The sequence below is a fragment of the Tursiops truncatus genome, chromosome 14, assembly GCF_011762595.2.
Source record: "Tursiops truncatus isolate mTurTru1 chromosome 14, mTurTru1.mat.Y, whole genome shotgun sequence".
Taxonomy (NCBI): Eukaryota; Metazoa; Chordata; class Mammalia; order Artiodactyla; family Delphinidae; genus Tursiops; species Tursiops truncatus.
The window spans coordinates 87,341,303-87,402,250 of NC_047047.1; the positions used below are offsets into that span (position 1 = coordinate 87,341,303).

The 60,948-nt window shown below is 46.9% G+C and overlaps 1 long non-coding RNA gene across 1 annotated transcript; it reads left to right on the plus strand.

Annotated features, from left to right (window-relative positions):
* Positions 1-19,200: 19,200 nt before the first annotated feature.
* Positions 19,201-60,045, plus strand: LOC141276419 (uncharacterized). The gene is made up of 3 exons (XR_012325920.1): positions 19,201-19,226; positions 24,057-24,198; positions 59,911-60,045. It is a non-coding gene; the product is annotated as an uncharacterized lncRNA (long non-coding RNA).
* Positions 60,046-60,948: the final 903 nt, after the last annotated feature.

The following is a 60,948-nucleotide window of genomic DNA, read 5'->3' on the forward strand; positions in this document are numbered from 1 at the left end:
CAGCTCTAATGATGCAGAAATCCGTCGTACCTCCCCTGACAGCCCTTCTACAGCTCACTGTCGCTCGTCCCATCAGTCAGCCCACTTCTAATCAGACCCCCTCCTAGTGCAGATTGGACACAGGTGGCAGTGCCGCCACCCGACTGCGTCTACTTCCTCCCCATCCGGTACCCAGGATGCTCTCAGATCAGGTGCCAGTTGAATAGGTTGGGCTGACTGCTCCCCAGTGACACCCAGGACACAGCCCGCTGTGAGTTTAGTGTCCTGAACACAGAGCTGTAAATCACGTGACTGAGTGTTTTTTAAAATAGAATTCTTCGCTGTGAATTTGTTTTTCTTGGTTTTATCTGGTGAACTTGCTCAAGAGGACAAAATCTTATATGACGTTCAACCACTTTCCCATTGGCTCCTGGACTGATTTTCTGGTGCACTTTTTCCTGCCTTCTAGAGAAATTGGTCGTTCATCACTTTACCTTGGTGGGTGGGGTGTCCCTGCTGATACAAGCAAGGCTTCTCCACAAAGGGCCTTTTCCCCTCTGGGCTTCCCCTCTCATGCTGCACACGGCTCAGCTCTACCACTGCAATAAGTAACGTTTACTTACAGCTCACCACGTGCCAGCCATTCTGCTGGGTGCATCTAAGTTCATTATTTCCTGTTTACTCTTCATAACTGTCCTGAAAGTTGGATACGTATACCTGCATGTAGAAATGAGATTGTCTGAGATTCCATCAGAAGGCTCAGAGAGGTCCACCACGTTGACCATGACCACAAAGCTGGCACGTGGCCAAGGACAGGTCATGGGGGCAGGGCAGACCTGCTCTTCATACTGCTGTGGTTTCCACATTAACAGGCTCTCACAAGGAGCCCCTGACCCCAGAGGCCTGGTGACCACAGCTCGGGTGGAGCTCCGGGATGGGCAGTGCTGTGGGCACTGCTCCAGAAGGTGCCTGGGTGTCTGTCAAGAACAACCTTTGCTCCTCCAGCGTCTGGACTGGGTTAGAAGGTAGATTATTCTTTTGCCAATTATTTTCTTTCACAATTACATCTCTGTATCCATTGTCTGCTGCCGTGTAACAAATCACAACAATATTTAGTGATTTCAGGGACCTGCCCCTTGATGGTCTCAGTGTCTGCGGGTTGAGGACACAGCTGAGCTGGACCCTGTTTCAGGGTCTCTCACAGGCAGTGGGCAAGGTGTCGGTTGGGACTGCAGGTACCTCAAGGCTCACCTGGGGCAGGACCCACACCCCAGCTCCCTCGGGAGGTGCTGGTGAGGGTCAGTCCCTGGCGGGCTAGACTGAGGCCTCAGCTCCATGCTGTGGTTTGCTAAATGCAGCCCTCTGTTCCCAGCCACGTGGTCCCATCAGAGCTCACAGATGACAAGAGTTGAAGAACAGCAGCAGGTGAGACGCTGGTGCCCTGTGGCCTAGCCTGGGAGGGACATCCCATATCCTCTCTTGCTGTGTTCTGCTCTGATAAGCAAGCCCTCTGGGCCCATCACACCAAGAGAAGGGCATCTGTCTCCATGGGAGCACCTGGGATGGAGGGTCACGGCAGGACGAGAACCACCTTTTTCGAGGGCAGGAGTTAGGTCTTCTGTCTCCCTCCGACACAGTGCCCAGCAGAGTGCATGTAGGTGGTCATCACGTCGGCTTCTTTGCTGATCTACACACATCCTCCCTGACACACACGCTCTTGCTTCCCGGGCACCAAGGTTGGGTTTCCCTTTTCTGATCAATCCTGTTCTCCTGGAAAGTGTCCAGGTCCCTTTCCTCCTCCTTGGGGCTGAACTCTGCAACAGTTCAGGATTCTAGATCTCTGGGTAGGTGGCTGACAGCTGCTGGGAATGGGCAGAATGATACCCAGTTTGATGTTAATTCAGCCACTTCAGGCAGCGTCGCTGACGAGGCTCTCTGCCTGGGCTGCCTGTGTCTGTCCCTCCTGGAGAGCGGGGACGCCAGAGGTGTCAGCTCACTGCCTATCCCGCAGCCCACGCCCCCCACACAGGGCATCCTGCAGCCAATCAGACCGCGGGTCAGGAGTCTAACCAGTGGGCAGTGCCCATCAATTAACCGGCTGCTGCCCAGGCAGAGCTGGGAGAGCCCGGCACCCGGGAGCATCATAGCCTTACGGCAGCAGGTGGGGACGGCAGGCACCCGGGAGCATCATAGCCTTACGGCAGCAGGTGGGGACGGCGGGTATTTCTGCAAAGCTGCAGCCCGACTGGCTTAGAGGGTGTTGTGTGAAAACTCAAGGAGATACCGTCCACACTGTCTCTGCAGTGATGATGGGGGCTTCCCAGGGGGGAGGCTCACAGTGCCTGAGCCACCAAGGCCACTGGATTCTCCTAAGGGCTCACTTTCAGGGGCCAGTGTCCCGCAGGCAGCTCAGGGTCAGACCGCCGAGACGTCCTTATGGGAGGGGTGGCAGGGGAGGCTCTCAAGGCGCCAGCAACCACTTCCTCCCGATGCCCCTTTGCCACAGGCTGGGCTGGGGGTCTTGCGCGAGGACAAACCTGCTCAGGGGGCAGAGCTCTGGAGCTTGTGCTGTTCAACACGTCTGGGAGCCACTGGCTTTACTGCCAATCATGAAATGACCCTCCTTTTCTACGGGAAACTCCTGGAGATGCCGCCTGGTTTTCTGAATGGTTGTAAGACCATCTGACCCCAGCGTGAACTTGGGCTGCGTGAATGGCATTTTGATAAAATCACGGAGCATTGTTTCTGGAACTCTGTCCCCTCACAAGCGTGACTGTTGGTTGTTAAGTTCCAATAAAGCGTTTCCATGTGATCCTTTTATGATCATTGAATGTTAGAATGTTACACACCACATTGGAGGGGGGAAGTTGTTCTTTTGCTGTGATTAATTCTAAAATAATTTCTGAGCTATTTCTAAAAAGAAACATTCTCGACTAATGGCAGAATTTCTGCCCCAGTCAGAGTTTCTGATGTGTGGTCTTGCGTTCACAAGAGATGCTGACGACTGACATAGTTACCTGCAGAATCGTTTGCTGAAGTAAAACTTGAAGAAAATGAGTGAATGTACAAAAAAACAACCAGCAGGAAGCGATGGAACCATATATGTTAACTTTATTCAAAATGCATAAGAGCCTCCTCCGCTGGCTGGACCCCCAAGCTGGGGAGCCTGACGTGGGGCTCAGCGCTTTCACTCCTGTGGGAGAACTTCTGTGGTATAATTGTTTGTGGGTCACCCACCCGGTGGGTATGGGAATTGATTTTATCGCGATTGCGGCCCTCCTACCATCTTGTTGTGGCTTCCTTGTCTTTGGATGTAGGGTATCTTTTTTGGTAGGTTCCAGTATTTTTTTGTCAATCGTTGTTCAGTAGTTAGTTGTGATTTTGGTGTTCTCTTAAGAAGGGGTGAGCTCACGTCCTTCTACTCCACCATCTTGTTTGGGACGGACATGCACATACTGCTATATTTAAAATCGGTAACCAACAAAGACCTACTGTACAGCACAGGGAACTCTACTCAACACTCTGTAATAACCTAAATGGGAAAATAGTTTGAAAAAGAATAGATACATGTATATATATATAACTGAATCACTTTGCTGTACACCTGAAACTAGCACAACATTGTTAATCAACTAGACTCCGACATAAAATAAAAACTGTTTAAAAAAATGACATTAACAAAAAAACACACACATAAGAGCCACTCAGCCCAAAGGTTGAGTCCCATGTTGAGTCCATTGATGGTGACAGCAATGCCACCGAGGTGGCACATTCAGGCCACCTGGGATCAGGCCCAGATTTTTTTGAGGGACAGCTGGCACAGTAGGAGTGGAAGTCAGGACCACTGCCTAATCGGGGAGCGTTTTCATGGCCATCGATGAAGTTTAGAAACGAAAATCGAAAATGCCACTGACTGGAGAAAGAGCCCCCTTTATCCCTGCTCTCTCCACAGTGGAAACCCATATTTTTTATGCCTTTATTGAGAATTATTCCACATGTTATAAAATGCACCCATTAAAAGTATATAACTCAGCGATTTTTAGTATGCCCACAGAGCTGTGCAGCTCTCACAGTAACACTCCAAAGAGAAGCCGCTTACTCTTAGCCCCACTCCCTTCCCCCCCCCAGCCCTCAGTAACCACTAATGGACTTTCTGTTTCTACAGATTTGCCTCTTTTGGACATTTCGCATAAATGGAATCAAAGAATACGAGGGTTTTTTGTGACTTACTTTTTTCATTCAGCATCGTTTCCAAGGTTCATCCCTGGTCTAACATGTATCAGAACTTCTTTCCTTTTTATGAGTGAGTAGTATTCCATCGGCTGCATATATCACGATTCATGTATGCCATCACTAGTTGAGGAAAATTGGAATTTCCCACACATTTTGGCTATTACAAATGCTTTTTCAATGAACATATATGTACAGGTTTTTGTGGGGGTGTGTTTTCATTTCTCTTGGATAGAAGTGACATTGCTGTCAGATGTTAATTCTACGTTTAGCATTTTTAGAAACTGTCAAGGTTCTGACGAGAGTAGCTACAGTATTGTACATTCTCACCCCCAGTGTATGAGGTTTCCAATTGCTTCACACCCTTGCCACGATTTGTTCAGTTCCTTTTTTTTTCCTTTAAAAAAAAAATATATATATAGTAGCCATCCTAATGGGTGTGCAGTATTATCTCACATGGATCTGATTTGCATTTTCTCTCTGATGACAAATTTTGTACAGCATCTCTTTGTGTGATTATCAGCCGTGTTTCTATCTTCTTCAGAGGAATGTCAATTCAAAGTCTTTGCTCATTTTCAAAATGGCTGTCTTTTTATTTTTGCATAAAAGGATTATTTTATACTCTGGATGCAAGTCCCTTGTCTGAAGGATGATTTGCAAATACTTCTTCCTCTCTTTGTCTTGTTTTTTCACTTCCTTGACGGTGTCCTTTGTCACACAAAGGTGTTTAATTTGGATGTAGTTCAACTTACATTTTTGTTTTGCTTGTGCTTTTGACGTAGTGTTTAAAATACCATTGCCTAACCCAAGGTCATAAAGATTTACTTATAAGTTTTCTCCGAGGAGGTTTAAAGTTTTCACTGTTGCATTTAGACCTGTGACCCATTTTGAGTTCATTTTTACCTATGGTGTGATGTTAGCATCCAACTTTATTCTTTTGTGTGTAGATGTCCAATTGTTCCAGCACCATTCATTGAAAAGGCTGTTCTTCCCCATTAAATAGTTTGGGCACCTTTGTCAAAAATAAGTTGACATTTGGGACTTCCCTGGTGATCCAGTGGGTAAGACTCCGTGCTCTCAATGAAGGGGGTCTGGGTTCGATCCCTGGTCTGGGAACTAGATCCCGCATGCATGCTGCAACTAAGAGTCTGCGTGCCGCAACTAAAAGATCCCACGTGCTGCAATGAAAATCCCGTGTGCCTCAACTAAGACCCGGTGCAGCCTAAATAAATAATTTTTTTTAATAAATAAATAAATTGACCATAAATGTTATGGTTTACTTCTAGCTTCTCAATTCTCTTCCACTGATCTACAGGTCTATCCTTAAACCAGCATCACACTGTCTCAGTTACTTCGTTAGTGTTTTTGGTAGCAGTTTTTGAAGTTAAGGAATTTGATTCCTCCAACTCTGTTCTTCCTTTTCAAGACTGATTTGTTTATTCTGGATCCTTGCATTTCCATATGAATTTTAGGATCAACTTAATAATTTCATTAAAAAAAAAAAACAGCTGGGCTTTTGATAGAGTCTACACGGAATCTGTAGATCAATTTTGGGAGTATTGTGCTCTTCATAATGTTATATCTTCTGATCCATGAACATGGGATGGCTTTCCATTTACTCAGATCTTTAATTTCTTGAAACAGTATTTTGTAGTTTTTAGTGTATATATCTTGCCCTCTTTTGTTAAATTCTGAACATTTTGTATACCCTGCATTGTGTGGCCACTGGATTCTCTGCTATCTTTTTTTTATTACGTTCTTGGAATTTTTTATTTATTTCTTTACTCCTATGTTTATTTTTATGCCTGAATTCCTAGGTGTCAAGCCCGGTCGGTATAAATTACTGGTCAGGCCAAGATTTTCCTAAATGCATGGTGTGGCTATCTTTTGACCTCTGCCGAGGACTCCATGTGAGGAGGCTGCCAGCGACCTCCAGGCCTTTGACTCTGCGGGCAGGGGGAAATTCCACCCTCTAGCCCTCCTGAGTTCTTGTGGCTGGACTCACAAAATTTACACGGGGCAGATTAACAGGAGAAAAAGAAATTCGTGTACAAGGAGGTCTCATAGAAATTGGGACCTGAGAAGTGGCCAAAGCAAACAGCGTTAATACTTCTTATACAAGAAACAATACACTTATGAGGAATTGACAGGACAGAAAGTTACGTTTGGGTGCTAGTTAGGGAAGAATCTAAACGAGTTTGGGCTTCGGGGAGGTAAATTAAAGAGGTGACGAAGTTTGTTTTATACAAGCTTCTGGGCTGAATTCCCCTTCTCTGGTGGTAAGGGTTCCTTCTACCTTCAGATGCACAGGGGAGATTTAGTTCCTGCTGCAGGGAGACAGACAAGAGGGTCAGAGTGTCCCTCTTGTGTTGGCCATTAGGTAAGTTTAATTCAAAATAACCACTATACCCTGTTGGCATTCTTGGTGGGGGGCGGGGCGCGGCCAGCCCTTGGCCTCCTCAGTTCTTGCCCCTGCTGTGTGAAGCCTCAGGGCCACCCAGAGACCAGCGGGTGATGTCTTTCCTTTGTCTAGTCTTTCCCAGATGCGCAGGCAGCATTTTAGGCCCCAGGGCTTTTCCAAAGTTTCCCTGTTACTAACCAGTTCTCGAGGGTTTCTCTCAAATGGCCTTTTTTTTGTTAATTAAATTTTTTTTTTATTGAAGTATAGTTGATTTACAATATTGTGTTAATTACTGCTGTACAGCAAAGTGGTTCAGCGATACATGCATACACTTTCTTTTCTTACATATATCCTTTTCCATTACGGTTTACCAGACGGCCTTTTAAACTCCAAGCCGGGTTTCTCTTTTCCGGTCTGGATCACAGCCTCGGGCAGCTGAGCTCTTCCCAGCATTTGCCATTGTTTTGGTGACACCCTGAAGGAAGGCCTTCCCCACTACTGCCAGGTAGGAATAGAGCTTCCTCAGGGAAGAGCAAGTCCAGACAAAATACTGACTGTGCCCTGAGGGGGTGCTTTTCAACGACCCCCAAACCAATCAACTCTCTATCTTCATTCTTGCCTGCATTTGGCTACTGTGCCAATGAGCTGGGAGGAGGGGTGGGAACAGACCCGGGTTAAAATGTCACTGACTTTCACGATCTTACCAAAATTCAGTGGTTTCTCTTGGTTGGACAATCTTCGGTTTATTCCATGGCTTTGGTTAATTACCCCAGTTCTGAATGATCGATTTTATTTTCTTGCCAACCCATAGGTTTTTAATTCTCCAGGTTTTCGTGATTTTCATCAGTGTAATTTGTCATATAGTTCTAGCTGCCATTTGAATCATATGTGATTAAATAATACAACAGAGGTCCCGAGCAAAGCTTTGCTTCTTCTGCCATGGATCTTACAGTTTGAATCTCAGGACTCCGTACCTGAGGATACCTTGGCCTTGTCTTTCTCTCCCATTGTGATAGGCTTCAGTCTTTCCTACCAGATGGAACGTTCCTCAAGAACTGGTTCCCATATTACACTTTCCTCCCACTTCTACAGCTTTGGCTGGAGATTCTTAACCTGAGAGAAGAGTGGCCCCCAGGTGACTGTGACTTTACTGGAACCAGCGGCAAACACTGAGTGTCTGGCATGTGGATACTATATTCCCACCATCAAGAAACACTAGAGTTTCATCAAAGTCAGAAGGATGACTGACCCCCAAAAAGCTTAAAATCCTCCAATAGAACTTCTGCATTAGAAACATATTTTTCCTTTCCTTGTATTTCTGATTCACCAGAGTGGCCAATAACTTTTTCATCTTAAAGACAGTACTCCCTCCCCTGGTACCTACTTCCTCTGTTCCTTCCATTCCCTCCTGCACAGTAATACATGTTTCTACCATAAAACACACCTGTGCAGGACAGGGGTTATGCACGTGGCCTCCAGGGCCCAACTGTCCAGGTTTGAAACCAAGCTCCGCCACTTACAGCCCATGTGGTCCTGGACATGTTTCTTAACCTCACAGTGCTTTCATTTATTCATCTGTAAGTTTGGGAGACCTCAATGGCACTGTTGTAAAGATTAAATGAGATCGTGCCTGTCACAAAACGGACTCTCAGTAAACGTTATCTCTGATTGTTATGCCACTTTGCAGTTCAGGTTTCCAAATGCCCCTCACGGCCTCCTGCACAAGATGGAAATTAATCAGGCTGATTCCTGATTTCTTCATTAACTGAATGTGGCTCTTCCATCTGAACAACTTTTTCTAGTATTTTTATGGGCTCCAGTTCAGCTGTTTCATCTCGTGGTCTTTTAGGCTCACATCCGTCTCTGTCCCTTTTTTGTTTGTTGTTTTTGTTGTTTTATTCTTTTTAAAAAATTTTTATTGGCGTGTGGTCGATTTACAATGTTGTGTTAGTCTCTGCTGTACAGCAAACTGAATCAGTTATACATATACATATGGCCACTCTTTTTTAGATTCCTTTCCCATATAGCCCATTACAGAGTATTGAGCAGAGTTCCTTGTGCTATACAGCTGGTCCTTATTAGTTACCTATTTTATATATAGTAGTGTGTATATGTCAATCCCAATCTCCCAATGTATCCCTAACCTCTCTTACCCCCTTGTAATCATAATTTCTATATCTGTGACTCTCTATCTTTGTTTAACATATTCCTTTTAACTGGATTGAGAGAAAATTTCTCTTTTACTTCTAACCATATTCCAACTAACCTATGGGTTTCTCCAAGCCTTAACTGAAATCTTCATTTGCGGGTTGATATCTCTTTCTCTGGATTTATCTATAACACAGACTTTACCATTCATTTTGTAAAGCAATTATTTAATGAAGATGTGAGCACATCCCATGTATGTTGCAATAAACTCAAACTCACAGCGGCCGTGACATTTAGGGCAGCTAATAGGAGACTTTAGTGAGTATTTATCATTTCTATTGACCGAGACTGAATAGGCCAATTCAAAGAAAAGAATATAACTTTTGTGTGCAGCAAAAAATAAAATAGTTGGCATGTTTTTTAAATAAATGGAGTAAGAGCAAGGATTGTTAACTGGCCCAGGGGATAGAAGTAGGAGAGATTCCTGTCATGGTTCACAGAAGTTTTCCAATCACCCACAAGATAAGTGAAATCATTTTAAAATTGGCTTATTCTACTTCTATTTCTATTGCCCTTCAGCTTTGCAAACAGAGTATAATTTAATCCACATTCACTGAGTGATTTCTTTTCATTAAGCCTGTGCCTTGCTTGGAGCATGTGAAGCTACCATATAGTCAGGACCTTAAGACCCCTGTGGGTGAGACAAGTAATTTCAGTGGAAGTTGTGCAGATGGTAAATCACGAGGACAGAGCTGCAGGAGAGCAGAAAGCAGCCCTGCCCCCAGCCCCCGAGGAACAGGGAGAGCATGAAGGAAGGCTGTCCTGGAAATGGAGGTGACACCTCAGCTACACCCTGGAGGATGAGTCAGGGTGAAAGAAGGGACATTCCAGCAGAAGAAAAACGTAAGCTTGGCAAAGATGCTTAACCACACAGCGTGTGCGGGCGAGAGTCACTGAGACGTGCTGTCCAGAGCAGAGGGGACTGGAGGGCAAGGCTGAGAAGGGGCTTCTGGTCCTGTATGGAGAGGCCGGGCAGTGAGCCAAGGAGCGTGGACTGATTGATTTCTATAAACCCACTGAGGGAGTTTAAAAGAGGACAAAGCCGATAGTAACTGTGGTGCTCTGTGGAGGAGAGCATTGAGAAGGGGGACACACAAGGTAGGTGAGCAGTGCAGTGGCCTTTGCTCCTCTAGTTGAGAGAAAGTGAGGCCCTGGACTCAGGCAGGAGTAATGGGACCAGAGAAGATGGGCTGGTTGGAGAACATCAATTAGACCAAGAGTGTGAAGGAGAAGAAAGATCCGTCATGTCTCAGGTTGGTGGGGAGGTTGGTCCTTTGCAGAACTGACGGCAGGAAGAGGACCCTCCGTGGGGAGGGTGGTAGGGTCGTGATTAGCTCAGCTTGGAACATGGTGGACCTGAGGACCCTGGGAAACATCCAGGTAGGTCATTTCAGATATTTGGATCCAGAAATATGAAATTCACTGAAGTGTTCAGGACACACTTGAGAATTATCAGTGCTTAGTTGGCAGCAAAACTCTGAGAGGTGATGCCAATGCCAAGGGAAGATGAGAAGAGTTGACCGAAGCAACAGACCTGGGGGAACAATGCTTCCAAGGGGCCGTGGAGGACGTAGAGGGGGATCACCAAGGGGAGATGAGAAGAGTTGACCAAGGCAACAGACCTGGGAGAACAATGCTTCCAAGGGGCCGTGGAGGACATGGAAGGGGGCTGGCCAAAGGCTACCACGGGAGCCAGCATAGGGCGGATTTCACAGAATGTGTCCTTTGGGTAATTGTGCAAACCTTCCAAGGGAAGCTTGACACAAACTCTTTTTAAGGCGTGTAGTAACCGACGATGTGACAGGGAACCAGCTTGTTAAAACCTGTGTTTTCAACTCTGTACATCCATCTTCTGACTGCACGTCTCCATCTGGAAGTCCCAGATTTACGTCAAAACCAAACAAAACTGAACTCATCTTCCTCTCCTAACCTGCGGCTCTCCAGTGCTTCTGGCCCCTGTGAATCTCCATCCTCACTGCCCGTGCGCAGTGCCCTCGAGGCCCTGGGCCTGGACCCCATGCCTGGGTTGTTGCCATGGCCTCTGAACGAGTCTGCCTTCTTCCAGACCCACCTCCCAATCAATTCTTCACATGTCAGCCAAAGGGAACTTCAGACAATGCGAAGTCTATGATCTACATACTTGAAAATCTTTCACGGTCAGTCTGCTTTGCATTAGGACAAAGACCCAGCACCTTCCCCACCCTCTTTTTCAGCTTATTCCAACTTACCCCATAGGTCTCAATATGGGAAGCCTTCTCTCCCCTCCAAAACTGAGAAGTCTGTCTTTCCAGGTTGAGCCCATAGCAGCCTGTGGTCCCAATACTGCAGCAGTATTTGTGATATTGTGTGCTAACGACACTTTTGTTTGTCAGCGTCACCCAGTAGACAGTGAACTCATTGAGGACAGGGTCAGTCCTTTGCTTCTGTGTTTTTCCCCAGGGCCTGGCTTGTAATACAGCACATGAGCATTGGGTGAATACTGGATTGAAGTCATGAATCAATGATGATTAAACATTATCCTAATCTAATTATGAGTGGAGCTCTCACAGTGGTTTTATTAACCATTGGCTCCTATGACTCTATGCATTTTAAAGTAGTAGGACGACATTTCTTTTAAAACCTTTCAGAAATTCAGATTGGCTTTCCCCCAATTAGCCAGGATTTGTGAGGTTTTACTAAATATTAACATTTTTATTTCCATGGCATAAATCAGAAAGCCACCAGAGGATCGGGATTTATCTGTGTGTTTCATTCTAAAGTACCACTTTTTTATTTTTTCAAACTTTAGCCCGTATCTTCTTTTTGCACTGGTATTATTATTAACACCACTACTAGTATTAATCCTTCCTACGTTGTATTAGTATCATTTCATACTTTCTGGAGTGTTTTGATAATTTTTGTCTCATTTTGATCTTCCAAATAATTCATTAGGACTGCAGATAAAGTATAATTATAGACATTACCACACACAGATATCCAAATAGGTGTTAAATGACTTTTCCAAGGACACCCAAATAAATAATCGTGTAGATGAAACCAATATATCTAGTGCTCATTCCATTCGTGTGGCTTCTAAGTCACTGTGCTCCCCTCAGGAATGTCTGTACTTTATAAATAACTTGTCACACATGGAAATAATCTTGTCTGCTCTGACTCATTGTTTTGTCAAGTACTTTATTAGGTGGCATTCCTGTTTTATCCAAACACCTGGGTTCCTTTTAACCAAATAATTTTGAAGATGAGAATATAATTTTCATGTGAGATTATTTTCATGTTGGTGGTGTTACAGGAAATACTGTTGTCTTTCAGACACGTACTTTAAGGTAAATTGTTCAGGAACATGTTTACGTACAGAGCAAGTACTGCCTTACATTTATATTTGTTGAAGACACAATGCACGCCCTTCAGAATTTTAGTGGATTTGAAGATCCACTGCTTCTTCCCTTCCGGTGAACTCTTTCCTGGAACGCTTCCCATCACTGCACTGGGAGGTGATGGGAGCGACAGCAGCACGGTACCAGGTTCCCATCCTGCTGTGCTATCCTGCTCTGTGACTCCGGCCCAGTTCCAGTCTTTATTTGCTCATCTGTGCAGTGTGTTGCTTTCGTAGATGAGCTTTCAGACTTTTTAGCCATGGGTATCTTCTTTCTAACACAGGAAGGTATACTGATATACAGATATTTATAAATTATGATAAATATGTATGATAGACACGTTTATATGTATATAGTATGATATGTGGGGTTCCTGTGGTCGGGCTTAGGCATCGCCACTGGATCCCCACTCGCCACCCTACCCCCTCCAAACCATGGGGGCATCAGAGATCACAGGGTAAAATGCACCGGACTAGGTGACTTCTCAGACGTTTTCAACCGTTAGCCTTCTCTGAAGCTATTCTCTTGATATGAAATTAAACCTCTAAGAAGTTGGTGGTCGTCATCTCTCCAACACCTCGCATCGTCAGACTTTTAAAAAATTGCTGTCAATTGGTGGTGGTAAAATAGTATCTCATCTTTGCATATCTTTGATAAATAATTGTTAACAACCTCTTCATGTATTTATGATGGATGTGTTTCCTCTTTGGCAAAATGCTTGTTAATGCTTCCTGCCCAGTCTCTCATCATACAGAGTATGCTTTTCTTATTTATTTTTATGTCTCTATATATTCTTTATGCAAATCAAGAATATGTCTTCCCCTAGTTTATAATTTGACTTTCTCCTTTTTTAAGGTGTCTTTTGATAACAAGTTCTTAATTTCATATTGTCAAATTCATCCATCTTTTCTTTTATTGTCAATGATTTTGGTGTCTTACTTTTTTTCTTACTCTGAGACCTAAGAATATATTCATCTATATTTTTAAGTAGAGTTTCGAGGTTTTGTTTTTAATATTTAACTCCTCAATCCACCATGAGTTTACTTTGTAGAAGATGTAAGAATCCAACTTTATCTTTTACCATCAGATAACCATTTTTTTCTATTCCGTTCATAGGAGTGTGTCTCCTTTTTTCCTCTTTTGACAAGGCTTCTCCATCCCAAATTTCCACCACGTAACAGGCACCGGCCTGTTCACAGATTTCGTCCTAGTTCATAGGTAATTTGCTAACACTCATCAATGCCATCCAGACGTAATTATTACACCTTCAGAACAAGTCCTGATGTCTGGTTAGCAATCTGTCCCTCTCTGATTTCTTCTTCACAGGTGTTTTACCCATTACTGTTCCATATAAAAATATCAAGTTTCTTACACAACTCATTTGGTATTTTGGTTGAAATTGCGTGACCCATGAATTTGAGGAGAACGGATGTCATCACAATATGTGGTTTGTCTCTCCATTGATTTACATCTTCTTTAGCATCTCTTAATAAAGCTTTATCATTCTCCCTGGACAGGTGTTGCACATCTTTCGTTAAATTTATCAGTTACTTTATGTTCTCTCTTACTAACATAACTGTTTTCTTGAATGATACTCCTGGAAGTTACACAGTACGTATGCAGCCACCTAACTACACCCTGGTCCATGTCTGTCAGTCCTTCTGAGGACGGTGGCAGTGGAAGCGAGATCAGGCCTCCGGTGGTCCCCCTCTACTCATCCTCCCACACTTGGGAGGGCCGCCCTGCCCCCACCCCAGACAAAACCACCACACACAAGCCACTTCTGAACAGCACCCCACCCTACTGTCTTCACGTGTGGGTGTTGTTCCTACAGTGCCTTTTGGAATTGCTCTTGCTGTAGGCTCAGTGGTCTTCCCAGTTCAGCGCTTTGCTAAAAATGGGAACAGAACATTAGTTAACTTCGCAGTAAATGTAGAGAAGGTGTATGGACAACAGCATCTTCGACAATGAAGAAAGAGATCTACAGAGGGCAAGGGATGTGCCTGTCGCCGCACAGCGGGTCAGGGTCAGGGCCTTCTTCAGAGTCTGGTCTGTAGGACGGGATTCCAACAGCCCTGCCCCAGGGCTTGCATGAATTAATATTTATAAATTACTGAGAAAATACCTGGGACTTAGTACGTGCTCTGGGAGCTGTTCTGTTATCATTATCGTCCTATTACTCTATACTAAATCTGACCACATATATCCAGTTTAATGAGATAAATAGGATATGGATCTAACCTTAGTGCAAGGTCTAATTTTGGTGTTACATGAAAAGTTTAAAAAGGGTTTTGGTTTTTAAAAACTGTAGATTACATTTTGGGGAATTGAAAGAAGGTCTGTGGGAGAAAGTGACAATTGAGCTGGGCCTAATTAAGTGAGTAGAATTTAAACTAGTGGATTTAATGGAAAGTAGATGAATTTACGGGAGAGGGCTGGTCTGGAAAATAACATGAAGCAAGAAGCCAGGAAAACATACATTTTTGCAAAGAGTGAAGCATTCCTTCAATGCATCAGAAGATGAGTTTTCTTGCTGTTCTTTTGTGCCTAATATCTTCTTTCTGTTATAACTTCCAGCTAAGGTTCTAAATTGTGTGTGTGTGTGTATGTGTGTGTGTGTGTGTGTGTAAAAGAGTTTGATAAACCTTAGCAAATTATTAAGGTCTAAAAGAAGCAGCATTTTTATAAGTTCATTAAAAAACAGTGTCAACTGATCCAATTACGTAAGTAAATACAGGATCACATCGGCATAGAACGCAGCAGATAATTATTAGGGAGGAAACAAGACGCCTGCTGCTAAGCCAGGGTGGACCTTTCTCTTCCTTTACGGACAAGTGCAGAGAATCGCACAACGTTACGGAGGTCGGTAAATTCAAGTTGGGGGAGGGGGAGTAAAACCGAGCCCACCTGGATGCATAGTTCGAAATGTCAAGACAGTTTGAGGCAAGTTATCAATGCTATAAAACGGCAGTTGCTTTAGGAAGGGCTGCCTCTTTGAAAGGATTGATCCAGGCAGAGGGGAAGTGAAGTAAGTCAGACAGAGAAAGACAAACACTGTATGATCTCACTTGTATGTGAAATGTAAAAAATACAACAAACGAGTGACTACAACAAACAAGGAGCAGACACACAGGTATGGAGAGCAAATTACTAGTTACCAGTGGGGAGAGGCAATCTAGGGGAGGGGGAGTGGGAGATATGAACTATGGGGTGTAAGACAGGCTCAGGGATGTATTTACAACACGGGGAATATAGCCAATATTTTGTAATAACTGAACATGTGGTGTAACCTTTAAAAAGTGTCTAATTTTTTTAAAAAAATTTAAGGACTTATACACATAAATTACTTAATTAATCAAATGTTTGCCTAAAAAGATACACTTAGGAAGGTGGGAGATATGATTAGACTGTTAAGGTTTAATAATGATATACATTTTAACTTTGACTATATTTGTGACTTTGTACATATGTAACTCTGAATTCTGAACACCATAAGAGGTTTTTGTTAACCTTTTATTTGAACCTTGTAACTATCTGTAATTTGATGAGTTTTTAGAAGTTTATCCATTTCATAATTTTTATTTTATTACAGCCAATGGTCACATATTTTATATGTGAATCTCAGCAAGGCCGATGGGGTGAGTCGTTGAGGGAAGCCTGTGCTTTCCCTGAACCCCAACATTGAGCAAGGTGGGGGCACCTGGGCAGCACCCCTAAACGCTGGTAAAGTCGAGGAGGCAGTAAGAATGCCCGGGGTGGACCTCAGTAGGAATCCTCAAGAGGTTGAAGGCAGTGGGGTGAAACCCTCCAACATCGAGGGAGGATTACTCCGATCTAGATTTTTTCACTCAGATAACATTATGGAAATAGGAAAAAAGAAAGAAGACCTCCCAAGCATCTTTCTTTGGGAAGCAATGGAGGGGAACACAAAATTGTGGCTAGGAGTTTGGGCTCAGGAATCCAATAAGCAATTATACTGTTAACAGGTGAAGAGAGGAATGTGCTGGGCACTGACATCTAAGGCACCACAGAGAAGAACCCAGGACAGAAGAGTGAGGGGCCACGAGAGACACGAGGCTCGCACTTTATTTACCAGTTGTCTATTTTACAGAGGCGTAATTTTTGCCAAATTATTTTTTGTTGCATTGCGTTCTAAAGATACAAATGTAAGTAAAGCATGGTTTACCCATGAGAAAGCCTCCTGTTTACTCCTGTAAGAATCATACCCCCAAGGGGAGGGTCACAGAAGAGAAAGAAGAGGCTGTAACATCAAAAGGCAGAATTTGTGTCGAAGGGAAGAAAGATGGGATTGGAAAAATGTGGTATGTGGTGAAAAAGAGAAGTAATCGAGTGGAAATCATTGTGGGCTAATCACCCAGGAAACAGACAATTGAGACAAAAATGAGAAAATTCATTTTCCTCATTGGTTTTAGGCATAAATGTTAGTATTCAACACACAAATCTTATTTAGAGTCAAGTCAAAATAAAGATGGGGTTTTAGATGACTATTCTTTAGGAGGAAAAAGTTTTTAAAGAAACGTACTGTGTTGTCTCTGTACTTTTCTTGGAATGCAGTTTTTCTGTAAAAGAGATGAACAGATGTTAGACTTTGGGTGTTCAGTTAAAGATGGCAGATCCAAGCACATTAGCTTCTTCTCTTTCCTGAAATCCCACTAAAATGACAGAAGAGTCATGTTTATCAAAAAAAAAAAAAAAAAAAAAAAAAAAGAAGAAGAACAGAGAGGGGATAATGGCGGCCCCATTTAGAGCTGGAGAGCAGAGATAGGAAGAAGTGATGTAGCAGAGCCCAAGGAGGCAGATGGGCTCAGAACCACTCTCAGGACCCTCGGTCCCTCCAGGATTGGCAGACTCAGGCCCCATGGGAGGCAAGGTGAAGCTGGACTAGAAACTGGCAAATTGGTTGAAAGGTTAAAAGCCAAGTAGACAGCAGGGATAATTTCTTTTCAGCAGAAAACTCCAGGTTTACTCTTTGATGGAATAAATCAGAGAGTCTCTTTGGGGAGATGATAGAAACAGCTGAGGGCTGGTTGCTACGCAGAAAGCTGGAGCTAAAGGAAGTTCAGATATTGAGACTGAGCCCTTCAAGGTCCCTCCTCTAACCTGTACAGCACTTACCGTGTATCAGACACAATCCCGATGACATTACACTTTTAAAAAATAGTTTTATAAACTCCTCAGTGGTAACCACTTTACAAATGAGGAAACTGATACAGAGAAAAGATTCGGTAACCTACCAAGAGCACACAGGTAATAAATGGAAGGGCTGGAATCGAAGCACATGCCGTCTGGTTGCAGAGTCCGACTCTCACCCACTACACACAACTGATGGGCCCCGGGAAGAGCCTGTCAAACATCCTACACAGAAGCCCGAGATCCAGATGCATCGTCCATACGAGCAGGGCCTCTAGGAGAATTTCTGATGCTGCCCCGGGAAGTCTGAGCAACAGACAAGGACCCCGGATGCCTGAGAAAATCCCGTAATATGACAGAGACCAGAACAAGCCAACAAACAGAACAGAAGAGGGATCGAAGCAAATTGGAGGAAATAGAAAGTATGCAAGAGGAAAAAAGAAACTCCCATTAACTTTCTCAGATTATGGGAGACAACTATTGCATTTACTAAATGAGAACAAAATATTTCCTAATTGGAAGAGGGAGAAGGTGATTCAAATAAACAAGAGCGCTCACTTTGAAAGTAAAAATGTGAGTGTTGAAATTTACATTTTAAGAAGTTTCACTAGAAGGGTGAGAAGGTAAAATGAGGCAACGTGATTAGAACAAAAGGACACGGACGCATGGATAAAGATGTGGTACATATACGTGATGGAATATTACTCAGCCATAAAAAGGAGTGAAGTTGGGTCATCTGTAGAGATGTGGGTGGACCTAGAGACTGTCAGACAGAGTGAAGTAAGTCAGAAAGAGAAAAACAAATATCGTATATTAATGCATATATGTGGAACCTAGAAAAATGGTACAGATGAACTGGTTTGCAGGGCAGAAATAGAGACACAGATGTAGGGAACAAACGTATGGACACCAAGGGGGGGAAGTGGCAGGGGGTGGTAGTGGGATGAATTGGGTGACTGGGATTGACATACATACACTAACATGTATTAAATGGATAACTAATAAGAACCTGCTCTATAAAAAAATAAATAAAATAAAATTCAAAAAAAAAAAAGAACAAAAGGACAAAGAGATGGAAACCAAGAGAGAGAGAGAGACTCAGAGGTTGTCCTGTATGAGCTGTAGCAGTTCTGGAAAGAGAAGAAGAAAAGAGAAGATCCCTGGGTGCTCTGCAGGGCGCCCACCATGATCAGGGAAACAGATCCACACACCCACCCATTACGGGAACATCACAGCACACGTGGAACAAGGGACAGTCCTAATAATTCTGGGAATGCGCAGCTAGTGGAAAGGATTCTACAAAGAACCTTCAAGAGGTAGAAGATAACGGAATGAAACCTTCCAACACCTGAGGAGGAATTATTCCGATCTAGATTCTTGTACTCAAATATTATGGAAATAGTAAAAAAAAAAAAAAAAGATCTCCCAAGAACCTCCTTTCTTTGGGAAGCAATGGGTGATGATCCATCCAAGAAAGAGGAAGGCAGGGGTCGCAGTAAACAGGAGATGGAGGAGTGGACTGGCTGGGCTGGAGGAGAAGGGACCATCCAGCCCTTCAGGCGGCCTGACGTAAAACGGCCGGATGGGAGCGCACGGACAGCTCCCTGAGATGTCATCCACGGCCCCAAATGGACACCCAGTGCTTGCTTGCAGTGAAAGGAGGCTACTTAATTGGGAGACTTTGAGGATAAACTCTTGGGAAGCACACAGGACGGATACAAGTGCACGAGCACAGCTGCTGACTGCGGGTGAGGGATGTGGTAAAGCCTACGCTCCGCCGTCCACAGCGTTTTCATAGTCATGACAACGTGACGTTGTTAATGGTCTGACGTAGTGTCCCCCGTGACTGCATTGGGACAGAAGTGTCTGAGACAGGACGGCAGGTGTGTGTGGGAAAGCGTCTTCTTCTCCAAGCTGGGAAGTTGACAGATGAACGCTTCTGGGTGGGAAATAGTGCCCTAGAGGAGGGAAAGCTTTTGTTAGGGATGTGGATGGAGGTCAATGTCAAAAGAAAGGGTGAAAGAGTTGAAAACCCTGCCCTCTGGGGAGCTGGGAGTAGAATGCGCGTGGTATTTGGGGAACAGTTTTCCATAACAAGCCATGTACAGCTACCTGACCCCTTAACTACGTATGTGCATAACTTTGGTGAGAACACATAATACATTTTTTGATATGTCATCTTACATGCTGTTGTTCGTCATGATGGCTGGGAATTGCAGTCTTCGGAGCACAGACGGTCTGGAGTGGAGGCTGGAGGCTCTCAGCTCCTGGAATCGGAAGAGCAGTTCCCGGAACCCGGGACTCAGCTGCGCTGGGCGAGGGGGTGGCCTGTTTCTCCCAGGAGGAGGGCGCAGGTCAATCCTCCAGCCACTCCTCCCCGCACTTCTCTGGTGACAGCACATTTGGTGACTGACAAACACTCACCCCTTGATAACAGCGTGTTCCCTCAATAGCTGCTGGATTCCCGGGGGTTTCAACGCTGTTGAGCGAGCGCGGTCCGTGTTCACAAAGACACTAAACACAGCTGTTTCATTGTCTATATTTAAAACCCGTCAAATAAAGATACTCTTGGCTCCCAGCAGAACGGTTCTGTGGGGCTCCAAACGGGCCCTGGGTTGCTGGAGATCCTGGCGGTTCCTGGATGCCCCCGGGTGTGCCCAGGGCCACCTCTCAGCTGTCCCTCCTCAGCCACGTGGCTTGTGGGGCCTGGGTGCACTGCTGATGTTTCTTTAATGTGCAGCCACGTCCTATGTAAGCCACAGATCCACAATGAGCCGTTAGTAAAGCAAGAAGCAGAAGGAGTTCTAATAATAACATACAAATTAGCAAGGAGCAAACCTACCTCAAAATGGTCTACACCAGCTCCGAAAGTTACGTTCATAGATCAGATTTCTCATATTGCCAGTCACAATTTCTCTGATACTTGTTTAAAAATGGTAAATGGAAAAACATAAAGATAACCCCATTTATACTATGTTATATTTGGAGAAGTACTTACAAATATCAGCCTAGAATATTCTCTCCTGCCTCACTATTTGGAAACAAATTTTAAAAAGAACAAAAGGAAGATGGAAGGAAGGGAGGGAAGAAACAAAGAAATCTGGTTTCCCTTTAGCCCCAAATGCAAACCACTCAAACAGGAGGTCATTTATGTCTATTTTCCATGACAAGATAAATTACTAAATTTCAATCTATCTCTTAATACATAATCAGTCTAAAAACCAAATATGATGTAATCAATCATTCTTGAATCGGGGACAAAAAATGCTTTTTATTCACTACATAACGAATCTAAACATTAAGCAATACACACTCTTGTTAAATGGGGAAATTCAAAATTGGCCTTATATCATGAATATTAATAAAGGTAAAGTTAAAATGAATTTTATAATGCAGCCATTTAAAATGCACTGATCTAAAACTGAGTTTTTACTTAAAACCACTTCTTTACTACATGCTACTACATACTATGTTAAAATGAAGAAACGAGTTGGGTTCCTGAGAAGGGACCCCAACAGCCCCAAACTGAGACCCGGTGTGGGCATCCCCCAAGCAGTCCCTCATCCCACCCGGTGTGGGCATTCCCCAAGCAGTCCCTCATCCCCAACTCCCCATGTGCCGAGCGCTGGTCGACACCACAAGATGCTGGGCAGAGGTGTGTTTGATGGTTTTGCTCATCGTTGGCTCAGTTGTTCAGTCTGGCAGAATCTGCTCAGCAACTGTTCGTGTCTCCATGGTTGCGTCGTGGGCTACGAGCAACAACTACTGAGCCTGAGCTCTAGAGCCTGTGAACCACAACTCCTGAGCCCACAAGCTACAACTACGGAGCCCGCAAGTCACAGCTACTGAACTCTTGTGCCACAACTACTGAAGCCTGTGGACCTAGAACCTGTGCTCCTCAACAAGAGAAGCCACCACAATGAGAAGCCCACGCACCGCAACGAAGAGTAGCCCCCGCTTGCTGCAACTAGAGAAAGCCCGCGCGCAGCAACAGAGACCCAGTGCAGCCAAAAAAAAGAGTCAACATCATCAACACACAGAGCTACAAAGTTTTTTGTGTGTCATGAGAACTTTTAAGATCTACTCGCTTAGCGACTTTCACATATACGACATAATTGTACACAGATGTAATGCTGTACGTTACATTCCCAGGACTTATTGATTTTACAAATAGACGTTTGTGCTTTTGACCCCATTCACTGGTCTGGCCTAGCCCCACCCACACCCCTCTCCCCTGCCTCTGGAAACGACCAGTCTGTTCTCTGCATTATAGAACATTGTCAAAACTATAGAAATGGAAGGCAGATTTGAGGTTGCGGGAAGGGAAGTGGGTGAGCTTAGAAGAGGGTGGCCACACTTGTGGTGACGGCGTTCTGTGCCTTGGCTGTGCGGGTGTACAGTGGACACACACAAGTGATCAATTCACATACAATTAAACACAGACATGCACGGGAGCAGAAGTAAAGCAAGATCAGTGGAGTGAATGGGTGTTGATATCCCAGTTGTGACGATATCTTAGAGTCTGGGGAGATGATATTACCAGGGGCAGTGGGTCAAGGGCACATGGGATCTCTGTATCATTTCTTCCAGCTGCACGTGATCTGCAATTATCTCAAAACAAATAGTTTAAAACCAAGTAAAACATGTACGATAATTTCACATAATGGCCAATGCTATAAAGAAAGCCCCATTGATCCTCACCTGAGTGATAGTGGATGAGAGGAAGGTGCAGTAAAGCTGTACCCGAGGACACAGTGGGGCTGAACATCCGAAGCCACCCCCACCTGCTAGTGTTATTTGCATCATTTGTGTTTTGCAACTAAGCTACCTGCTAAACACTTCATATGAGAGCTCATCTTGGAAATTCCATTACAAACAATCGCAAGCAGCATATGTGACAGAGAACTGTAGACAGCCAGAGCCACAGGAGCATAACGCTTCCTCTTGTACCTGAGTAACTGAGAAAAGGTGATGTCTTATAAGATCACGTCACTAAGGGACTCAGTCATTAGTAGACGGTTCTGTGGAGTCTTACATAATGCGAGGTGTTTTGTTCAAAGAATCATCAGCTCAGTTTTTCATTCATTTTTTTAAATTCTGCCTTAAAGAAGAAATTTCTATTTTACATCTCAGTTGTCTTAAATCAAAGTATATATACATTTACTAAGAAGCATCAACTGTCTTTCAAGGGCATTTAACCTGTAATCCATCCGTTTTTAATCTACATCTGACAAATGACTCCGGGGTGAAAATACCCCTTGGAGAAGAGGTGGTGTCTCCTGCTGCCAGTCACCATAAGTTCCCTTCTTCCAAAAGTGAGGCAGAGTGTCTTGTATTTGTGGGTGAGCCCCAGCTCCCCGTGAGCTCAAGGGAACAAGGAAAGGATCAAGGTCACTGTCGCAAGGATCCAGACACAGCAATATTTGGAGGAAGCTCCATGAAGGCTGAGAGGAGGGCATTGTCCGTGTGGGGAATGAGAAAGACATTTTCAACTCCCTGACTTATCCGTGAACGTGGGCATGGAGAACAGAGGATGTGTCAAATACAACTTTGTCCACAAAATTCGATGTTATAGACCCTAATGACTTTAATGAAAAGCCTGTCATTTGCCCCTCGCGGGTGGGCCCGGTGGTCTTTGTCTTTGCTGTCTTCCCAGAACCCCACGGAGCCCCCAGAATGATGGGAATCCATGTGATGAATGTACAACACATTATGAAATGCTTAAAACGATAGAGGTGAATTTCTAGGATTACCAGAAAAGTAAAACATGTAAATTAATATAACAATATTTCACTAAAATGTGATTTTTTAACAGTGTTGGCACTATATCAGATAGAGTGGCTTTGATCATTAATATCCAATCCTTTTCATATATTTTCTAATCGCTTAATTGTTTTGCTTTGTGTTGGTTTGTTTATAAGATTTATTTAAATTTGTCTACTTGATGTTCTTCATATGATGAGAATTAAGGTGCTTTTTCATAAAACCTCTGCACTGAATACCATTCAAACCATTCTTAGCCAATTTAGTAACATCTCAGAACATCTTCAGAATAACTGTGCCCACTAAGTACATATTCACCATAGAAGATTATGCACAAAGGCCATTTTAAACACTGCATTTTGTTGTTGCTTTATAGTTGTAACAAATGAAAATTTTAAATGAATACTTAAGACGTTGAATTTTGTTTTCCTTTTTCATTAGCAAATAAGATGTCCTTGGAAAACCTTTTATATGGAAAGGACCGTAGCTTATTTACTGCCTTTTGAATGGACAAGGATAAAAATAAAAACACATCTGACAAACTATGATGATAAAAGCTCTGTATCGACATGCAGATACATCACTATGCTTCCCTAATTAACTTCTAAATATTTCATACTGTCTTAATACTTTTCAGACTCAATCAAAGATAACTTACACTTAGTTTTATTGAGAACGTGTTAACAGTTTGTGTAATCTTTACATCACAAACAGCAATTTAGTTATCTAAAGAGATTTTTCTATAAGGAATCATTTATCACAAATCAGTGCATTGTGATACGATCTCCAGGTCCCCCCGTAGTGTCTCCGTGTGTTTGTGCACCCAGCCTGGCTGTCATCCCCCGTCTGTCCTCAAGCACAAACCTCCCTGGTGATTAGACCCGGCAGGTAGGATCCTTGTCGCATTATGATAATCAACTGCATTCCTCTGCCTTTTTATTCTTCCCTAGAGTGACTGCATCTCGTGGAAGAGGAAAAATGTAGTTATTGGATCCAATCGAGTGTTTGTGTCTCTGAAATTATCAGCAACACCCCGTCAGGAAAGGTTCTGTTGGTCCACAGACGTATGGCGATCCAAGCAGCCACATAAAGGTAATGACCCCGTGTCCTACTTCAGGCTCTACGTGCAAACAGATGTTTGTCTATTACCTTAACAAGAATTCCAAAAAGCACAAAGACAGGTTTGCGAATAGAGGATTTTGTATTTGATCAAGAGTTCAACGTTCCTAATCTTAATAAACAAACTCAGTACAGTCAGAATTTATCATCTATTACTAAACATAGACTCAAGTAGTCTTCTTTTATCCAGTTACAACATTACCCCCAAAATAATTTCATAGCCATGTTAATAGGTCTGTTCACCCCTTGGCAGTTGTACAGAGGCTGCCTCGTGCAGAGTCCCTTTAAAATCAGATCTCTCTTTCCACTATTAGTCTATTAGGGACCCTTTATCTTTAAGGAATTAAGCACTTCTTTAATTAGGGCCCATTTGCATAGCCCAAGGTCCTCATAGGTTGCTGTCAATTACTGTTGGTAAGCCTCTCTCAGCGTTGCTGTGAACCTCCAGAACCACACTCCTTGCAAACTTCCAGTTATATATGGCTAATGTTCTTTTTTAAGAATTTTAAAAATTGTGGTAAAATATATAGAACATAAAATTTACCTCCTGACCTTTTTAAGTGTACAGTTCAGGAGCGTGAAGTACATTTACTATGTAGCTGTGCGACTACCATTGCCACCCATCTCCAGAACGTTTTTCATCTTCCAAAATTAAAACTCTGTCCCCATTAGGCACTCACTCTCCATTTCCCCCTCCTCCCAGCTTCTGGAAACCACCATCTACTTTCCGTCTCTGTGAATTTGACTGCTGCGGGGACCTCATTGAGGGAATCATACAGTATCTGTCCTTTAGTGGCTGGCTGATTTTACCAGCATTATGTTGTGGCAGGTGTCAGAATCCCTTACCTCTTTAAGACTCAAGAAGATTCTGTCGTATGTAGAGACCACATTTAGTTTATTCCCTCTCTGTCAATGGACACTTGGGTTGCGTCTACATTTTGGCTATTGTGAATAATGCTGCTATGAACATGAGTGTGCAAATATTTGTTTGAATCCCTGCTTTCAGTTCTGCTGTGTATATACCCAGATGTGAAGTTGTTTGATCCTATGTTAATTTTTAACAGTAAGGAACTTCCATACTGTTTTCAATCACAGCTGCACCATTTTGCATTCCCACCAACGGTACACAGGAGTTCCAATTTCTCTACATCCTCACCAACGCTTCTTGTTTTTTGTGTTGTTTTGTTCTGTTTTGTTTTTAATAATAGCCATTCAAATGAATGTGAAGTGGTATTTATTGTGGTTTTGACTTGATTTCCCTAATGATAGTAATGTTGAGGGTCTTTTCATGTACTTATTGACCATTTATATATCTTCTTTGGGTAAATGTCTATTCAAGTTTTTTGCCTTAATCAAGTAGTTTTGTTGTTGCTGTTGTTGTTGAGTGTAGGAGCTGTTTATGTATTCTGGATATTAAGCCCTTATTAGATAAATGTTTTGCAAATGTTTTCCCGCATTCTGTGGTTTGCCTTTTCATTTGGTTGGTCGTGTTCTTTGATGCACAGAAAATTTTACTTTTGATGTAGTCCAATTTATCTATTTTCTTTTGTTGCCTGTGTTTTTGGTATCATAACCAAGAAACCATTGCCAAATCTAACATCATGAAGATTTTCCTATATATTTTCTTTTAAGAGTTGTATAGTTCTAACTCTTATGTTTAGTTTTGGGTTTTGATCCATTTCAAGTTAGTTGTATATAGTGTAAGTTAAGGGTCCAGCATCATTCTTTTGCATGTAAGTATCCAGTTTTCCCAACACCATTTGTTGAAAAGACTGCCCTTGCTCCATTGAATGGTCTTGGCACCCTTGACAAGAATCATTTGACCATATGCACAAGGGTTTATTTGTAGGCTTTCTATTCTATTCCTTTGGTCTGTGTGTCTGTCTTTATGCCAGTACCACACTGTTTTGTTTACTGTAGCTTTGTGTAAGTTTTGAAATCAAGAAGTATGAATCTTTCAAATTTGTTCTTCTTTTTCAAGATTGTTTTGGCTATTTGGGGGTTCCTTTAGGGTCCATATGGATTTTAGCATGGATCTTTCTATTTCTGCAAAACAACAACATTGGGATTTTGATGGGGATCGCTTTAAAACTATAAGTTGCATGGCTAAGTTTCTTAATCAGACAGAAATAGAGGTTTCAATGTTTTATGGTAGTGAATTTTCCTACCCAATTTGAGCATGTACCATTACCTTAAATAAATTTTTTTTCAGTGTGAAAAATATTAAGATTTTATTTTATTTTTTCTGATCCTGGTATGGAGAACAATAAGTGATTGTAGGGAATGTTAACTATAAAGTTTTACACAAATCTGCACTGAGAATGAAGAGACAGTTTCTGTTGAATTTCTTAAAACTCAGAATTTTGAAATCAGTAATTCCTTAGTAGAAAATTACCAATTTCATGGAATGTTTCACATAGACTTTGCCATCAAAGGTAAGCTTATCTGGCATTCAGAAGTTCTTTATTTATAATAAGAGCCTAATACAAAACTTAGGTATGATGAGGCATCACTCAAGACCATGGTCAATATTAACAATGTGGAGAGACACAGTATATTTGAATGAGTGATTAATCACATTTCTGTGTCATTTTTGAAATAACAAAACCTACCAACGATCGAGCTCCAGCACACACGCCAGCACCGGGCAAGCACTAAATTCCTCCCCAATTCTCCTAGACTGAGAGATTATCCTTCCCACTTCAGAGCTCAGTAAAGGGAAGATTAGAGAACGTAAGTGACTATGTTAAGATGACATAATTAATAAGTAGCCAAGACAGTAACTGCACCAGACTTAGGTGGCTGACAACGGAATTTTGTTTAGAGATCTACATTTGACGCAAATCACTAATTCCAAGAAACCTTCAAATTTCAATCTTCAATCCAAGTCTATTTCTAAACCAAATGAAAATGTTCAGAAGTTAGCAGTAGAATAGATACAGCAAAAAAAGGACTCAAAGGAAAGGTTTCTTTCACAACTACCCTTTCTGTCCCAGATACAAAGGGATAATTGTGTATTAATCATTATGTTCATCTGTTTCCCATTTTTTCTACACTGTTGAGTGCCTATTTTGTTCCATGAGCCCTTCTAGACTCTGGAGGTATAAAACGGGTGAGACATGGGCACTGTCCTCAAAGCATCACAACGACGTGGTAAGGACCAAGAGTAAACAGGCCTGAAGGTCCTTCCTTCAGGGCAGAACACCTGCTTGGTCTCTCCGCCTTCCAGAGCCGAGCATGTTTCCCGGCCCTGTAAGGAGTTCGGTCGCTTCTCATGGTATCAACAGAGGTCTGAGTAAGATGACTTGGGAGGATGGAGAAGAGGTCTTAGCTCTGATTAGAGGGGCCAAAGATGTCTTTGCAGAGGAAATGACCCCAGAGCTGGGCCTCGAAAGATTAGTTCATTAGATGGATGAATTGGGAGTGACTTCCCATGTAGGAGAAAAATATAAAACCCAGAGATGAACTCAGGGCATAGACATAGATACCAGTAACTTGGCACACACAGCTGCTTGTTAGGACAAAGGACTTAATTCTTCCCGGCTTGGGTTTGGTGTTGGTAAAACAGTTGTGATTTCTGTCGTCCACAGGAGAGAGAACGTGGTGTGGCTCCATCTCCCTGTCTTTTCAGATGGAGGGTATAGAACTGTCCACTCCAGGGCTCTCAATCCCAGAAACTGCTTACTAGCTGCTCTCACTCATTTGCCCACCATCCTTTCTTCTTGCAATGCCCAGCGTTATCGTATTCAACCATCCAGAGTCTTGTTACCTGCTGCCGTGTGGTTGTTTGAACTATGGATTCCCAGAATTGTTCTTTTGCTGCTTCTACTCCTTAGATTGCAACCCAGAATCGAAGGATGCAGGTGGAAGGGCCCATGGTCCCGTTGCCATTGCTAAGCCAGCAGCGGTTGAGTACAGACGGCCCCGGTCCTGCAGCCCTCGCACTCCCAGCCCCTCCCCACCCTGTGGCCACCACCGGCCCCCCGTGGGCCATACTTCCTGTCCTCAGCCCTGGCTTCCCTTAGCAACCCCAGTCAAGAAGGACTTTGGGGCTTCCTCTTATGGGAGAGATGAAAGTGCTGTGGTGAAAGATTTAGATTTAGGGCATTTTCTGTCCATGTGTCCCAATTAGCCACCATGATTGCCGAGCTGAGCACCTGTGGCTTCCCCACAGCTGGTGCTCTAGGAAATCCAATTTCCTCTGAACCAGAGCCCAAAGAGAAAATCACACTCCCATCCAATTTCTATGCTAAAGACTTTACTTAAAATAAAATCAATATCTGTTTCCCAAAAAGCTTCATGGATTGTGTTCTGAATGGCGACTATTTTAAAGAAAAGTGTATCGTGTGTCCAGAAGGAGGAATCTGCCGAAATAGCTCCAACTTTATAAATCTGTGGTCTTTGACCCTTTGAATCGGATTTATTTAAAACAGCTGACAAATACTATTAGTTTCGTCCTAGCACTGCCAGTTACCATTTGTGTCCCTTTGGGCAAATCCCTTCAAAGTCTTACTTTCTTTTTCTGTAAAACAGGGATAAAGGGCTAGATCAAGTGTGATGGATTACATGAAAATACTGTAAACTACTAATGATGGTGATTGTAGCTAAGTATTCATTAAGTATCCACAATGTACCAAGCTCCGTTCTCAAAGTACCACTCACTATATCCCATTTAGTCCTCGAAACACCCTGTGTTACTCTTCTTGTCCAGATTTTTATCCATAATTTATATCAGAGGAAACTAATGTATAGAGAAGTTAAATAGAATGCCCCACGTTACACAGTAAAGGGCACGGATGGAACTCAAACTTAGGTGGGTGTCTCAGCTCCTGGCCAACGTTCTTAACTGCTGGGACCTGCCCCTGCCATGTTCCCAAAGCCCTATGCAAATCTCACACATTGCTCTCCGTGTGTCTATTCCACACATATTTACAATAGATATTATTTTTGTGTGCATGTAAAGTATTGCGTGTATATATATGCTTACACACCAAGAATTTGTAAAACTGCTAGGTTGCCACTAAATCACACTGTTTTGCGTAAAAGGAGCAACGCTGTTAATATCATTCCGAGTTCACCACTCTCGTGGCCCCTGCTCAGAAAACAGCCCAATAATTTCGAGTCATGTTTTCTCAAGATCATCCCTAATGCTTTTCGATCGTTTTCATAGTGATTCATCAGTATTGCTTAAATCTTCTTTATGACCTTTGTTACCTGCCGTTATAACAATGTTTATAAAATGTAATGTTATAAAATAGTACAGATAGTGAAAAATAAGTAAAAGCGTTTGAGCTTTGATTTTTCTGGAATTTAGGAGATAGTGGAAATTTGCATTTTACATGACTTGTCTCAGTCTTGGACCACCACTCTCTTGGGAAGTAGGATGCAAATGACTAATCCCTCCCCCTCCCCTGGAGTGTGACAGGGACTGCAGGTGATGACACTTCTCTCCCCCCAGCTGAGAACGATTGCCTCCATCCGTGGGCGTTTTGATTGAAGCCGAGTTGGGGAATAGGCGGGTCGTGTGTGGGTGTGGAGGACAAGGGGCATCAGATCCAGGGGCTTCTGCCAGCCAGAGTCCACCTGCGGGCGGGGAGCTCACCAGAGAGGAGCTCCTCTTGGCTCAGTGGAGGTGCTGCCACCGCGATCGAGGTCAGCCTGGGACCCTTCCCCTGTGACCCCATGCTCCTCCGGCATCCTGGGTGACTTGAGACTGGGAGGTCCCTGGACGCCCCGCGGGTTTATGAAAGCTTCCGAGCGCCGTGCGTTTTCCACACATGAGTTTCAGAGTCGGAATGCCCGTCCCTCCTGTTCCCCTGGAGCAGAACTAGGAAAACGAGAAAAGCCAAAGATGCCAAGAGAGCCCAGGGCTTTGCTGTAGCTGCACGTTCAGTTCAGTGAACCTCCAGCTCGTTCAGCCCCAACCGCTTTCTAAGTTATTTCTCGGGGAGAATAGAGCAGTGCAGGGTGCTAAAGTGACCCCTGAGGTCACTGGCACCAGGAGATTTGAACATCAGACAGTATATCATAAATTTCTCAAAAAACCCAAAAGGCAGAAACACCTATAGGGCAGGTGCTGTGTGTCGGGCGTGTCCGTGCCTTCCATGCACTCACAGCCTGAGGTCCCCCACACTCCACGATGTGCTCTGGACAGCCCCACACTCATGGCGGAGACCTGCAAAAATCCCTGGGGAGACTAACAGTGCAATTATCGCCTGAAAGTCTGTGATGCGTGAGAAATCTGTGCCCTGAGGTCTTGCTGGGAGATTTTGTGGTGCTGGTCGAAGCCCAATGCTGACGTTATTCACCATTTTCATATTTCCTCTTTAATTATATTTCCTCTTTAATCATAGTTTACATCCTTTCCTGGGGTCTTAACGTTTGTTTGACAAAGAGATTGTGCACCATTTTATTTATAAAGATCTACCATTACTAATATGTTTAGAGAAGAACATTCTGCTTAAATAACTGGTAGCATCTTCCACTGAAGCTTTTATAATTAAACCTCTTAGTCTGCTAATGTCAACAGTTCCTTCTAGATGGAGTTAGTGGAATTTTTGTTATCATGGAAAAGTAGCATGTTGAGCTTTTAAATTTCCTTCCAAACAATGGACACTTGCCACTTGATTCGACAGCCTGAGCCTTGTGTAATACGTACAAAGTCGTGACGTTTAGTGACGTACAAGCCTTCTCCTCACTCCTAGAAGAGAACTTTCAAGTAGCCCACGTTCCATAGAAGGTTCTAGGACGGTCATTGGAGGTATATGTATCTTTACTTTGGGGGAGGAAATACAACTATGCTCAGATGTATCGTTTTCATTTGCCCTGTGGATGTGTTCTCATTTGACCAGAATAAAAATCATGTTAGCCCTTACCTCATGGGCAGCTTTCATGCACAATTTAAATCCAATGTAAAATTCATGGGTGGAAATTAATAGACACTTGCCAAAGCATAATGAATAACGTATTACAGTCTTGAAAGGGGTGTTAGATTTAAACACAGATGATATAGCAGTTAAATGAATAAATCTTCCCTAATCAAAATCACTTTCAAAATATGGAAATTTTAGTGCCTGCCTTGTTTGAGGGTTGCATTAATAAACAAACAAACAAACAAACAAGGAATAACCCCATTAGAACAGAGCAGAAAAAAGGTAGATAGTGACTGACTAGCATATTCAATTTGACAACAAATATTAACTAAACATGGAGAAAGAATATGGAAAGATATTTCAGAGGAGATGCAAGTGGCTTTTACGTTAGAAAAAGCGTTCAACCTCATCAGCATCATCCGTGTGACCCACAGACTGACAACGTCACAGCATCGTTTACCGACCAACCACGTTCAAACCGTACTGAGGACTGTGGCTGTACAGACACAGTTACCGGCAACATCAGTGAAGCTTAGAGAGGATGTTGCCTTCACATGAGCACGTCCACGTAGTGCACAGACACTTACGCTCAGGAGCTGCATATATGTTGTATGTATGGAGCTGCAGCGAGGTGGTGCCCAGGGAGCATGGCCTCTGCAGGGACCGTATCCAAGCATGACTCTGGACAATCTGCGATCTCTGCAGTCTGTTTCCTTCTGTGTATGTAAGGCATGATCACAGCATGTTTACCTTGAGTGCTGTGAGAAGGACTTGATGGATTGAATGGCGTTTGTCACACAGCGAGCATTTCAGAAGCCTTGGATACTTTTGTTACACGTTATAGACTTGTTTGTAAGAGCAGGAATTTGGAAACAACTATTCATCCATAAAAGACTCGTTCAATGAATTACGTTGTGTTCATGCAAGAGAACACTATGAATTATTTTTTGAAGGCAGGAGCTTGTACGAACCTAGCCCAGCCTATGTCGTGAGATGAAAACTCGCAGGGTGCAAAGCCACGTTGAGGGTTACCGTTTGTATACTTTGAAAGTGTGTTTGCACACAGATGCTTGTCAGTGCTGGAACATCAGAGGAAGGACAGTCAAGGTTGCCTCAGGGTTAGGAGTTAGCTGATTGGGCAGGAGAGGAGTTTCTTCTCCTCGTATGCCTGTGGGTACCTGAAGCATGCTGCCCCATCTATACGTCTATTCCCCTTTGAAATTTGTGATCGATGTTTATATTCACTGAATATTCGTGGAGAGACTTGAGAGGAGCCGACAGAGGCTGTGACTCTGGGGGAGCTGACACTACCAGTCAGATGTCCCCGGAGAAGTTGGCAGAATGGATCTGGGGCGGATTCGTGGGAAAGGAGTGGACAGGGCAATACCAGTGCCAAACTCAGGGGAGAAGAGAGGTGTCCTGGAGATCAGACAACTCCTCAGACCTGAGAGGCTGGTGGAGATGGGATCCTCCACCAGCACCAGCAGAGGCACCGCGGCAGGAATCCCAGGTTCCGCCTGGAAAAGAGGCAATGAGTCTAAATTCTGGTGTGTACAGGGCGCAACCACGTGAGCAGAGGACAGGAAAATGGGGAACGCTGGTTCTGGGAACATCCTTTAAACACGTTGCCCGCTCTCCTAAGAAAAAATGCCGAACTCTGAGGGGCAGAGAATCCATCCACGTGATGCGGGTTATTGGTTTCATTTGGCTAATACTGTACATCGTGAGAAGGTGGGTGGTACAGCCCGTGAGCTCCGAGTTCTTCACACTCTTGCAGATCTGCTGCTTTGCCCCCTCCACCCCGTGTGGCTCTGCAGGAGTGCCCTCCTCCCAAGGCCTCTCCAGGGCCTGCTACTTCAGCACTTTAAGGAAAGGCAGGCAGAGCCCATGGCAGCCAGGCAGTCCGCCTGTTGGAAGCCTCCCCAGAAACCGTGTCTGCAGGGTGATGGATGAGGTTAATCTCCCATCGTTTCATGGGAGATTTACATGCATGAGTCTCATTAGTGCTAATGGGAGTTTCTTGCATAAATCTGACATGCGGGAAGGTAGGGAAAAAGCAGGTTTTCTTTTCTTCTTGATCGGTTTTCTTGCTTAAGGCTTCGTTCCTGCAGTCTGGGGGCTGGCTTGGGTGTCTTGCCACGTGCCTTGCATGGAAGCCGCTGGTGGTCTTCATTTACATGGAAATGGACCCTAAACAGGGTTCTGAACTCACATGTTTAAACACCTCCTACTTGCGCCATCATCTTTGCAAGTACAGATGCCCAATCAGTGCCACTGATCCAACAAATTTCCATGTGTCAGTTGTACCTGCTGTGAATGTCATTCTGTTTGGTGATAACAGGGCCTGCACCCAAAATGGAGGTGGGGGGAGAGGGAAAGCCACACTGAGCCCTTGCTGTGAACTGAATTATTTTTAAAGTGACTACAGATCCCTGCCCTGTTTTAAGTGCCAGCCTATCTCTGAAGCTAGGATTGGGTTTGGAGGGAGAAAGGCTAGACCGGCCCCTGCCGCTCACTTGCCATCCCTTCCCTTATGTCTATTAAGCTGTGGGTCCGTTTATAATGTCAAGGCAAACGTGTGGAGTTAGAGCTGTTTCCAAGAGGACATCTGAACTAACGAACACAGGCTTCATTTCACCCTGCGTCTGAGTGGGAGACTGGCGTTTTTCAAAGCCCGTTGAATACTCCCCGTTATTATTTTGAACGTATGCCAATTTCCCATCATGTTCACACTCAGAGCTGTGGCGTGTCGCTTGTTGGGAGGTGGTTGTGGAGGACTTTGACATTATATAGGTTCACTTCATTTGTATTTAAACATTTGCATATGTAGCTGCTGACAGAAGGTGGCCACGATGACTTCAGGTACATCTAGTTCGGAGGACAAGTCACGAGTGTGGTGACTTGTGATAGAAAAACCTTTTCTTTGTAATTTAAGTTGCGTATGATTTACAGCTCGATATTAACAGCAGATATTGTCTCTAGTATATGCCCATGTATATGTAAATGGATAACATATGTGTGTGAGTGAGACAGACAGATTCATAGAAGATTTTAGTGGATTAATAGGAAAAAGAGATAAAAAAGAATAACTTTAAAATTTTCCAGGAAACCAATACTTCAGTTGGTTAAATTAACAACAGAAGAAAAGTAACTTTCTGAGCTTTTTCTTCATTAATCCATTTTCTAGAAAAAATATCTGTCTGATGGAGTCATTCTCTGTTAACCAAAATGATAAAAATTATGTCTTCCTCTCTAATCAAATTCTCCTTCAGTCAAATTTTGGCCTCTTCTTTATTAGAGATTATTTGTAAATTGATGTTCATTTTGATCACAGTGTGGATAACTGGCTAGTTTTTTGTGTGTCCACATTCATGCACTCACTTATTCAACATATACGACTGAGCACCCATGAAATGCCAGGCATTGTTCCAGATGCTGGGGATGCTTCAGAGAGCAGAGCCCCTGCCCTCACTGAGCTTGCCTTTCAGGAAGACGGACGCAGGTGACGCAGGGCAGGAAAGGAGCCTTTCTGGGGAGGGAGCAAGGCTCTGTTCCAGAGAGAGGGTGACCTCCAAGAAGCAGACGTGGTCCAGTCACAGCTCCAAGGAGGCAAAGACAGGGTGTAGATGTTGGGGAGCTGGGGTCGCTGTCTTGAACTGTTTCTGGCTTCTGGATGAGGTGGGAAGCCAGGTCCTCCACGGGCTTGAGGGGAGGAAGGGACCAGGTATGGAGGAGGAGATGTGATGGAGGGAAGGAAGGAGGGGACGGGGACCTTGTATTGCCAGCAGGAACTGAATACCCACCTGAGGCCACGTCATGCTTTGAGGTGAGACCAGACAGCCAGGACTGCATCCTTCCTTCCAGCCAGTCTCTGGAGGAGGGCTGGCACAAAGCAGACGGCGAAGCCAACCTTCCCAAGGGAGGAAATTTAGATGAGAGACAGGCGGGCAGATTAAGGAGCGCAGGAAGAGCAGCGAATCGTGATCCATCCAGTGTGAGTGCCGAGGAGGGGAGGACGGAAGACGGGGGGTCAATGAGGAGATGGTGGGGTCAGTGGGCGATTTGCTGGTCCTTGTACAGTTGTCCAAAGGCTGGTTGGAGACTGGGAGCTGGAGGGAGGGAGCTGGAAAGGCACCAGGTGGCAGCCAGAGGGGGGAGCGTCTGAGTGAGAAAACAGAGCGGGGGCCGTGGAACAGAGGCTGAAGCAGGAAAAAATGGTCCAGGAGTCAAGAGGCCAGGATTTTGGAAGGATGGGTGATGTGGATGGAGAAGTTATCAAGGATCTTGCGGGCTGGTTGGAGATCATCCCGTGATCCTCAAGGAGTGGGGTGAGGTCCCCGTGTTTTAGTGATGTCAGGGAGTCTCTCTGAGTCTAGGGTGACCTGAGACTCAAGGCTGGAGGGATTTAGGGAGGATAGAAGGGGGCTGCCAGGTGAGGGGCCGGCCCGGGGTGCAGAGGCCCGGGGCGGGGCAATACACAGGATGCTCTGCTGCCCGCCTCGAGTTCCAGAGGCTGCCTTGGAATGATTTCAAGAATGAGGCATGAGAGGTGGGGTCAGGAAGGGGACAATGCCCGGCACATGAGGCTTAGAACCTGAGTAAGGGTCACCTGGGAGCCTGACAGGAGGTGCCGACCTCAGCATCCCCAGCATCTGCCGCTGGTGGGTGAGGCTGGCAGGTGAGGCCGGGGGAACGTTCATGGGATGTCCTTTGTGATTTAGCACGAATCATAGCTAATATGTTAGAGCGGGGCTCCTAAGGGTATTAAGGGATCTGTGCGACTAAGCACACGATGTGTAACATTGTGACTCTGGGCACAGAAATTGTTTAATGGCTCAGGAAAACACCATGTGTATCACACATGTCATTTACATTGTTTGCCCTTTAAGTGTCCTTCAGAGTTGACACAGATACATTACAACCCCCTTGAAAACAAAATCCACAAATAAGGTTGACATAAGGAAAGTTTATTTGGCAACAGAGCTAGAGGGATGGAGAGGGGCTGCATGAAACGTTTCCTTGCAAGGACTTAAAAAAATAAAATCCGTGTACCATGCAATCTCACCAAAAAGGAAGAACTTTCCTTCAGCCGGAGAATCTTCAGGTTCTCAGTTACCACATGTGATGGTTCAAGTGCGAAGATGGTTGTTAAGAAGGATCTTGGCTGGACACAGCTGCCGATGACGCACTTGAAACCGTCTGCTTCGGCTGCGAGATGCAGGTATTCGCAGCCCCTCCCCTCCTCCCAGACAGCCCACAAGGATGCCATGGGGACGTCACCCTGCACCTCCATGGAACATTTGTTCACAAGGATTTGCTGGATGTACAAGGTGTGTGTAGGTGTATGTGCTGGGCGTACATGGGCATTCATTCACTCCCCACGCGTCCAGCGGACGCAGATGAAGTGCTAAGGGCGATGATTACACTGCCGATGGACCCCTGGTCCCTGAACACACAGGCCGCTGAGGCCGGATCAACCCAGAAACCAGGGCAAATGCAGTGAGACTGAAATGGCAACACCTGTACAGGTCACCAGCTGTGATCAGCTCATACTGCAGACAGGGCACCCAGCAAAGTTCACCCAAGGCTGCATTTCACACACACAATCACTCACACGCTTTCAGACTCACAGTAGTAACAACAGCCAGGTTTAGCCGTCTTCGTGCTCCCTCCCCTACGACCTCCCTCGGAACAGACCTCCTTGTTCCTTCTCGCGTCTCCAGGCTCTGCCCGTCATCCACTGAGTAGGTCCTATGCTTCTGGAGAATAAGCAGGTCACCCTGGCCCTGCAGATGCTCCACTCTGAGCCCAAAGGCGTCTTCCTTTTCACCAAAGCCCATTAGCTTCCTGTTGGGAGTTTTCTGTCTTTGGAGCTCCTGTGGGTCCAAAGTCCTATCTATTCCTCAGCGATAACCATGTTCATCCTTAACAATTCGTATTTCCCTCCATTCGTAAATTCAACTTTGAACCTTCCTTCAGGTGGTAAACTTCCCATTTTGTAACAGTAGGAAATGGAGATTCCAACTAACTGACATGTATGGAACCAAGAGTTTGTGGATAAGCATGTGAAGATCATGTATAGATTTTCGTCAAATATCACTGTGGTACCGTGAGGATAAAATGCTACAATATTTGTGAGAGAGAGAGCCGTGAACCACAGAACGTTCCCCGATGATTACTTATTAACATTAGGACAAATGCGCCCAGTGAAACATTGTCCTTTCAACAGGTATTCACTGGCCACCGGCCGCGAGCAGGTACCGGGGCTATAAGGATGAAGGGGTCTCACGAAGCAGAAACTCACATACTGAGCGCAGGTCACCGGGCGGGGTGCGGGGTGGTTGGCTCGGCACACAGCACTGTGGGTCGGGGCATCACAAAAGGTGCGTCTAGTGGAGGAGATTGGACCCAGCAGAAAGGTGGAGACAGTGACGCTTAAGCATCAGCCCTGAATAAGAAGGAATCAGGGAAGAGAGGGCGGGGGAAAGTGTGCGGCCATTGGAAACCTGGTGTTTCCTGCGGAGGAGGTCTGTCTGAGGGGGAGGTTGGCCTCGTCACAAATGACCCTGCGGGACATGTCGGGGGTTGGACTTTGTTCTGAAGGCTGCGGGACCATACACGTGGTCATCCTTGTGACTGATGCCACGCAGGTAAATCGGCAAGTAAGAGATGCATCTGGCGGCAAGGCCACCCACTAGGCTACACGCAGGAACACAGGCGATAAATACGGCCCCCGACCAAGACAGCAGGCGCGAGGGACAGGATGGGCGGCTGGAGAGATGCAGGGAGCCAAACCAGCCTGGACAGGCCACTGGGGAACCGGGGACAGAGGGGGGATGGAAGAGGGGGAGCAGGCAGGGGTCCACGTCCCGGGCTGGGACCGCAGCTCAGGTGGGGGAGCCACTCACGGGGCTGGGCGGAAGGCCGGCTGGTCACACGTGGGCAGGAAGACCCCGCTCAGCCAAGGTCACACTTCAAGGTTACAAAGTTTAACCTTAGGTTGAAAAGCATCTCAAAATTGTATACACGGAGTTCAAGTGCAATAAAATAATAGCATGATAAAAAGGGGCACATTCTCTGATCAAGTGAGTCTTAAACAGCGCCGGCCCTTCTAACATTCCCGTAAGAGACGCGCATGTCATGAAATAATGCCATTTAATTCCGCAAACATGTTGAACCCCTAGGTCTGTTGCTCAGCAGATGTTCAGTGTTTGATTTCACTAAACCCACGCGGAGTGGCGAGGTCACTGAGGCCTAACCCAACTCCCAAGGACTTATCATCTCATAAGGGAAACAAGACAAATGGGCAGAATAATCGCTTTTCAGGGCTGTTGGGAATCAGTGCCGGGGTGAGGAGATGCACAGGGATTTAGGGACTCGACCACACCAGCATTTTTCATCACCTGAACCCCACTATTACTTGTCCCGGACAGGTGACCCCCTCCTTGTAGTTGGAGAAAGAGGTACTTTCGGGTCTCATAGCTGCAGTGACGGTCCCGCAGGCCTGCCAACCCCGTTCTGTGCCAGGACGGGGAGAGCCACTGGGGACAGGATGGGGCAGCTCCAGTTCCCGTGGAGCGTGCAGTCGAGGGACGGGGCCCACAGAAAACAAGCAAACACACAGAAGGTGACTGCAAGTTGCAGTAAGTCTACTGAGCAGGGGACAGGTAGTGGGTGGAGAAGATGAAGCGCTGCCCCATCCACTCTCACAGGGTGGTTTGGAAACTCCTCTGCTGGGAAGACGGCGGTGAGGCTGGGCAGATAGTAGAGGAGAGACTGAGAAAAGTGGGGAGACTTTCAGGCAGAGGGTACCACAGAGACGGGTCAGGACTGTACCAGCTCGTTTGGGGAACACAGAGAAGATGCTGGAGCCCAGTGGACGCGGGGCAGCGTGGGGTAAAGCAGGTCAGGGGCTGCAGAGGAGCCTTTCCATGCTGCCTTGTCACAGTCAGAAGGGGTCTGACGTCTTAAGGCAATGGAAAACCACTGGTGGGTTCCAAACAAGGCAAAGCCCAGAATGTATTTATATCTCAAATTTGGTACTTAAACAGACTGGAGGTTTGATTGCCAAGGGGCAGGAAGGGAGAGGAGAAGACAATTAGATTATTTCATTGGTCAGGTGAGAGATTATGTAACTTGGACTAAGTGTGTTGATGCAGAGAAAATGATTGAAGATGTGTTTTGGAGATAGAATCGTAAAAACTTGTAGATATGGGGCTTTGAGAGGAACGGAGGAATGAATAGTGACCCTGTTGCTGATGTGAACAGGCATGTGGACAGATTCTGTTACCTGGATACAGACGGCGTCAGGGAGAGAAGCTGGGGTAGGAATGAGGAGCTCCATTCCGGGCCCGAGAAATTTTGGATCAGACATCACGTTCAGGGTATACATCTAAGTGTCTGAGTGTTGGTATTGTGTTGAAACTAACGTTCTTTTCTGAGCTAAATTCCCCTCAGTGTTTGTAGGACTTTTAGAAATCATAGAGAACTTAATTAGCTTTAATCTTTCTATCACATTTTTAAAATGAGGGGAATTGAGCGGCTTATCTGCGGTTATCCAGGTACATAAGGAGAGCCAGGACCAGCCCAGGCTCGTGTCTCCCACCCTGTGTGCTCCCCACTCAGGCACTGAGAACACAGGTGCATTCGTCTGTCGGGACTAAACCCACACTCTGCGTAACCCTCCTCGCTTCCACGATGTGACTGTGAATGGAACTGCAGATGCGACACTGAGTCCAGGGCGCACAGCGCACCGCCCACCATGGGCCGCCAAGCTGGTCAAGTCACTGAGTCTTTCCAGACATTCCGAATGGGGGACAAAGCAGCCAGGACGGTGAATCATCTTCATCCCATAGATCCCCCCACTACCTGCCATCTCTGTTAGAATTTAGTGGCTTAAAACCGCATTTCTGTAGCCAGGTGAAACCTAGAATATTTTAAAATGCTGATTCCTGGTGTCTCCTTCACATATTGAAAAACGAGGCTGTTTTTCTCTCGATATCAAAGTGCTTTTCACTCAGCACCTCCGCACTGAGATTGGCCTCGAGGCCTCGGCGTCCGGGGCAGAGTCCTGTCTTGCTGCCCTGGGACAGAGGGATGAAGGGATGCACGGCCCTTCTTTCTGTACCGGCCACTGCACCCTGGAAGATTCGCCGAATCTGAGTCCCCCACCTGTTCCTAGCGGTTTTTAAAAAGGTGATTAATTGGATCCGACTTGACTCAGTCTTGAGCGTCCCCCCCCAAGGCCTCCCCCCGCCCCCCCCGCGTCTGCTGCTGCATCTCTTCAACATGAGCATCACAGCTGCGAAGGCATCATGACGGTAACCCCACAGGCCCGCGGTGCCCCAGAGCTCAGTGATGCCGACAGGCCCCGTCTCTAGAAGCCGCGGAAACATAAGATTAACCTGTAAAGCTCGGGGCTTGTTTGTTGGAAATTAGTAGCCACACTGTTTATTGGAGCTGGCGATGCAAGGTCCATCATTTCGAAGTCAGTCCTACAAATACTTAATACAAAACCAAAGTATTCGAGAAATAGCTACATCCTCGCAACGTGAGACACTAGAAACGAATGCTTTTGTCAGAATTCAATAAAGACGCTATAAATCCGATTCAGCTTCGAAAAGTGAAAACGTTGGGGCCATAAGCACCAAACCGTGTAGTCCCTCTGGTTGGAAGTCGAAACAGAGACGTAGCTTAAGGCCGGCCAAATATCTAACTAAAATGATACATAAATCATCCCGGTTCAGACTGTGCCATGGTCCCCATTAACTTACAGGATCCTTTCAGGGACATTATTACAAGTTCATGAACTTTTACCTCAATATACTTTGGAGGAAACCTACATTTGTAACTCCTGCATAATGTCTAAGGATATACATTCAGCTCACAAATAACTTTCTAATAAAGCTGAGAAGAAAATATCTTAAACTGGCATGTTTGTTGAAATTATAGTTAAGCCAATTGCTTCCTCTTATTCATTTTCATGAATCTTAGCATCGAGAGCAAAGCCTGGCAAATAGCGGGCATTCCTTTTGTGTTTAGAGTAAAAGACACGCGGATGAGCAGGTGAACACGATAGGTTAGGGTCAAAGGTGTTAGAAACAGAATATGAATCTGGATACTTTAAGACATGCTGAGGTGTTCGTGAGCTAATTGTTGCTGTAACTGGTACTCCACCAGAAGATAATTTGTTCTTGGTACCCTTCCTTAGAAGGGAAGAAGTGAGTAATTCAAAAACCTTATGACATATGCAAATAAGCATGGTTAAGTGTTCGATAAGCAGTTAGTGAGATTGCGTGTATTTACTTTTCTCTAGTCTTACACCCAGAAACATGTGTTTGGCCAATATATATTGACACACGAAAAATTGTCAGAGGCCAATAATTTTCTAAATTAGATGCAGTTTCTCCAGTTGTCAGTTTTGAAGATAATTTATTAGATTTCTTTGTAATGAAATAGAACCTAGATTATTTTATGCACATGAAGGTAATTCCAACTCCAAATCATACGAAGCGTGGAGAACCGGTTAAGTGGATCTGTGACACATTTGCGTGTGTGTACCCGCGAGCACATCTGTGCATCTGTGCACATGCATGTGACATGGGCGTGGACATGCATGTGTCAGCTAGGCATTCATGTAATTTACTGTCACTTTAGTCTAAAGTGGAAACGGCTGACTTGGGTAATTACAGGTCTGTAAAAAATCACCTTTCTCCTTTTGGTACGTTTAGAACAGGGTCCTTCGCTCTGAGTTATTGAACACCTAGAAGCTTTTTCAAAAATTCTAGAATGCTAGTGTTGAAAAAGACTTTAAAAAACATCCGTTCTAGGGTCCCATTTTACAGATAAGGAAACTGAGGCTCAGAGGGACTTACTCAGAAGGAACCCATTTAATCACCCTCCTCTCAGGGGCGTCCTTACACACACGCCCCATCACTCTGGCTCAGGTGCTCCTCTTCTGGGTTAATTAACGGTCTGGGTTTCACCTCCCATTAGACTGCAGGATCCTTGAAGGCTTAGGTGCTTTGCCCTGTGTCCCTGGTAGCTGGCCTGGGCTCCGGGAAGAGCTGAGGAAGGAAAGAAAGCAGGTTTCGTAGCAAACGCAAGGTTAGCAGCCGTGTCTCCAGACAAGGCCTTGTCTTCGTGTTACACCACCTGCCTTCCAAGAGCGTGTTTTGGAGTCATGATGCTAGCTTTTCTAAACTACACACAAAACATTCTTTCCGTTAAAAAAGTTCCCTAAAGTGTAGACCTTGGATAGAATCTGCCATTTCCGTGGTCCTGCCTGACCTTCCGTCTCTCTTCCTGCTCTTCACATGGCCTCCCTTTCATCACAGATTTACAGCCTCCCTTTCTGTTCATCACTTTCTGACCTTCACAGTGATTGGAGCTACTGGCCCTGTCACTCAGTCCCTTCGATTCTGCCCCATAAATTATCAGCCGCCAGTGGCCACCCAGGTGTGAAGCCCACGCCCCCTATGGGGCATCTGGATGGGCTCACACACCGGGCTCACCTCCCCGCCAGACCAAAGGTCTCGTTCTTCTTATTCTCCGAGAGGACGCTCTGTTATGGGCTGAGCGTCGCAATAGATTATTAGGAAAGGGTCTTCTTAACTAACCCAGTGTTATGACCCCAGATATGATAGAAACTCAGTTCTATCAGATGATGAGACTGGCTGCGAGGAAAGCAAGCAAAAGCCATCATGCCACTATTACCGTCTTCAGTTCCACATTTGCCGTGGCTCCTGAGCTCTAGACTAACCATCCGCTCAGCCGCCATTCGTGCGAGCCTCCTTCAGGAGCTCCCTGGGCACGGACACCCCTTCTCAGCCCGACCGTTTCAGCTCCGCAGTGACAGTCAGCAATGTCACCTACTTTGCCGTCGTCACAGCTAATGGGATCGCTGGGTTGGCGAGTTTGGACGCTTTGCTGGTTTTGCCACATTAAGTTTCTAAACAGCGTCGCTGGTGATTATTTCAAACCTCTCCTGTACATCGCATTCTTTCTTACCTTGTATTCCTAAGATATTAACACAGTCAACTCATATCTGACAGCTACTTTTTGTTATATAATCTTAACGACACTATTTTACAAGTTGACTCAGTTCACAGGAGTCTACTTAGTACTTCCTCCATATAAATGTAAAAATGTTCTGCTGGCTGTCACGTACAATAACTTCTGCACTTTCTACCAACCAAATTTTTGACCTTCCTCCGGCGATGACAGGAGAAGTCTGCATATACGTGTGGCTGTGCGTCGCCCCGTCCCTCCCTCCAGGGCCTTCGTCCTCTTTGCTCGGCTGGTCATGGCTGGGCCATTCCTGCTCGTGAAAAGCACTCACCATCCCAGTGTAAACTCACAAGGGCTGATCCTGCCCTTTCTAAGGGCGCAGGGATTGGGCTTCCTCAGCGCCCACCCACGGGGCTCAGCCAGCAGCAGAGCTCGGGGGAATGAGGGCACCGGGAGCGTGGGTGAGCAGGGGACAGCCAGCACCACACCTGCCCCAGCAGCAGGGCGGTACAGAGGCCACAGGGGGACCCAGAGGTCCCCACACCTACTGGCCTCGGGACAGGAGAGGCTGACATCCATGATTTAGCAGGCCCCCAGAAACCCACCCAACCCTCCTCAGGCCTGGTCAGGAGAACAACAGAGGGAACAGAGGTGATCTAACTGTCCCCTGCAGGGAGCCTGGAGAAATGCCAACTCCGAGTGACCAAGGGTGTGCGTGGTAGGGAAGGTAGGGACGAGACCCCTGCGTGGCTTTGTTCTATCCGTGAAACTGGAACTCAAGCACTAAAGCCTGATGCACAGCGTAGCTCACCGTGGTGCCCGGTAGGTGTCTGAGCACGAGGGCCTGTGTGCTGCCCCTGCTTTAACAGCCAGGGTGTGAGAAGACACCGCCCCCCAGCTGCCAGCCCCTCCGTTTCTCCCTGAAGCTCTGCCTGTCTTTGTCCTAATCAGGCATGTAACTGATCGGTTTAGATTTTTGTTTTGCTTCATGTGTCTTGTTCTGAATATCAGGTTTGAATATAATTGCCATAGGCCACGCTACCTTTTTAAAAAATGCATCCAGTATGCAGGTTTGGGAGCTGGGGGTGACATGAATGTTATATGTAAATTTATGGAAATGTATGCTAATGCCCCATTGCAGCCCGTGGGTGAGTGAAGTGGCTGTCACATCCTCACAGGTTAGGTCACCAGGGAGCCCCGAGCACTGCCAGCTCAGGACGACTGCAGCATATTTATGTCCCCGTTGAAAACAGTCCAATAGCTTTTCTCAAAAGATCTCACAATTCCCCCAGACTATTCCTGTTGATGAGAAAAATCACACTGGTGATCTTCCAAGTTATCTGTGCTTTCTTTTATATAGAAATCAGCCTACATGTTTCTTACATTTGCTGGTTTTTAAGTTGGTTTCAAGTCAGTAAATACCACTGGGCGCTTTTCGCTGTGAAACACCGTGCTGGGTAAATGCAATACAGCTCTCAAGTTCCAGGACCTCGCAGCTCAGTAGGCAGCACTGCAATGGAGCTGGAACTCGGATCTCCAGAGGGGGAATGTTCCACGTAACTGTCGGGTTGGGGGAAACACCCCAGGATTCTAAGCAGAAGGGGCTGCTCAGCTGTGCTCTGCTGAGCCCCACTTAGAGAGCCAGTAAAACCCTGTGCCCCTCACCCCACGTCATCCAGAGTGTCGGACCTTCCACGCATCTTATACGTGGGGTTTTTGCATAAGATTTAAAAAAGAAACATTTTCCTATGTGAAAGCCAGCAAGGCACACGGGATGGTTTAGACTCTAGAAGCTGATGAGGTAGCCCAGCACCGAGACGGCGCAGACCACGCTCAGGGGGCTGCAGTGGCAACAGGTAGAAGCTGATGAGGTAGCCCAGCACCGAGACGGTGCAGACCACGCTCAGGGGCTGCAGTGGCAACAGGTAGAAGCCAAAGGGGGAACGTCAGAGTCATCTCAGAGCTAAGACAGACTTCAAAGCCTTGCAACCGATTGAAAATTCGCATGGGAGCAAGGAGCGAGTAAATGGTGGTTTTCTGCTCAAAGAAAGGTGACTGAGAAGGTCCGGATGGCGTAGAAGGACCTGGGAGTCAGAATGGCTGGTTGGCAGAGAAAGAAACTAAGTCTGAGGAGCCCCTGGATGTCTGGGTGGGGGAATGGGGCAGACGCTTGAAATTCGGGCGAAATGTGGTAGAAAAACAGGCTCGGAGGTAAACCTTCCCGAGTTGTTTGATTAGAGGTAAAGGTTAAATTCCTGCCGTGAACGAAACCGCCAAGAATGAGACTAGAGGCTCAGGAACAGAACCTTGGGAAGGTCTTAACTTGGGGGCAGGAAGAGCAGCTTGAAAATTAAGAAGTGAATTGCATCAGACACAGAAAGAAGGGGTTTCTAGACCAGTAGGAGGACCCATCGTGTCCAGTGATGCCTGAGAAAGACCCCTGGATCTGGTAGGTTTAAGAAGATCACCTCAGGAAGAGCAGACAGGAGATGCAGTATGTTAATGCTGAGATTACGGTCAAGATCAAGAATTCCAGAATTATTTGAAATTGGCTTTTGTTTTGAGGCAAATATTTTTAAATCGATGTAAAATATCTTCTCAGAAGAGAGTCCAAGTTTTCCAGACATGAGGACAGCAAGCTGGCGGTTTGCCCTGACACCTAAGGCAGCAGATCACGTTTAATCTTATCAGGGCTTTACAATTCTCTTCAAAGGAAGGTCTCACCTCAGGAAATACATTCCATGTTGATTCTGATGTTTGTGGTTGAAAGCGTCAGTTACCGTGAGTCTGGACGCTCCTCTGTGTCAGAGACCAGACGGTCCTAGAACCTCCGAGAAGGAGGGAAGACTCACTAGGAACTTTCTCAGCTTCCACTCCACCCAACTACTCGCTGCTCTGCTGTCCAGAAAAAGAACAAAAGAAAACCTGTGTCTTCGGGGCCGGAGACCCCACTCTGCCCAGCCCTTTACCAGATGGTGAAGGGGTAAGTGTCTCGCCTCCACCAGGTCCCTGAGCAGGTGTGGGAACCCCCTCCCACACCCTGAGGGTGCTAAGTACCACCCTCCACTGGAGAGGGCTTTATACAAGTGCCAGAACTGGTGAAAAACAGGTAAATTGTCCCATAGTTTTGCATGGGAGCACAAACAGACCTCAGGGCATGGAAAACCCTTAGGCAGTCCCCCGCAGCCCCGGGTGAAACGCCCCTCTTTTTACTGGCAGCCCGTGCACAGCTGAGAACCTGATGGGCCGCCCAGGGTGCTCGGGTGTGGTTCAGCCCCTCTCACGAAAGCAGCTGGGGTCCCAGGTCGGGCAGCTCCGCAGAGCACGGCCGGGGCCACAGAAGTGCCTCGGCCCCTGCCCTGTGCTTCCCTGCAAGGCCCCGCTGCTGCCCTTCTCCCCCCAACCTCCGGTGACCTGCACCTGCGCCCCGCTTCTCTCTCCACGCCACGACCCCTTCTTCCTCCGTCCTTCCTTCCGACACTCAGGGATTTACTGCAGACGTCACAATACCTGAGCACTGACTGATTTATCGTAATTTGGGGTTCCAGCTGCAGAGATCTTAACACCCCTTCCAGCCATGGGGAAGGCTCAGACTGACATACAGGGAAATGTGGAAAACAAAGGTGAAAAATGATATTCCAAGACTTACTATTCACTTGCCACATCCCGCTTTTCCACAGAGACAACTGGACAGTTTCTGGGCCCTGATCTGAAGGGAAAAGGGCAATTTGAAATTTTCCCAAAATGCCCCTCATCCTGGAAGGTGGAACCAGGGTGACGGGCCTCAAGGTTGGATGTGGCTATGACCCTCGACCTTCAGCTCCCTCCAAATAAACAGCCCCCAAAGGGATTGTCAGCAGTGTCTTTGAAGTAAGAGCCAGGAGTGGAGTGAGGAGGGTCAGCGCCTTCTTCCCTGGCTCTCAATGTTGTAAACACTTTATCCGCCAGGCTGGCCGGGGCAGAGCCTCTGAGAGGGCAGAGCAACGAGACGTGTGCATTTGCTCAGCGGCTTTGACAGTACTGGGCTTAAAGAACAAGATCACTGTCTCACAGTCTGGAGGATGGACTCACGCCGAGACCCCGCCGCGGGCAGGGGTGGCTCCTTTCGAGCCCCGGGGAGTTTGTGTCCTGGGCCCCTCCCCAGCTCCTGGGGGTTTGCTGGAGATCTTCCACATCCTTGGTTGGAGAAGCATCAACCGACCCCTGAATACCGGTCACAAGGCACTCTCCCTGCGTGTGTCTCTGCATCCCCAGTTCCCCGTTTTATAAGAACCCCAGCGATACTGGATGAGGGCCCACCCTATTCTGTATGACCTCATCCTCCTTTATTTAATCTGCAACGGCTCGGGTTACAAATAAGGTCACATTCTGAGGTCCGGGGGTTAGGATTTCAACCTATGACTTTTCCAGACACAACTCAACCCTAACAATTAGGTGGAGTGAAACAACATTTACAGGAACGACGGTAGCATTGCTTTCACAGCACAGGAAGCTGGTCCTACACAGCCGCGGAGGCTGTTTTCTCCTCCAGACGGTGGGGAAGTCTGCCCAGTCCTCGGCTGCGACAGTGAGCCCTGGCCGTGGGCCACGCGGGCTGCTCCGCCCCTCAGACGAGCTGCCAGGTCTCAGCAGCAGTCGCGCTTTAAGATGAAACATGCCTGGCGTGATCTGGTCACACATGGGTGGATGGTCCATCTTCTATCACATTTGACCGATGTGGCCATGTCAGCTTGCGGGCTGAAAAATGGTACTTCTGGATGGATAAGTAAGGATGAAGTTTGACCTTATTCATCAACACATTGCGTCTGGTTCTGACCCTACAGAAGCTCTGATTCCCCAGAGATTCTCCAGAGGGAAAGGAAAGATTGATGTGTCTCCTACTACAAGTTCTGTCACCTTTCACCTGGTTGAATTTGCATTTCTTCTTATAAAAAGTTATTTTAAATTAATGCTATGGAACTCTGAGTGTGACGAAGGAAAACTACTTTTGCATCAAATAGAGAGGATATTAACCAACCTAGAGCTTACACTGTCGTTTCAGACCACCTGGAGGTGGGTGTCAGAGCTCGTGGGGTGGGACAGGGGCTCTTACCTGTTTGGAGATAGAAGAATCCCAGCTCATACCCTGCAAAGGCCTCCCCCGACTTGGAGGGGCCCTGTGTGTTCTCAGTAGAGCTGTGTTGTGGAGTTTCGTGGCAGAGGCAAGCCCTGTTAAGCCAGTATTCAGAGGTTGCTCCGTTTACGGCCAAAGCACTGTGCAGAGTGCGTGAGTGAAGTTGGGACACCTGCGGGGCTGTCTGCCCTACGACCCTAAGCCCTGAGGTGGGGAGCCCAGCCCGCATCTGCTGACTCTCAGAAGTTTCTGGAAGTACAGTTTGGTGGCTGGCGTTCTACTGCACGAAGACGGAGCTTGTTCGTGGCAGGATCTCAGGATATTGACACCATCAAAGACACAAGTACAAGCCATATCGCCGGTCCCTCCATGGTCTAAGTGTCAGCAGGTGTCAGACCTGTGGGGAACGGCCTGTTTCCCAAGAGGAGGGACCCGGGCTGCTCTGGGCCGCACTCTGATTCCCAGATGGGGCACTGAGGGCCAGGCACGAGGGGCCTGTTCAGAACTTAACTGGATCACGTGCCCCCTCTTTGAATTCCAACCTCCTGTCATGCTCAGCACAGAAACGAGACCCGTTCTGTGGCATCAGGAGCCGTGAGGACCTGCCCTGCCTGTTTTGTCCCTTTAACCCCAAACTCTTTCTCTCCCTGGGCCTGTGCCCCCTCCCCCTCCATCCTCAACCAGCTACCTCTTCCCTCGGGTTTGACCGCACACACCCCCTAGAGAAGCAGGGTTCCCGACCTGCAAAGAGCCCTCTTGCTGCCCGAAACCCCGGCCACTTCCCTCCCGGGTGTCACCCCTTTGCCCGTTTCCCACCTCCACTCAGAACGCGCAGCGTTACTGCCGCACCGGGCAGACAGCTCACGGGCTCCCAAGCAGGGGGGTCACGGTCCCAGGGCGGCTGCTCCAGGCCATGGTGGTCCCTGGAACCAGGCACATCTTCAAACAGACTTGAGCTGTTTGTGTTTGGGGAGGATTTAGGAAAACATCCTGGGGTAAGTCTTTCACTCAGAGTCGGAAGGGCCGTCTTAATGAAAAGTAGAAGTTACACGAGGAAAGACTGGGTGTCACCCTGTCAACGTCTAAAACAGCCACAAACGAGCAAAAGGCCAGTGATAACCTGGGGAGAAGTATGTGCTGCGTGAATAACACAAGAAACATGAGTATTCGGAACACACAGAAGCATAACCAGAAAGGTACAGGAAACAGCTAAATCGCAGAAGAGGAGCGAGGAAGGCCGTCAGCTCGGGCTCAGCCACCTGGGAAACAAGCGGAGTTCGGTGACGCAGCTACTGCCGACGTGCTGGAAATGTCGCATCCGTACTTTTACTGGTTGTGAATGGATCTGACCGCTTCGAAGGGCAGCTTGCTGGTATCTGCTGAATTTTTAAATGTTGAGAAGTATCAGTCCACGTGCCTGAGGAGGAGACCAGACAAGGTTTAGCAGAGCATCAGTATCTGTTAGTGAAAAACAGGAAGCAATCCGAACGTATATCAAGACGTTTGATCGTTTCATGAATCGTGTGTAGCCATATTATGGAATAATTACCACTCATCATGAAATTTGACGTATAGCTTATTACACCCACGTGGAAATGTTTCCAACGGTAACTGAAAAAAAAAACTTTGTAGAAGAATGTGTCAGATGTGATCGAATTTATGTTTAAAAATGAGTAGTCCTATGCATTTACATATTTGGTAGGGCTGACCATGTCTAGGTAAATTGTGTGTTTGTGTGTCTGTGTTTAGATGAGCGTGTTACAGCAGACACAAGCAAAGCTATAAACATGTTTGTCTCCCTGGAAGGGCCTGAGACGGGAGGGAAAGTCTGGTGGCTAAAAAGGACGTGTTCCAAAATCCACCCCCGCCATCACAGGTATTATCAACATCTGTACTTATTTCTTGCCAGTATTTTTCGTTTCCATGGTGTTTCTGGTTAGGAGCATAGTATACCTGTCCTTTTGCAACCTAATATTTATTTCAACATTGCATCGTAAGCACTTCAAACAGTGCTACAATTCTTTTTCCGTGGGGAGAAAGGCTTGCAGTGATCGGGCACTGGTTCTGTGCTGGGCATCTTAGCCGTTACCTCATTTAAGTTTCCCACCACCTAACGGGCAGGAATTAGCCCACATCATGAAGGGAGCCTGGGACTCAGAGCAGTTGGGTGAACAGACCGAAGAACTGGCCGGCAGCTGGATCAGGGCAGAGACCAGGGCTGTTTGACAACAATCGACAGTCTCCCCCCTCACTCTGCAGTCGCCCCCCTCACTCTGCAGTCTCCCCCCTCACTCTGCAGTCTCCCCCCTCACTCTGCAGTCTCCCCCCTCACTCTGCAGTCTTCCTCCTCACTCCGCAGTCCCCCCCCTCACTCTGCAGTCTTCCTCCTCACTCCGCAGTCTCCCCCCCTCACTCTGCAGTCGCCCCCCTCACTCTGCAGTCTCCCCCCTCACTCTGCAGTCTCCCCCCTCACTCTGCAGTCGCCCCCCTCACTCTGCAGTCGCCCCCTCACTCTGCAGTCTCCCCCCTCACTCCGCAGTCTCCCCCCTCACTCTGCAGTCTCCTCCCTCACTCTGCAGTCGCCCCCTCACTCTGCAGTCTCCCCCCTCACTCTGCAGTCTCCCCCCTCACTCCGCAGTCTCCCCCCTCACTCTGCAGTCTCCCCCTCACTCTGCAGTCTCCCCCTCACTCTGCAGTCTCCTCCCTCACTCCGCAGTCGCCCCCCTCACTCTGCAGTCTCCCCCCTCACTCCGCAGTCGCCCCCCTCACTCTGCAGTCTCCCCCCTCACTCCGCAGTCTCCCCCCTCACTCTGCAGTCTCCCCCCTCACTCTGCAGTCGCCCCCTCACTCTGCAGTCTCCCCCCTCACTCTGCAGTCGCCCCCTCACTCTGCAGTCTCTCCCCCTCACTCTGCAGTCGCCCCCCTCACTCTGCAGTCGCCCCCTCACTCTGCAGTCTCCCCCCTCACTCTGCAGTCGCCCCCCTCACTCTGCAGTCGCCCCCTCACTCTGTAGTCTCCCCCCTCACTCTGCAGTCGCCCCCTCACTCTGCAGTCTCCCCCCTCACTCCGCAGTCTCCCCCCTCACTCTGCAGTCGCCCCCCTCACTCTGCAGTCGCCCCCTCACTCTGCAGTCTCCCCCCTCACTCTGCAGTCTCCCCCCTCACTCTCCAGTCGCCCCTCACTCTGCAGTCTCCCCCCTCACTCTGCAGTCTCCCCCCTCACTCTGGGAAGCGATGAATGAGGAACCCCGTCACCATCCGTGTTGCTGGGAATGAGGCTCCTTTCCATTTTCCACTCTCCTGCATGACGTGTGCGGTGCCGAGAAGGTGGGCAGTGAGTAGGAGGAAGAGGACCGCCTGTGCCAGGTGTGCTCGGGGAGCCGGGCCTCACCTGGTCGATGCGAAGGCTGAGGCCTGCTCCCCAAGGTGACTCAGAGCTGAGTCCTGGAGGCCTCGGAACTGAACAATAACCCGCTCGTCTCCCTCCTGAGACACCGGCTCAGCTCGAAGCCCCAGGTGCCCCCCCGCAGCGCTCCGGCTGCTCGAAATGGAGGGCGGCACAGCTGCTGGGGGCCTGTGGACTCAATTATCACCACCTCCTTTAAATCGTCATTTAAGCAGGGAGATGCTTTTTAATTGCCGTCTGTGTAGTGAAATCCATACCAAGACAACGAGGGTCTGCTTTAATTGGACGTAACCTGGCTGATAAGCGTAGAACGGCAGAGCTGAGACTGACAGGCCAGGGAATCAGACACTTTGGCCACGTAGAATGGTTGGTTCTATGCGGCTCCATGGTCTCACATCACGTAAATAAATACAGGTGTGTGTACGTATGTATACACGTGTGCATTCCACATTATCATTTTGCTCTTCTCATCCAGCAGGCCAGCTTCTCTCTCCTGATTCGAAGCATTACTTTCTTTTATTGTCTTTTAAACTCTGCCTTCACGCATGTCCCCCACCTCCCCTGGAAGCTGCCTTGCCCATCAGCAGCTGAAATAGCCGCACTAGGGGAGGCGCTGGATTTCCCTTATTTCTCTCCTGTGCCCCCAAGGAATGGCCCCGCTGGGTGCCCTGCAGGACGCAGACAGCCCCTGCAGCTGTGGGGCCCTGCAGTGGGTGTCCTGCTTGTCCTGGTCCTAAATTCCCAACAGGCTTGTGTCAGGGCTTAAGAGGCAGGAGGAAGAAGTTCCCTGCTTGTCTGTCCAAGCTCTCGGAGAGCCCTCCTGGCCAGCCTACCCCAGGGGCCGCCCCTGCCCTCCCCAGCCCCTCCCCCTGACATCCCGCACACCCAGGATCGGACTCTCTCTCCTGTCTTGGCTCTAGGTCCCCTGAGCAATGTCCCTGCTGTGTCCCCAGCGCCCGACAGACACCTGACTCGGACGCAGTCTCCACCCCTAATTGCTGAGGGAGCAAAGTCACTTAATCCTTCCCAGGCTTCATCTGAACCACAACCAGTGTAAGTGCTGCTTTCTGAGTCGGCCTCTCATCGGAGGATGTGGTGCGTGTCTCTCCACGTCACCAGCCTTTCGTCCACTGTTGTAATTCTTTCTCTCATTCTGGCATCATCTGACTGCGGTGACCACACGGGTGCTGGTACCCCAGCGGGGCTGCTCCACCCTCGTCTGGGTGAGGTGTCATCTGTAGGAGAGGCTAAGGACTAAGGGCTACTTCACAGGACTGTGGAGAGGAAGGGGCGGTTAAATGTCAGGAAGGAGGGGCCCGGGATGCAGCGGCTCCCCCAGTGCAGGAGGGACGCGAGGCCCCGCTCCCCCAGGGCAGGAGGGACGGAACCTCCACAGGACCAGCCACAGCCTCCCGCCTCCCCCGCTCCAGCCAGGGTCCCCTGGGTCCTGCAGAGCTGCACACCCTCCAGGATGACTCACCTTCCCGGGGCCCCTTCAGCTGTGAAGAGCTGTGTGGGGATTAATTAAGTGACTGTGGGTAAGGAATGAACTTGGAGGTCTCCCACAAAAGGTGGCTCAGGAGGACATGGGCTGATTATTAAAGTATTAAATGCCCACTTTGCCGCTAGATAGAAGCAACTCAACTCTCCCAACTGCTCGGGCGGAAAACAGGATTCCTGCACATCCCGCCCCCAGGTGAAGAATGAAATAGCATCAGTTAGGAGGCACTGTACTTGCTGTCGAAGAACAGGGCGGCCGTCTGGTAGGGATCCGGGCCTGCTTCAACAGTTAGTTATTTACCAGGTAAATCTGGTGCATAGAGAAGAGATGTAGCGTCCAGTATCTCGGTCAGATGCTTCCATGGTGATGCCTTCAGCTAATACTGGCCAACCAGGTGGTCTACGTGGGGGGCGCTACACCACCGCACACCAGGGAGGGGCCGTGAGGACACTGCAGACACTGCAGGGACATTTCATGTTGCCACAATTCGGTCACCCACCCGGAGCTCGCTGGGAAAGAGGATCTCACCTTTCTCGTGAGCGTCCTCTCTCCTTTGTGAGAACGATCAAGCCGAGTGGGAGGGTAGCCTGCTTCCAAAGTGCTGCAGGGCACTGCCAGGCGCTGGCGCTGGGCGCCCTGCAGGTGGCCAGCTGGTCTGCCCAAGCCACAGGCACGCCAGGTCTCGGAAGGCAGCGTCACCTGCGCACCTCCCCGCTCGGCACGTGTGCGGGCTGGCGGCCCTGAGACCAAGGTCCCGGCCGGCTTCGCCACAACCAGCTGTGAGCTGGGCCCGACACAGCCCTTCCCCGGGCCTCAGGGGGAGTCCGATTGGCTTGCTCCCTCGCAGGGCTGGCACAGTCAGAATCCAACGTGTTGGCTGGCAACAGTCAGGTACACTATCAGGTGCTATCTGAGAAGCAGTGAACTGGGAGGACAGGGCTGGGAAAGGGGAGACCCCAGAATCATACCAGGGAAGCCTCACACCTTAAACCCAGGGAGAAAACGCCCCTGGGCCCGAGAGCATCCGGCCCCAGGCATGGAGGCAGGAATGGGGTGTGCTCCCTGGTGGCTCAGAAGGTCCGGCTGGTTCACTGATAACTCCTGAGTGTCGCCCCGGGGTGTCTTATGAATATTTTTAACAGCTTTATTAAGATATAATTCGCCTACCACGCATTTCACCCATTTACAGTGCACAGTTCAGTGGGTGTTCGTGTATTCACAGATAAGTGCAATTGTCACCACAGTCAACTTTAGAACATTTCCATCACTTTGAAAAGTGACCCCATGGACTTCAGCTTTCCCACCCCACTTCCCACCCTACCCTCTTAGTCCTTAGTCCTAGAAAACTACTAATCTGCGTTCTGTCTCCATAAACTTCCGATTCGGGACACAGCATACAAATGGGATCACGTAATATGTGATCTTTATCGACCTGATTCTTACACTCAGCGTAACGTGCTCGAGGCTCATCGATGTTGCAGCGGGTGCTGTTCCTGTTTATGACGGATCAATATTCCATATATGAAGAGACCACATTTTAGTTTCCATTCATCAGCTGATGGAAATTTAAATTGATTCCATATTTTTGAATATCATGAATACTGCTGCTGAGTACATACTTGTACAAGCTTCTGTGTGTACTTGTTCATTTCTTACCGAAGAGTGGGATTATTGGGTCATGCAGTACCTTTTTGACTCGTCATCTGAGGACCTGCCTGATTGTTTGCTGACGTGGCTGCGCCATTTGCATTTCCACCACCTGTGCGTGAGGGTTCTGATTTCTCCGCGTTTCCCCGACACTTGTTATTACCTGACTTTCTGAGTCTACCCATCCTCGTGGGTATCGAGTGGTATCTCATCGTGGTACTGATTTGCAATTCTCTGATGATTGATGATGTCAAGGAGTGTCTTGTCATGTGCTTATTGCTATCTGTATATCTTCTTTGGAGAAATGTTTATTCAGATTCTTTGCCCATTTTTAATTGAATTGTCTTTTTATTACAGAGTTATAAGAGTGCTTTATATATTCTGGATACAAGTCCCTTATCAGATTTATGATTTGCAGATATGTTTTCCCATTCTGTGGGTTGTCCTTTTCACTTTTTTCATGGTGTATTTTTAACGCAAAAGATTTTTTTTTAATTTGGATGAAGTCCAATTTACCTATTTTGTTGTTGCCGTAGTTGCTTGTGTTTTTGGTGTTATATCTGAGAATCATTTGCCAAATCCAAGGTCGTGAAGATTTACTCTTAGGTTTTCTTCTAAGTTCTTTATAGTTTTATCTCTTACATTTGGGCCTTTGATCCAAGTTGAGTTCATGCTGTAGTTGCTTGTGTTTTTGGTGTTATATCTGAGAATCATTTGCCAAATCCAAGGTCATGAAGATTTACTCTTAGGTTTTCTTCTAAGTTCTTTATAGTTTTATCTCTTACATTTGGGCCTTTGATCCAAGTTGAGTTCATTCTGTTACATGGTGTGAGACAGGGACTCCAATTCATTGTTTTGTGTGGGGATGTCCAGCACCATTTGTTGGAGAGGCTGTCCTTCCCCTTTGAATGGTCTTGGCGCCCTTGTGAAACTCGGCCGACAAAGATGCATGCGTTTATTTCTGGACTCACGATTCCATTCAACTTGTCTATGTGTCTATCCTGATGCTACTACCACACTATGTTGATTACTATTGTTTGTAGTACATTTTGAAATTGGAAAGTGTGCGTTCTGCTTTGTTTTGTGTGATGTTAGCTGTGGGTATATCTTCTGAGTATTAAAGGTTACAAAGCTCATAGATACCAGAGCTGGGATTCGATCCTTGTTCTTTCCATGGTACCTCATGCCTAGAAGGGACACCTGAGCCATTGTTGGGTATCTCCAGTGATGGGGAAGGTTCACTGCAGGAGCAACTCCATCCTGACCTTCCTGAAGACTCCAAGAGGTACCAGGACTTGACCCAGGGTAATGAACCTGCACGTAGAGAGGCAAGACAGGCCTGTGGCACCACCATGCCTTTCACCCTGAGCAGCATTAGGTCCTGGTCTAGAAGACAACACCCAACACCTCCAAGCCACCCAACACGGCTTCCACACAGCTGGGCAGAACCTCCCAAGAGAAAGCCAGCCTCCAGCCTACCTGACTCATAACTTCTGGGGTCACCTTGAGCCCCCCCGTTCCATTCTGAATGTCTTCACCTAGATCTGAAGAGCTGGACAGGGAAATGGGGTTTCGTGATTTCCTGCTGCCTCTACGTCCTCCCTGCTGGCACCTTCCACACAGAGAAGCAGCCACAGCGGTGGGAGGGATGGGAGAATCCAGTCAGGACTCCTGCCGGAATGGGCCTGACCGTGGCACATTCTCTGTTTTATGCTGTAAATACCCAAAATATGAAAGGAGGGGTTTTGCACCACTTCAAATAGAAGAGAAAGCGAACTGTTACAGTACCATGTAATAATGCAGTTTCTGTCTGAAATAAGAAAAGGTACAAAAGAGAAGACATGAATGGGCTGGGTGAATAAATAAATTTTGTGATAAAAAGAAACACAAGATGTCATAGGAGCACGAAGAGGGCACCTGAGCCAGCCTGGGGGTTGGGGTGCCCCTCAGCTTCTCCCAGAGGATGACAGGGACTGAGTCAAAGGGAGAGAAATGGTCCACCAGAGGCCTGGTCTTAAACCTCTTGTAAAGACAAATAATCACCAAAATAAATGCAAATGTATAACTGTGATAAAAAACAATTTGGGCGTATAAAATAGGATTCTTGAAATTTTAAAATACAATTGAAGAACTCAAAGATAAATTTGAAAAAACCTTCCAGAAGATAGAGAGGAAACAGAAAGAATGAAAACAAAAACAAAAGCCAAGCTCACTAGGATCAACTTATCAGTAGGACACATTAGACAACACAAATCCAGTTGGTGGACATTTTTTTAAAAAACACACAGTAAAGAAAATAAAAAGGGAGAAGTTATCAAAGAAAGGAGAAGCAACTTGTCAGCGACCAGCACGCTTCAGGTCGTGTGTGCACTGAGTGCTGAGCAGTAAGAGTGGAGAACGGATTCCCACAGCGACACATGAGCCCAGGGGGAGGGAGAACTGCTTCTGATGAGAGGTGGCATCAGACTGGCCTCAGCGGCAGAGGCCACGCTGGAGACCTGGCCTTCTAGTCTCGTGGAAGCAATTTACACTTAGGAAGTCCTGCCTGAGAGCGAAATAAAGACATTTCCTGACATGCAAGATCTCAGAGGGAAACTTTCCTGCAGGTTCTCATTCTGGGAAAAATGCCTGGGCTGAGTGTCAACAAGGCAGAGGAGAAGCCCAGGGAGGAGACTGTCAGGGGGTCTGGAAAATAAACAGCTCCTGTGCCCTGCATCTAGAGGGAGGAAGGGCAGACAGAGCCGTGTGAGGCCTGCTGGGCTCCTTCAACACCCAGCAGTCTCTCTTGCCTTCAGCCTCTCAATACAGATACTTGTAATGCACGTTTTTCAAAAGCAAATAAAAAAAAATAATAGGTCTGAGACCTTGATTTCCTGAAATAAATTTCCCAGAGGGAATTTCTGCCATTGAAAAAGAAACAGACTGGGTCCCAAAGAAGAGGGGTTCAGATCGGTTGTGAACCCTGGAACCACCTGTCAGGGTGCCTGACCCCCCTCGGCTGCTGGGCTGTGGGTGGGACTTGCCTGATCCCTGTGCTGCCCAGGGAGGGAACCTCTGTCTTTGTGCAATAAGTACTCTGCTCGGAGCCACCGGAAGCCGTCCTCGGATTAAATAACATCGATGTGCAGCTTTCAGGGGACACTTGGCTCTGTGGCATCTCCCACGGGCTCTGTAAGGGACGTGGTCTAACAACTTTGTTGTCACCAGAACACGAAACCCACAGGCGAGTGCGCCGCAGGTTTATGTGACAACTGTAGTCAATAGGAATCTCAAATCTAATTTAATTTATGCCGAGATCAGGAGTTGAACCATAATTAACAGTTTGCTTGTCATTCGTTCATATATAATTTAATTGTTTAATTTTTAAATAGTATGAGCTATTTATATGTATATTTCTGGATAATATTACTCACACTGAGTTGAATATTTGCTGTTTAAAACGTGCTTTTTATAGCTATAGTTTTATAAAATAATTTATTTTAAAAGGCCAGCATCTACATATGTCACCGTATCAAAACTGAGCGTGTTGTCAGTGTATTAACCTGTTTTCATTTGCGTTTTAGTACATTATGTTGTATTATCTCAATTACTGGGGTTTCTTTGATAAATTCAGAGATGGGTATGGAATTTCTATTTTACCCAAACGTACTGCTTTTTGTGTTTTTTCCTTCTGCTCTTTCATCCTTTCTCTTTTTCTTGACACCCCCTCAAAATTAGTTTTTGCATATTTAAGGTTGCAACTGTGTTGATCCTAACTCTGCGCTATTCTTTCTTTTATTCTTCCTTTGAACTTATGCAGGAATGTCTTACCTATCTTGTTTCATACCGAGTCACGCAAGTCTAGCTGAGTGCAGGCAGGCGAGCCCTCAGTAAATAGTGGTTGAGTTAATTAAAGGCGTCCCTATTTAGGGAGCTGTCTACATCATCATGGTTATAAATGAGAAACTGAAACTCAGAGATATTATGGAGGTATATTAATAAATAGATATACAGTGATAATAATATACAAACATACTACCATTTGCTGAGCATTTACGGTTAGCTAGATCCTTCTTGTATATTATCTACTTTAGATATTGAAAAATTCTAGGAAATAAATGCTTATGAACAACCAGCTCAGGTTATGAGGTAGTAAGTGGTAGTGCCTTTGTGACCCAAGTCCATCTGATTCCAAATCTTTTAACCATTAAACATTTTACTGGCTGGTTGGGTCACTTGTGTAACAAGCTGCTCAATTAGATCAAAAATTCCTCCTGTGCGGGTCCACAGGAGCGCTGTCTTCTTTTCTCTCTCTGTCTCTCCCTTCGTTTCTTTTTCTTTTTTCTTTTCTTTGTCTTCCTATCAACAAAGCTGTATTAACCAGCCCCTGGCTGCAGCACCTAAGACAAAGCAGGTGGTCTGGCTGCTCCAGAGTCACGAGGACTCGAGGGCTGAGCCCGGAGACAGATGAACTGGGAAAATTTAGGGGAAGTTATTAAATCCCAAGGAGGAGGTGGGGAGACATTCTTTGTTCTAAATGGCAAACGTGAAAAGCAGAAAGACAAATCTGGTCTAATTCCTTTCTCTTTCTGGGAATTTATGAGTTTGAATCTTCTGTGGTTTACGTCCTTGTGTTCCTAGCAAGACACACATGAGCAAACTCTTAGTCCTTGTCTGTGTGGAGCAAATCAGGCCTTGGGAAGATTAAGTGTTCAAGGAAAGGATTTACAGCTCAGCCCTAAGTGTGGATGGGAGCACACAGGGCAGCTGGTTCCCAGGTAACAGGACGGATGGCTGAGTTCCAAGGACAATGGACTCCCGCTCAATGCCTCCCGCTCCTTCTTATTTGACTCGACTATCTAATTTCCTCAGGTAGGGCAGAGTGTTCCACAGTCTGCGCAGCTGACTTGGCTGGCAGGGAACAAGTCTTCCCAGATGGAACCCAGGGAAGACCCTTTCTCGGAGACAAAGCAGCGGCCCCAAGTCCAGGAGAGAAATTCTCAAGGGCACCGTTGTATGTGGGGAGGACAGAAGATGTGGTCCCTGGAGAAAGCAGGAGGGTCCATGGTCACTGCCGAGGGCATGTTCTCTATTCACGCTGCTTCCTGGTGTCGTCGTGAAATCAATAGGGGGTTTACCCTGTGGTCCCTGTTTTGCAGATGGAGAAATCGAGGCACCGAGAAATTAAGTGACTTTGCCGCAGTCACAGGCTGGGGAGGACCCGGATTAGAACTTAGAGAGAACTTGACTCTGGGCCTGTGTCCTGCCCACAGAGTCACGCTGCCTCCGTTCCTAGGAGAGAAGACTTCCTGCAAGGTAACCCCCTGACCCCGCCCCACCAGCTGCGAGTGGTCCATGAGGAGGCTGTGCACTGCGCGTGCGTAGACCGCTGACAGCGCGGATGTCTGCCCTAGGCCGTTGTCGGCAAACTGCATCCTTCCGTGGTTACTACGGCTGTCCGCTCCCCGACCTCCGCGGCCCCGTCCCCCCAGGTGCCCTCGTCCCGCCCCGAAGTGTCTCCACGGCCTCCTCTTCAAGGCCTTTGTTTCATCCTCGTCTTCTCCTCTTTACGTATCTACCACCCCCGCCCCCCATGGGCTGACCAGCCCTATCCCAGGGGTTTAGAAAAGAGAGAGAAGCTCCCTTCAACCCTCCCCGAGCTCTTGTCTCACCCCTGGGCCCGTGAGGCCAGGCCTGGAGGGGCCCCTTTCGTGGCCTGTCCACTGCACGTCTGTGGGCCTCCGGCCTGTGGTCCCACCCTTCTCCTGGGACTTGTCTCAGAAATCCACCACCCGTCTCCTGAGACCAAGCCCAGGCCACATCAGGGGTCAGAGGGGTCACCAGCCCGGCATCCCACCGTCCCAGGGATGACACTTCCCCACACTGACCCGCGGCCACCTGACTACTTCCCAGTGTGGGCAGTGTCAGGAGAGCGGACTGCACGCAGTGCCCCCTCGCACCCCGGGGTCCCAACTCAATACTCCTTCCCCCCAACATCCTTCTAGAGCTTTCTCTCACTTTCTGTTATGTGCTGTTTCTTTAGCTTCTCTTCCTACCATTTGGGTGACTTTTCTTTTGCGGGTACATTTACTTCGATCTCTGAAAGCTCCTTGAGGTGAGGGGTGCGTCTCGTCTGGTGTTTTCCTCCTGCTGAGATGGACGCATGAGGTCGCAGGACCAGTCAGGACACAACGTCC